We start from the raw sequence: 60,948 nt of genomic DNA, 5'->3' as shown, positions 1-60,948 counted from the left end.
ATTCAGGCCCAAATGAAGGAACCTACACTAATGAAGTAAATGACCCAACAACATCAACAAGGATTTGTAGGGTGTTAAAATACTTAGTTGACTATATGCTGTGAGAATTGGGGTGTGGGTGAGAGAACATTTATGTATGATGTGTCAGTATCTTAGTAGGTTTGTTATCAACTTTTTTGTTATCTTAGTAGGTTTGTTATCAACTTTTTTGTTATATAGTTGCTGATAATGAATGAATGAGGTAAAAAAGAATATTTCAATCATTTCTCCATCCTTTTCCATAGGAGGCCCCTTAACCTCGGATCAAGGCAATTTCACCTTATCACAATCGCTCGAATTCGGACTGTACCGAAGTAAAGAAGATAAAGTTGAAGAATAAAATGTGACATTGTACAAGTGTGTTTCTCGATCCTACATATTATATACAGAAACATGATAAGAATTTGTTCAATAAGCGTTTAATTAAGCTTTGAACGGAAGCATCCTCCATGGATTCCACTTTGAGAGAGATCGACCTAGGAACATTCATATTTGATGCATGATAGTGCTCTACTTTTTCATCAATTGCCTCATATATAAGATAAATTGACGTCTTGTTAACAGTTATGTTCCAGAAAACAACAACAATTTGCACCTTGTTTCCAGGCTCAATGTTTGATAGTACCCTCTGCCACTCCTCATCATCAAACGACGCTAATGCATTTCTCTTATAAAGCTGAATGGTGCTCTTTGTGTGATTTATCACCAACAAATTTTTCAGGCCGTCTGATGTTATACTGTCTGAGGAAGAATAATGGATATGGCACATCATTGTCTTCAAGCTACGCCCATTCACTTCAGGAATTTCAAAAGTCACAGAAGAACCTTCGTTGCTGAAGGTTAACCAATCTGGATAATAATCACCAGGTAGCAAACAATCACCGCCATCACTCGTAGTTATATTCTGTAAAAATAAAGATATGTGTTGAAAGTTCATCGATCGTTGCATCAATACCACTTATGATAAAACAAGATAATAAATCATTTTATCATGAATTAAAATTATGATCCTTAGCCAAAATGTATTCTAAACGATGACAGATTTAATGTTATGCATAAGAATGTCATATTATTATTCTCTTTTAATAGCAGAATATATGATGGCAGTTAAATAAAAACTGTTATATGATAATTTTAAAGTAGTGTGATTAAAATATCATCTTTAAATCTTTATGTTGACAGCGTATAATTGATGTATTAAAATAATCCAAATGCCAAAAATAAGTAGATTTTTTAATTTTGACAAATATTTATATCATAAAAATATTATAATTAGATGCATTTAAGAGAGAAAGAGAAAGAACGGAACCTGTAAAATTCCCTGTTTCAGAATATGTGTGATTTCCGAACTCCTTCCCATCTGAATTAAAAGTCTCTTCTCAAACAATTTTGATCTTGAATTGCATTCAATTAATGTAAATACATTGTGCATTTGTGATGTTGTTCCATATGACTCCGATTCTTCAGAATTTGTCGCATTTAAAACATCCAAAATACTCGTTATATCTCGAGAAAGTTGAAGATCCGAACCACACTCTATCCAAAGACTTTGAAGCTTTGGAAGTTCCTCATATATATATGATAGCTGATTGGAACTGCTATTTTGTACATCTAAAGAAACAAGAGAAGACATGTCCACCAATGTTTCAACACGAGAAGACAGACTATTTACTGGTGACATCCAAGACCAAATGATAGAGGGAAACACATCGCGGGAAAATCCTTCATAACCACATAATGAAATATATCCAATACTTTTAGATCTGACTATTGAAAAGGGCACCCTTCTTATAGCAGTCTTGTCAGCAACAAGGGTTGTCAAAGACTCCATCTGTTCTATGTCCTCTTCCAACTTATCAATCTTTAGACAACCCGAAAGAATGAGTGTTTTAAGAGATTTCAACTTATAGATACTTCTTGGAAGGTTCCGAAGGCTAATACAATCTTGAAAGTTTATCAGTAGAACTTTGGTGAGATGACCAATGGTATATGAAACTTCAGACAGCCTTGGACAATCCATGAGTATAAGCTTTTCAAGATTAGGCAAATTCAAAAAGTCTGGTGTCTTTGTTAAATAATGAGAATGGCTAAGATTAAGAATTTTCAACGTCTCAATCAGCTAAAAAAAAATACAAAGGAAATAAATTAGATAAGAAAGAACAAAAATAAATGAAAGCAATTAAAATATGCCATGTGTAAGGACCTAATTTTTTTTATTTTAAAAGGAGATGGGGGAAGCAATCAGTGCTGGGAAGCACCAGTCGCCCCATAGAAAGAAGTGGGATTTTGTTTTATTTGGAAAATGAGGAGCAGCACGTTCGGGCCTTGCTTTCATTTTTGGCACCATTCAACAAGCATTACGCGTAGGAGATAAAATGGGGTAATGGGTTCTGCATTGGGAGAGTGAAATCCTTGCTGCAAATTCGTGAGAGAGGTGAAGTTCAGAGCTGCTAGAGTTGCAAAGAGGCCTTGGTGCTGCAAGTCTTGGGAGAGATAGATTCAAGATTCACAAAGGAAGTCTTCAAGAGGTAAGGGGAGCTAGATCTGTTTCTATAGATTGTAGAAATATTAAGCTATGTTTGAGATCTGTGATATTCTGTTCTTTGACGAAAATCTGGGAAAAGGAGGGTGAAAGATGGGGTCTGTGGAAATCTGGTGCTATTCTGCATAATTCTGCAGAAACGCGCGCTTGTCCAAAAGGCTCGACCAATTAGTGGTCGGCCAATATATCCTGCACGTTCAGTCAATCTTGATTAAAATTGGTCTTCTTAGGTTCAGTTTTAAGCGTTCGGTCGTAGTAAATTAGTGATTGTACGTTCGTCCAAACAGTAATTAGTCTCGTAGTTTTAGATCTATATGCGTTCGTCCAAACAGTATTTATCTATTCGACTCGTAGTATTTGAACCATATATATGTTCGTCTAGAAAGTGTTTACCTATTTGCTCTCATAGTAATTGATCTATGTGCGTTCGTCCAAATGGTATTTACCTAATAGTATTCGGTCTCGTAGTGTTTGTCCAGACTGTTCGATCTCAGTGTTCGGTTTCTTGGTATTCGTCCAAATAGTATTCAATCTGATAGTGTTCTGTGTCATAACGATCGTTCATATTAGTGAGCGTTCGGTCTTGATGTTGCTGGTTCTCAAGTAGCGAGCGTCCATAGGGATTAGCGAGCGTTCGGTCTTGATGTTGCTGGTTCTCAGGTAGCGAGCGTCCCTAGGTAGCAGCGAGCGTTCGGTCTTGATGTTGATGGTTCTCAGGAAGCGAGCGTCCATAGGTAGTAGCGAGCGTTCGGTCTTGATGTTGCTGGTTCTCAGGCAGCGAGCGTCCATAGGTAGCAGCGAGTGTTCGGTTTTCATGTTGCTGGTTCTCAAGTAGCGAGCGTCCCTATGTAGCAACGAGCGTTCGGTTTTCATGTTGCTTGTTCTCAGTTAGCGAGCGTCCCTGCGTAATAGCGAGCGTTCATATTAATAGCGTTCGGTTAAATCGTGTTCGGCCAAATACTGCTCGTCAAATAGTGTTTGATTCTCAGTTTCATTTGCTCTTGTACTGAGTTGAATTGAGTGTACAAAATGTTTGGAATATATATATATATATATATATATATATATATATATATATATATATATATATTGTGATGTGATTTATGTGAAAAGTATGTGAATGCATGAGAAATGTTAAAGTACTCTGATAATATGACTGCAAATTTAAATGATGAATTTCAATATGAATTGGACATCTCAGGGTGAGATGGATGAATGTGATGTGTGGAGTGTGGTTGTTGTTGTTCTGTACAACTTTTGAAATGGTATGTCTATCCCTTCACTCAAAGCATTGTTTATACTCAAGTAGAGAAGGACAATGTAAGTGGTGAGAGTAGAGGGAGGTCCTCGTCTATAGTCTTTGAATTTAGACATAGACAGTTTGGGGGATTTACCTTGCTAGTGTTGGGAAGGGCCAGCTGAACTATGCAAGTGCAAAGACGACCAATAGTGCGACAGTTATACAAATCCGGATGAGTCGTGTAAGTGTGTGAGTTGTGGTTTAATGAGCATGCCTAAATTGTTCTTTATATGAATCTATGTATGATAACATGAATTAACTGTGATATATGTATAACATGCTTTTTATATCTAGCTCACCCTTGCATTGTTTGTGTTGTGTGCTGTTTGGATATGTTTCTTTGGCGATGATCATCCACTTGGATGGGAGCAGATGTTGTCGAGGAGATTCCTTTGGAGCAAGAGCTGGAAGATGCTCAGGTTGCGGTGTAGTTTTCTTAGGAATTTTCCCATTTGAACACTTGTAGTGTTCCATCCTTTAAACTGTTTAAGTTTAAATTCTGTTTCTTTCATTTCGGGATGACTGTAATTTCACATTTAATTACACGTCATACTCTGACTGTTCTCTTTATTTAGATGTTGACGTCTATATTATATAATATTGGTTATTATATAGTCGGGATGTTACACCATGAAGTGGGATGTTAAATATATACTCATGATGCCATTTTTGTAGTTCCTTTATATTTTGGTTTAGCTTTTACTTCTTTTATTGAGTAAAAAAACATGCTTTATATAAGTATCAAAGTTGACCATAGTGGTGACACTGAAATAGTGCAGATTCAGTTGGTTGTCCTATTGAAAAAGGATCCACAACATGATATTGTGCATTCATTAGAAGGAACATTGTCTCCTCGAAGAACAAGAAAAATGTTGTTGCCCTTTTTCAAGTATCTTGGGTTTCGATACTTGTTGTTGGTATCTAAGAAAATTATCTCTTTATTAAGAAACTTTGAAATACAAGCTCACAGAGAATACTTCACTCTTTCTTTCTTACAACACTCTAAAAGCTTACATACACCACTATGTTTCTCTCTTCCCTCACGGCACAGTACACAAGCACTATTTATTTTTCTTTCACTTCCTTGATGTTTTTCACACACACACGGTGCTTCTATTTATAACAAAGCAAAGACAAAACAATCCAAAACATTTGTGGTAGTGGAGTAGGCTGAAAATGGTGGACACTAGGATTCAAGTAAAATCCAAATTATATATGGTGGGCAACGTAATGGAGCAAAATGGATGGAGCATAATGGAGATAATGGTTGGAGAAAGTGGAAGACCCATGATGGGTGGTTGGTTGTCCACTAAGTTTATTTTACAAAACTCCTCCATAAACTTAATGGACTTTGTATCCTTCTGTCATGCCGATCAACTTCCTTAAGTCTTAAAATGACCTTGTTGGTAATGGTTTCGTGAATATATCTGCAATTTGCTTCTTGCTCTCTACATGTTCAAGTTCCACGCTTCCTTCTTTCAACTTTTCACGGATGAAATGAAAACGAACATCAATATACTTGCTTCTCTCATGATTTACCGGGTTCTTTCCTAACTCAATTGCCCATCTATTATCTACTCGGATCAACACCTTTTCTTCTTGCATTATCTCCAAACTTTTCAATAGGTTTCTCAGCCATATTGCATGTCGGACACTCCAGGATGCTGCCACATACTCAACCTCACATGTGGATAGCATCACGATGGGTTGCTTCTTTGATAGCCAAGTAAATGTTGTATCTCCCATCAAGAAAACATAGCCAGTTGTGATCTTTCTATCATCTATATCTTCACACCAATCACTATCTGAATATCCACTAAGCCGGTAATAATGTGAGTTGGTGTACAATAATCCAAAAGACATGGTTCCCTTTACATACCTTAGTATCCGCTTTAGTGCTTTCCAATGAGAATACCTTGGCTCCTCCATAAATCGGCTTGTGATTCCTACACTTAGCATCAAGTATTGTCTTGTATTTGTCAAGTACCTTAGACTTCCAATCAAACTGCGATACCTGGTTGCATCAACTCGATTTCCATCTCCGTGTTTGGACAGTTTTGTTCCAGGTCCCATAGGAGTAGAAACCGGATTGCACTTCATCATCTTCGCTTTCTTCAATATCTCTTCAGCATACTTCTTTTGAGACACAAAAATTCCTTTTGTGCTTTGGTCCACCTCCAAACCAAGAAAGTACTTCATAACACCTAGATCAGTCATCTCAAATTCTTTTTTCATCACCTTCTTAAACTCTACGACCAACTCATTTCTGCTTCCCATGAAGATTAAATCATCTACGTATAGAGCAACGAACAACATCTCTCCTTTGTTCTTCTTTAGGTATAGAGCATGCTCATACGGACACTGCTCATAACCATTCTTCTTGAAGTAGGTGTCAATTCTCGCATTCCAGGCTCGAGGAGCTTGTTTCAAGCCATACAATGCTTTCTTCAGCTTCAACACCTTTTTCTCTTCACCTCTTCTCATGTAACCGAGAGGTTGCTCTACATAGATCTCTTCTTTTAAAATTCCATTTAGAAATGCTGATTTCACATCCATTTGTTGTATCTTCCATCTGTGTTGTGCTGTTAAAGAAAATAGTAGTCGGATTGTCTCCATTCTTGTTACTGGAGCAAACACTTCATCATAGTCAATTCCTTTTTGCTGTTTATAACCCTTCACCACGAGACGAGCTTTGTAACATTCCACATCTCCATTTGCATTGATTTTCTTCTTGTATACCAATTTTAAGCCAATTGGTTGAGCTCCTATGCGTAGATCTGTCAGCTCCCAAGTTTCATTTTTTTCAATTGAGCTGATTTCTTCGTCCATTGCTTTCTTCCATCTTCCATCAATCACAGCCTCTTCAAATTTGATATCTTCTGCTCCTGCCAACAAACATATTAAATGTACCTCATTAGTGGAGTTGTAAATGCCTTGTAAACTTCGAGATCTAGGTTGCACAGGTTCATCTTCTTCATCAAAATAATTGTTGATTCTCTCAGCTATAGTCTCCAGGTTTCTTTCAGCAGCTTTCTCAGATATTGTTGAGTTCTCTTCTTCAAACTCCGAGTTCCATGATGACTTCTCCTTCATGTTGTCCCAGCTCCATTCACTTTCCTCATTAACTTGGACATCCCGGCTTACAACTACCGTGTTTGTAATTGGGTTATAAAGTTTGTATGCTTTTGCTTTTTCATCGTACCCAATAGAAACATATTTCTTGCTTTTGTCTTCAAGTTTTGTTCTGTGTTGAGTAGGAACATGACCATAAGCCATGCTATCGAAAACCCTAAAATGGCTGACATTCAGCTTTCTCCCACTCCATGCTTCTTGTGGAGTTATTCCATCTAGTTTAGTATGTGGACACCTGTTTTGCACATAAACTGCACATTGTACTGCTTCTGCCCAGAACTTCTTTGGCATATTCTTCCCTTTAAGCATGGTTTGAACCATATCAAGAATGGTCCGATTCTTCCTTTCAGCAACACCATTTTGTTGTGGGGAGTATGGAGCTGTAAGAAATCGTTTTATCCCATGTTGTTCACAATATTCATTAAACTTTGTTGAAGTGAATTCACCTCTCCTGCCTGATCGGACAACTTTTATCTGTTTGCTGGTCTCCTTCTCCACCATTAGTCTGAACTTCTTAAATGCATCAAAAGCTTCTGATTTCTACTTTAAGAAATATACCCAAGTCTTCTGAGAGAAATCATCTATGAACGAAATAAAGTATTTCTTACCATTGAATGAATTATGAGAGATTGGTCCACACAGATCCGTGTGTATCAGACCGAGTTGTTCTTCTGCCTTGAACTCAGTTGACTTCGGAAACTTAGTCCTCGGATGTTTTTCGAGTACACACTCTTCACAAAACTTCTTTTCAAATTCTACATCAGGTAGTTCGCCTACTAATTGCTTCTCTGATAGTTCGGTCAGACCTCCAAAGTTCAAGTGGCCAAACCGGAAATGCCATACCATAGCTTCGTCCTTCACGTCAAGCTTCGGACACTTGTTTTTCAGAATATTCAGCTCCAACTTATACATCCGGTTTTTCTTCATTTCTACTCGTGCAATCAAACGACCGCTTTTATCTTTCAAATATAGTACTCGATCTTTTATCAGAACTGAGTTGCCTTTTTCCATCATTTGACCCATGCTTAAAATATTACTTTTCAGCTCGGGAACATAGTAGACATCCCTTATTTCTCCAATCCGTCCATCCTTCTGCATGTGTCGGATTGTTCCACGCCCTTTTACAGCCACCTTGGAATCATCTCCAAATGAGACATGTCCGATTTCAACCTTGATGAGTTCGCACATGTGGTTACTTACCCCCATGTCTAAGTACCAAACCAAATTGTTTGAACAGTTTGGCACAAGCTCAACTTCTGGATCTTTTAACATCAATAAGATCCCAATTTCTTCATTGGTTTCCTCAGTAAGAAAATTTGTTTCCTTTTTCTTTTCAGCCTGACAATATTTTTCTATGTGGCCTGGCTTCCCACAATTATAGCAATTCCCTGATCTGCACTCGTTTGCGTAGTGGCCAATTTTGCCACACCTGAAGCATTCAATTTCTGACTTAGATCGACCTCCTCGACCTCTTCCTTGACCACGACCACGCCAATTCTGTTGTCTGGTCTGGTTTGTGTCGGCTTCAAATTCACCTCTGCCATGTCCACCTCTGCCACGTCCACCGCGTCCTCGGCCACCTCTTCCTCTTCCTCTAGGATCTTGGCCCTAAGTGTTCCAAGTTCCTCTTAAGTCAAGTTGCACTTGTAGTGCTTGGTCAAGAGGTTCTTTCATTTTTCTTCTCCTTTGTTCATGGGCCTCAAGTGACCCAGTAAGCTCTTCAACTGAGAGTGTTGAGAGGTCCTTCGATTCCTCGATAGTGCAAACTATGCTTTCGAAATCATCTGTTAGTGATCTCAAAATTTTCTCTACACCCTCTTGGTTGGCAATTCCTCTCCATTTTTACAGATTTGATTTGCCACTACTTTCACTCGAGATATATACTCGGTTACTCTTTCTTTTTCCTCTATTCTCAAACTTTCAAACTCGCCTTTGAGAGTTTGAAGCCTGACTTGCTTGACTCGGTTGTCACCTTTGTATACTTTCTCCAGAATCTGCCATGCTTCTTTTGAAGATTTAGCATTTACTATCTTCTCAAAGCCAGATTCATCCACAGCTCGGTACAATATGTATAGAGCTGATTTATCCTTCACACGCGTTTTCTTCAATGTTGCAAGTTGGGCAACTGTTTGTGCTTCGTCATCTGTGGGTTCTTTGTACCCACTCTCCACTACATCCCATACATCTTGGGATCACAAAAGAGCTCTCATTTGCACACTCCAATTGTCATAATTAACTTTCTTTGACAATTGGGGTAGAGACACACTGTTTGCAAAGTTTGCCATTTCTTACTCTCTCTCTTTTTTTTTAACTCGAACACTTAGACTGTGAAAGCTCTGATACCAATTTGTTGGTATCTAAGAAAATTATCTCTTTATTAAGAAACTTTGAAATACAAGCTCACAGAGAATACTTCACTCTTTCTTTCTTACAACACTCTAAAAGCTTACATACACCACTATATTTCTCTCTTCCCTCACGGCACACTACACAAGCACTATTTATTTTTCTTTCACTTCCTTGATGTTTTTCACACACACACGGTGCTTCTATTTATAACAAAGCAAAGACAAAACAATCCAAAATATTTGTGGTAGTGGAGTAGGCTGAAAATGGTGGACACTAGGATTCAAGTAAAATCCAAATTATAGTGGTATGGTGGGCAACGTAATGGAGCAAAATGGATGGAGCATAATGGAGATAATGGTTGGAGAAAGTGGAAGACCCATGATGGGTGGTTGGTTGTCCACTAAGTTTATTTTACACTTGTTTGGGTGTTCCCCTTTTTCAAGGTGCGCATAAATCTAGATTCCTTAGACTTATTGCTGATAATATTAAAAATAAATTGAGTTATTGGAAAGGTAAGTTATTGAGTATGATGGGTAGGATCCAATCGATTAGTTCTATTATTATTGGGGTTATTCATTGCAACTTTCAGGTTTATAGATGGCCAATTAATTTGCTCTAAGAAGTGGAGGACTGGATTTGTAATTACATCCAGACCGAAGATATCTTGAAAGCTTACATTATGACTCTTAAATGGGAGACTTTGTGTTCTCATAAGCATGATGGTGGGATGGGTGTGATCAGTCTTAGAGAAGAAAACAATATAAACATGCTTAAGTTGGTTTGGAGTTTAATTTATGGTAATTTGAATTGGTCTCAAGTTATGAGAGCGGGTTTTCTAAATAAGTATAATCAAAGAATTGTTCATAAATCTTCATCATTTGACCATACATTAATGGTTGGCATGATGTTGTTCTTCAAAATTGCAAATGTTGGTAGTCAATATGTTAATTTGTAGAATGATGTTTTGCTTGGAATCCCTAAAACCTAGGTGTCAGCTCAAGTCTAGGGTAAATTTGTGATGCCTTTAATGGCATTGGTTGGCACATCACAAGTCTTTAAGTAATATTGAAGATATTTGTAATATCAATTTTATTGACAAGGTTAACGAACGTGTTCGGATGATGAATGAATTTGGCTTCTTTAATATGAAGGTAACTCGTGCCTTTGATCATATCAGTTTTGTGTCTTATTTTTGGGGAAAGATTATTTAGTCTAATATCATTCCACCAGCCAAATCTTTAGTTCTTTGGAATTTGTTGCATAATCGTTCACCGTCTGATAAACATTTTCAGACAAGAGGCATTAGCTTATGGAGTATCTCATGGTGCAAATAAAAAATTCAAGGGAAAATTCATTGATTGAAGATTTGATTGGATGAGTATCAAAAGAAGATTTGAATATCACCCACACTGATGCTAATTATTCCATGAAAAATAAGCAAAAGATATATTGAAGAATGCAGGTTTGAAAAATACCCTGAGATGATCAATAAGTGATTCAAATTCAATAATTAAGTAATTGATTACAAACGAGCAAATATCTTGAAGATATCAAGAATCAAGAATTACAAATATGGAAACATGTGAAGAATATCTTAAGATTATGTAAATTGATGTAAGAGAAAATCTAGAAAAGAAAAGGAGTAAATCGAGAATGGAAAAAACAAAAAGCTTTGAAGATTATATCAAAACTTTTCTAGTAAGTATATTAATAGAAAAGATCCAAAGATGAAGATAAATCAACTATCATATTTCTCAACATGGATACAAAAACAAAGACCAAAATGAAGAAAAAAAGATAGATAAAGCACATGAGTACAAAGTGATATATGTAAGAAACAACACAGTAAAAAAAAAACAAAAAAAAAGAGATGCTGAGCTTAAATTCAATTAATTGTGAGAAACACTGGGTTGTGTGATTACCCATTGTAATATTCTTCACATTGTGAAGTATAACTTGTGAGCTTTGGTTGTACTCTATTATTTTGATAGTGATTATCAAAATTTCAATTGAGAGTTCTTTATCTCAAGAAAAGATTGATAAGGATACCTAGAGAGGTTAAACTTATTGATACTCATGGTGTTTGGGGAGGTTGTACTCATGTTGTAATCAAATTGAGAAAATTGATTAGTGAAATATCTAAAGAGTGTTGTTTAAGAGATTGCATGTAGCCCTTGTGTTAAAGGTGAACCAGTATAAATTGTATGTTTTCTATGTCTACAGATATCTGGAAACCAAGTCTTCTATTTATGCTACGTTGATGATTGTCAACACAAATGTGTCTAGGTTGAATGTGACTCCTCTTTGGTTTGCTAAGTATTAAGAAGTGGACTTTAAGTTTAAAGGTTTGCACCTACTTATATATTATAAATTGGTCTTATCTTTAGTCACAATGTAAGACTTCCAACACACCCCTCTCACGTCGAGGTGCGTGAGACTAGACATTAATGCGTGGTTTGATAGCGGGTGGAACAACATGTAATATTATAAATTGGTCTTATTTGTAGTCGATGTGAGACTTCCAACACTAAGCTTTCTAGAATTTTGGTATTGTTTGGTGGAGGCTGAGAGCTTGTTGGCAAAAGGCTCTTAAATCTGCAAAGATATGGATTTATAGTCTATCGTATCTTTCCTGATGAGAGTAATGAATGTGCTTATGGTTTTTCTAAGACTATTATTCGTTTTCTTTAGTTTGATGCTTTACCTTCCCGTGTTCGTTTTCAATTTTAGAAATCTTTTAAGCCTTTTGTTTGGAGGTTGTTTATTCTCTGCATGAGTTTTGTTTTGTCCCTTCATTCTCCTTGTATCTTTTTCCTTTCTTTTACTGATTTTTCATGTGGTGGCATGTGATTGTTGAAACTTTCAAATGTCAACCAACTTGGGATGCTAAAGTTTCATAATACTGCTTAATATGATTTAAATAAATAAAGAACAACGCATGAAATTAAAAAAACTAGATACCTGAGTCTCTTTCCACACCATGGTAATCTTACTGTTTTCTAACTCTATAGAAACTAGACTTCCTTGATAAAAGCCTGTTGGTATGAAGGAAAAAGGAAATCCATGCCAACAAAGCCATCTCAGGTCTTTGGAAAGATATTCAAAATCTCCAACAAGTTCTACACCAGAAAGGTGCAGCAACCTGAGTTTCTTCATGTTCACAAATGCTTTAGTGCACAGAGTTTTTGTATTACTTCTAGGTAACTTCAAAGTCAATCCCTCAATAAATTTTGTTCCCTATCACAGAAAAAAGGAACGGTAAAATATGCATTGCTAAATATATATGGCAGAAAAATCCCTGATGAAAAAGACCATAATTTTTTTTATAGGAGCTAAGAGGAAACAAAAAATTCACAACCAAACAATTTTTAAAATTTTTTGTGACAATCAATTGAACAAATGAATGCTAAAATAACCAACTGACAAAAGTGTATACTGTTTCCATTAGCTTTATATATTGGTAATACTAAAAATAATAAATGAAGGTCTTACAGTTTCTTTTGATAACACATCAAGCACATCCTCATGAAACCATAACCTGCTACGCTCCTCGAGCTCCATTGGAGATTTTGAACGAATAATTTCCCTTCCCATGTCCCGTAGCAAATCATGCATTCCAAGTTGGTTCCTATCATCCACAGTTACAAGACTTCGCTCCACCAAGACACGTATTCCATTTTCAGCGAAAAGTCCACAACCATTCAATATATGTATAACATCATTTCGATCCTTTCCTATAAAGAAACATGCTATATCAAGGAAAATTCCTTTCTCAGTATCATCACTTAAACCATCATAGCTTATTTTTAATTTCTCCTGTACTTCATCGTTAGGAATTTTCCTAAGTTTTTCCAATACACTCTTCCATTCTGTTACCTCCATATCAAACAAATACGACCCAAGGACTTCAAGAGCAAGTGGCAAGCCCCCAGCATAAGCAACTACGTTTCTTGAAAGTTCCATAAAATCTTCTTTGGGACTTGCTTGTTTGAATGCATGCCAACTAAAAAGCTCAATAGATTCATCTATATTCATTCCTGTCATTGCGAAAACTTGATCAACTCTTTTCCCTCTAAGTAAATGTATGTCTCTGGTTGTGATGATTATTCTACTCCCTGAACCAAACCATTTACGATTTCCACACAAATCATTTAATTGCTGTAATTTATTTACATCATCAAGTATAAGAAGTATCCTTTTACCCTGAAGTCTTTTTCTTAGTATAACTTTTCCTGATTCAGTGTTATGTATCTTTGTACTGTTTTCTTTGTGGATATCAAATAGAAGTTGTTCTTGTAAACAAACGTGGCCAGCTTCTTGCCCCCAAACCTCCCTAATATCTGCAAGGAAACTCCTTCCCTCAAAATTTCGCCCAATCTTATTGTAAATTGCTTTTGCAATAGTTGTTTTTCCAATGCCTCCCATCCCCCATACCCCAAGTATTAGAACATCGTTTGATTGTTTTTGTTCTAGCAATTGAACCATTTCCTGCACTCGAGATTCTACTCCAACAGGATTCTTGGCAACAAAGAACTCTGTCTTGTCCAACAAACTTGTAACATTTTTAACAATATCTTTCACAGCCTCACTTTCATTCCTACAATGAAACCCACACTATATGAATAAAAATAAGAGCAAAATTTGAGTAAAAAGTTATACTTGTACAAATCTGTATTACTTCATTAAGTTCATCTAATGCACAGTTTTTCTTTTTTAAGAACTATTTAATAGCACGTGTTAATAACTATCCTTCAGAATAAGACAAGAAATTAAGTGGGGGAAGAAGCTGGGGCGACACAACTGAGAATGTAAGTAATTAAAAGCAAAAGTGAAACAGATTATTTTTGGAATATTTCTTAGAAATTACTTCTCTGAAACATTTTCTTCGTGTTTTTTGTTTTATAAAAACAAGGTTTTTTATGAACACGATAAAAGCATGCTCTTGTTCTTAGTACTCTAACCAATGTTTGCTTGATTTCCAGAAAACACAGTTAAATAAACAAGAATTATTGTATAATAAAACCATTCCTATTAGTTTCTAATTAATTATAAATATTATTTAACATGAATATTTAAGTTTATATTTTCTATCAGCAGTCGATTACCATACTCATTCTTACATATTTCCTCTGGATTCATCTTTTTGAATACTTATCTATTTATAAGATTCTTTCTACGTGACCTTTGAATTAGAAAATTAACGAGGAAAATAACTACAGTGAAAAGGTTGATTTAAAAGGTTAATAGAAAATTTAAATTTTGTGCATTTATGATACTGTGATACATAAAAATGTGAACTATAAAGTAATGGTATTTCATTAAAAGAAATAATCAGAGAAAATAGAAGTGTTTCATTACCTAGAATTGAGGATTACAACCCCGGAGATGCCAGCAGCCTCACGAAGTGCGTCCCTAGCATGCTTCTCGATGTACTTTATCTCATTATCCGTTATTCCTCTTCATAAATATTATGGATTTTATTTGTTATTTTTAGAGACGAAGTTCAGTAAAATTGGGAGGTAGGTTTTTCATTACCTGTAGTGCTGGAGTACCAACCTCGAAATTTCAGCAGCCTCATGGAGTGCGATCTTCCAATGTTCTACAAGGCTCTCTATCCCATTGTAAGTCTTCAGCTTTTGAAAACTGTCATAATGTCATGAATTTAATAAATGTTAGTATCAGAGACAATGTGAAGTAACAACATGAAATCACAAAGTGTTTCAATTATCTCTCCAAGAGGAGTGGTAGTGAGAATCTCTTTAACACTCTTTCTTGTAAAATAATCATAACGGACACTAAGCTCCATCAACTTTGCTAAAATAAGTCTTCCACTACCGTAAAAGATTGTTGTGTGCATTCTCCAATAACTCCACCATCTCCACTTATCCTGTACTCTTGTGCCCACCGGTTTACCACTAAGATTTGGAACTTTGTGCTTTATTCAACTATAAATTGAGGAGGCACCGTGTAGTGAAATGTACTAAGGAGTGAATGTAATATAGAAAGTGTAGTGTACATATACATTACCCTGAAAGCAAGAAAGAGAGAGAAGGGGCCGTTTGGTTTTAGTTTGTGAGTGAACTTTTATTGAGATAATTTTAGTTTGAGTGATAATACTTTGTCTTTCTTGTATTTCTGAAAGTGTTTATTTCCAATAAAAGTATATATGATACCAACAAATTGGTATCAGAGCTTTCTGAGTCTGAGTGTTCGAGTAAAAATAAAGGAGAGTGGGAAATGGCAAACATTGCAAACAGTGTGTCCCTGCCCCAATTGACAAAGACTGTCACCTTTGATAACTGGAGTGTGCAAATGAGAGCTCTTTTAGGATCCCAAGACGTATGGGATGTAGTGGAGAGTGGGTAGAACCCACAGACGACGAAGCACAGACGACTGCCCAACTTGCAGCGTTGTACCGAGTTGTGGATTAATCTGGCTTTGAGAAGATAGTAAATGCAAAATCTTCAAAAGAAGCATGGCAGATTCTGGAAAAAGTATACAAAGGAGACAACTGAGTCAAGCAAGTCAGGCTTCAAACTCTTAGAGGCGAGTTTGAAAGTTTGAGAATGGAGGAAAAGAAAGAGTAACCAAGTATATATCTCGGGTGGAAGCAGTGGCAAATCAAATCAGCAAAACTGGAGAGGAATTGCTAGCCAGCAGGGTGGTAGAGAAAATTTTGAGATCACTAACATGATTTCGCTATCGAGGAATCGAAGGACCTCTCAACACTTTCAGTTGAAGAGCTTACTGGGTCACGTGAGGCCCATGAACAAAGGAGAAGAAAAAAGAAAGAACCTCTTAACCAAGCACTACAAGTGTTGACTTAAAAGGAAATTGAAACACTCAGGGCCAAGATCCTAGAGGTAGAGGAAGAGGTGGCCGAGGACGCGGTGAACGTGATAGAGGCGAACGTGGCAGAGGTGAATTTGAAGCCGATATAGAACATACCAGACAACAGAATTTGCGTGGTCGTGGTCAAGGAAAAGGTCGAGTTGGTCGATCTAAGTCAGGAATTGAATGCTTCAAGTGTGGCAAATTTTGTCACTACGCAAACAAGTTCAGATCAGGGAGTTGCTATAACTATGGGAAGCCAGGCCATATAGTGAAATATTGTCAGGCTGAAAAGAAAAAGGAAACAAGTTTGCTTACTAAGGAAACCAATGAAGAAATTGGGATCTTATTGATGTCAAAAGGTCCAGAAGCCGAGCTTGTGCCAAACTGTTCAAACAATTCAGTTTGGTACTTAGACACGGGGCAACTAACCACATGTGCAGAGATGAGAGCTTGTTCAACGAACTCATCAAGGTTGAAGTCGGACATGTCTCATTTGGAGATGATTTCAAGGTGGCTATAAAAGGGCGTGGAACAATTTGGCACATGCAGAAGGATGGACGGATTGGAGAAATAAGGGATGTCTACTATGTTCCCGAGCTGAAAAGTAATATTTTGAGCATGGGTCAAATGATGGAGAAAGGCAACTCAATTCTGATAAAAGATCGAGTACTATATTTGAAAGATAAAAGCGTTCGTCTGATTGCACGAGTAAAAATGAAGAAAAACCGGATGTATAAGTTGGAGCCGAATATTCTAAAAAATAAGTGTCTGATGCTTGACGTGAAGGACAAAGCTATGATATGGCATTTTTGGTTTGGCCACTTGAACTTTGGAGGTATAACCGAACTATCAGAGAAGCAATTAGTACGCGGAATACCTGGCGTAGAATTTGAAAAGAAGTTTTGTGAAGAGTGTGTACTCGAAAAACATCCGAGGACTAGGTTTCCGAAGTCAGCTTAGTTCAGGGCAGAAGAACAAGTCGGTCTAATACACACCGATCTGTGTGGACCAATCTCTCCCGATTCATTCAGTGGTAAGAAATACTTTATTTTGTTCATAGATGATTTCTCTCGAAAGAGTTGGGTATATTTCTTAGAGGAGAAATCAGAAGCATTTGATGCATTTAAGAAGTTTAGACTAATGGTGGAGAAGGAGACCAACAAACAAATAAAAGTTGTCTGATCAGACATGGGAGGTGAATTCACTTCGACAAAGTTTAATGAATATTGTGAACAACATGGGATAAAATTATTTCTTACAGCTCCATACTCCCCACAACAGAATAGTGTTGCTAAAAGGAAGAATCGGACCATTCTTGATATGGTTTGGACCATGCTTAAAGGAAAGAATATGCCAAAGAAGTTTTGGGCAGAAACAGTACAATGTGCAGTTTATGTGCAAAACAGGTGTCCACATACTAAACTGGATGGAATGACTCCACAAGAAGCATGGAGTGGGAGGAAGCCGAGTGTCAACCATTTTAAGGTTTTCGGCAGCATGGCTCATGTTCCTACTCAGCACAAAACTTGAAGACAGAAGCAAGAGATATGTTTTTATTCGATACGATGAAAAAGCAAAAGCATACAAACTTTATAACCCAATTACAAAAAAGGTTGTTGTAAGCCAGGATGTCCAAGTCGATGAGGAAAGTGAATGGTGCTGGGACAACATGAAGGAGAAGTCCTTATGGAGCTCGGAGTCTGGAGGAGAGAACTCAACAATATCTGAGAAGAGTTCGAAAGCTGCTGAAAGGAACCTGGAAACCATAGCTGAGAGAATCAACAATTATTCTAATGTAGAAGATGAACCTGTGCAAGCTAGATCTCGAAGTTTACAAGACATTTATAACTCCACTGATGAGGTACATGTAATATGTTTGTTGGCAAGAGCAGAAGATGTCAAATTTGAAGAGGTTGTGATCGATGGATGTTGGAAGAAAGCAATGGACGAAGAAATTAGCTCAATTGAAAAGAATGAAACCTAGGAGCTGACACATCTACCCATATAGGAGCTCAATCAATTGGCTTGAAATGGGTATACAAGAAGCATATTAATGCAGATGGGGATGTGGAATGTTACAAAGCATGTCCCGTTGTGAAGGGTTACAAACAACAGAAAGGAATTGACTAATGAAGTGTTTGCTCTAGTAACAAGAATGGAGACAATCTAACTGCTATTTTCTTTAGCAGCACAACACAGATGGAAGATACAAGAGATGGATGTGAAATCTGCATTTCTGAATGGAATTTTAAAAGAAGAGATCTATGTAGAGCAACCTCTCGGTTACATGAGAAGAGGTGAAGAAAAAAAGGTGTTGAAGATGAAGAAAGCATTGTATGGCTTGAAACAGGCTCCTCGAGCCTGGAATGAGAGAATTGACACCTACTTCAAGAAGAATGGTTATGAGCAGTGTTTGTATGAGCATGCTCTACGTAGATGATTTAATCTTCATGGGAAGCAGGAATGAATTGGCCGTAGAGTTTAAAAAGGTGATGAAAAAGGAATTTAAGATGACTGATCTAGGTGTTATGAAGTACTTTCTTGGTTTGGAGGTGGACCAAACCAAAAAAGAAATTTTTGTGTCTAAAAAAAGTATGCTGAGGAGATATTGAAGAAAGCGAAGATGATGAAGTGCAATCCAGTTTCTACTCCTATAGAACCTAGAACAAAATTGTCCAAACACGGAGATCGAGTCAATGCAAGCAGGTATCGTAGCTTAATCGAAAGTCTAAGATACGTGACAAATACAAGACCAGACTTGATGCTAAGTGTGGGAATCACAAGCCGGTTTATGGAGGAGCCAAGGTATTCTCATTGGAAAGCACTAAAGCGGATACTGAGGTATGTAAAGGGAACCATGCCTTTTGGATTACTGTACACCAAGTCAGATCATTACCAGCTTAGTGGATATATTCAGACAGTGATTGGTGTGGAGATATAGATGATAGAAAGAGCACAACTGACTATGTCTTCTTCATGGGAGATACAACATTTACTTGGCTATCAAAGAAGCAACCCATCGTGACGCTATCCACATGTGAGGTTGAGTATGTGGTAGCATCCTGGAGTGTCCGACATGCAATATGGTTGAGAAATCTGCTGAAAATTTTGGAGATAATGCAAGAAGAGAAGGTGTTGATCCGAGTAGATAATTGATCGGCAATTGAGGAAGGATAAAAAGTCCATTAAGCTTATGGAGGAGATTTGTAAAATAATCATAATGGACACTAAGCTCCATCAACTTTGCTAAAATAAGTCTTCCACTACCGTAAAAGATTGTTGTGTGCATTGTCCAATAACTCCACCATCTCCACTTATCCTGTACTCTTGTGCCCACCGGTTTACCACTAAGATTTGGAACTTTGTGCTTTATTCAACTATAAATTGAGGAGGCACCGTGTAGTGAAATGTACCAAGGAGTGAATGTAATATAGCAAGTGTAGTGTGCATATACATTACCGTGAAAGCAAGAAAGAGAGAGAAGGGGCCGTTTTGTTTTAGTCTGTGAATGAACTTTTATTGAGAGACTTTTAGTTTGAGTGATAATACCGTGTCTTTCTTGTATTTCTGAAAGTGTTTATTTTCAATAAAAGTATATTTGATACCAACATTTCTAACCTTAGAGCTCCTGGTTGAGAGTAGAACACTTTTGAGTAAGTTTATATTTGCCCTTTTCTTTTCTTGAGTTAGTTTTGGAGAAGCATTTCATGCTTAACATAGGGTTTTAAACGTGACATTTTTGGGGCAAAGACAAATCTCCATTACTCTAGAGCATGATAGTATGTTTAGATCACTGATCAAAGTATTTTATCCACAAGTTTAGCCTTTCTATGATAGTAGTGAAGTTAGGAGCTTAAGTTTAATCAAAAGAAAATAAAATTAAAAAGGTAAGAAAAATTAGTTTTATTTATGATAAAATTTTAGGGTAAAAGATTTCCACTGTTTATATCTGGCTTTGTCATAATAGTCACAATAAAATATTTTATGCATAATTTGTAATGAATTGTTTGTGGTTGAAATAGTTGTGCAAGTTTTTAATGAAATTGGTTGGTTTAGGTTGGAAACTGGTTTAAATTCTAGTTTAAAAATCTGAGATATATGTTGATTTAAGATAAGTTTATTTTTAGTGCGAATAAGTTATTAGATTGAAATCATTAGATGCAAATGTATTTTTTTTTTTTTAACTTTTTTCAGTATGGGAACAAAAATAAAGTGTTTTCGATTTTAATTTTTCTGAAAAGCTGAGCGAAAATTTCAAAAATTTTATGAAGTTGTTCCACGGGTAATTTTCGCTCAAGCGAAAACTTTTAGTTAAAATTAAAAATTTCATAATTTTTAGGAAGTTGTTCTAAGGACAATTTTTGCTTAAGAAAAAATGTAAGATTCATGAAATATATATATATATATATATATATATATATATATATTAGTAAATTTTAGTATTTTATTAGTAATAATAATTTTAATGGATAGAAAATTGTAAATTTTGGATATAAAATTATAGTAATTTTAGAAGGAGAGGTTCAAATTTTTGGTAACTTATTTAGTAAATTTTTTTAAATTGAATAGTAAAAAGTAAATAGTAAATAGTAAAAAGTAAATAGTAAAAATAAATTTTCAGCATTAAGATTCCTTAGCATGGAAGAAAGTAGTAGGTAGAAATTAGGATCAGATTTGGTGAGAAAATGATTGAAATATTATTTTTAAATAATATTAAAATAATAAATAATATTAAAATATTAATGAATAGTAAATTTTTTTACTATAAATAGCCATGGGAGGGAAGGGTATTTTGCACCAAGAAAAGAGGAATCAAGTGAGAGCTTGAGAAATAGAGAAGAAAGAGTTAGGAAAAATTTTTAATTACAAGAAGAGTAGAGGTTCTGAAGAGTTTTCGGGGAAACAAATTCGGAGCAGGAGATTAAGTCTGGAATAGAGGTAGGGGAGCTAATCTTTCTATGCTTTTATAATATGATTTAGTATTGTTTTATTTCTATTCATGTTTTGAAATTCTGTGTGAATACTGTTAATGCTTACTATATAACTATCTATATTGAATTTCGGTGTTAATATTATATGCTGTTGTTTGAATCTGTTAATAAGAAATTTGTTAAAAACTAGTTGAGGAACACTTTGGCTAAGGAAAGACTTGGTACTTAAGTTGTCCATTGTGACACACCTCTCTTTCCTGGAAGTCTACTCGACAGGTTTTTAACTTAAATCTTGTGTACAGATTATGTACTGTTAAATTATCATGTAATATATCTTGTTGGAATATATTCAGTTTGTATGATTTCTGAAATGATTGAAGTTTATTTTATTTGAATTTATGCATCTGAACATGTATGAGTATTACGGGGAAATGTCGTAAGGGTATAATATGAGTCGAGGAAGGTGAGTATGGTATGAGTCTCACGGAGAGATTCTGTAATGTCATGGTATGTGTATGAGGATTATGGGTAGATTTCGTAATGGTATAATATGAGTTAAGGAATGTGAGCATTGTATGAGTTTCGTGGAGAGATTCTGTAATGACATGGTATGTGCGTATATGTTGATGTTGAGGGTCATGAAGTTGGAGGTTATCCTGATACTCTAATAATCATTCAGTCTCAAGTAGAGAATGATGAATTATGTGGTGAGAGGGGCAGGAGGTCCTGGTCTATGTGCCGGTTTAGGACATAGTGAGGGGACTAACCTTGTGAATGGTATGGAGGGCAGAATGTCCTGGTCTATGTGCCAGTTTAGGACATAGTGAGGGGACTAACCTTATGAATGGTATGGAGGGCAGAATGTCCTGGTCTATGTGCCGGTTTTGGACATAGTGAGGGGACTAAGAATGACATCACAAGTGAAAAACCTTCCGTTGTATCGCTCATCAACATATCGTTGGGATAAGTGCCTATTAGGTATTGTGGAATGAGTGTCTATTGGGTATTGTGGTGTTTATTGGGTATCGTGGGACGAGTGTCTAATAGGAATTATGGTATGAGGGTGTCGGACATAATTACTATATGATGTTTATATCAAAATAATTATGCATGTCTTATAAATGATTTGTTGCATGTTAGCTCACCCTACTTGTTTGTGTTTTGTGTTTGGGTATGTGCGATGATCGTATAATTCGTTATACGGGAGCAGATGAAGGAATGTCGCCTCACATAGTACCAAGGAAAGGGAGGAGTAGAAGAACTATAATTAGAATCTTTTTACATGTATAGACTTATATCAACTAGGAAATTTTAAAGGATGAGATTACGGAATGTTACCGTAAATGTAATGTTAATTATCAAGTGTGAAAATTTGGGATGTTACATTAATGTGAAAAGTTAGGATGTTACATTAATGTGAGAATTTGGGATGTTACAAAAAATGTTTAGCTCAAGTACATATTTGATAAACTTTGTGAAGTTGATCTGGAGAGAACTTTTGACCAAAGAAAAAATTTTGAGGGTCAAAACAAATTTAAAATGGAAATTTGAGTGATATTAAATTCCAATAAATAAAAAGGAAACTCCTTTGGTATAACTTTTTTAATTGAATGAATTTGAGGTTTATTATATATATATATATATATATATATATATTGTATTATGATGATAAGTAGTAAATTAAGTGTTAATGGGATGTTAAACAAAATGATAGAAACAAAACGAGTTTCAACCAACAGAAGAGAGTGTTGAAAAATAAAAGGGTTTAAGAGAGTTACTAAAGGTCCTCTTACCTTGGTATAGAGACTGCTTTTCTTGGGATGGCAATAGCCGCTTGAAGAGCCTTAGTGCAATTCTCCAAGTGGAGTTCTATGTCAATTTTTCTCCTTGATAGATGTTATGAATTTCATAGATATTATGTTTGGGAAAAATAAATTACAGTAGAAATTTGAAAGGTGGAACTGTTTCAATTACCTGGAATATAGTTGGTTATCCCCATATCTACCATAAGCCTCACGAACTTTCTCCCGCCAATGATCCCGGAGGCACCATATCTCAGAATCAACCATCTCCCGTAGAGAACTTGATAAACGTTACCAATTTCATAAATATACTTTTAGAGAAAGTGTACATAACTATCCGAAAGCAGAAAGTGTTTCAATTACCGTAAATTATTGGAATCTAAGTGGGTACCAGCTTCCTCAGAAAATGCGTCCCTCCAATGTTCCATGTGGAGTTGTATCGCATTACTAATCTCCATTCCTCCGCTTCATATATGTGATGAGTTTCATAAATGTTATTTTTTAGAGACAATGTGTATTGAAAATATGATCATGCCTTAAATGTTTCAATTACCCGGAATTCAAGACTGCGTCCCCTGAGATGCCAGCGGCCTCAAACAGTGCCTCCCTACAATGCGTCACGTGTAATTTTATAACATTAGCAATCTCTGCTTCTCCACTCCATATATATGTAATCAATTTCGTAAGTGTTGGATAAACATAGATGGGTCCCAAATCCTAAATTAAGGGTCAATGTTTTCCCATGTTTTGCTCTATGTTTTGTTCCTTGTTTTCAGCTTTGTTGTTTTGGTGTTTTGTGTGAAGCTCTTCTGTAAAAGGGTAGAAGCAAAGAAGGTGAACTAACAAGAACCAACAGAGAAGCAGAAACTAAAACCATCGTGAGAGAAGTGAAGCCACGGTGAAGGAGAGGAAAATTAGATAGTGTGTTTTTGTGAGTAAGAGAGTTTTGTATACCATCCGAGAGAGTGAGATATTTATAAGGAGATCCTCAGAGAGTGAGACAAACACCATAATCCTACTTTCATAGTGGAGATAATTTTCTGGACTAGGTCCCGTGGTTTTTTCTGAGAGGATTTTCCACGTTAAAATTTTCGGTGTTATTTTTCTTACGCATACACTTCTATTTCTACGCTTCCGCACAGTGCCCATTTTGGGGTTCATAGAGGAGGGAACAAGTACCGTTGTTTTCCAACAGTGGTATCAGAGCTACCGGTTCGAAAAAGTCAGAATCCTGTGAAACTCAAGATGGAAGGAGACATGTTCAAGCTAACTGCGGACAATTATTCCTACTAGAAGCCGATGATGGAAGATCATCTATACTGCAAGGATTTGTATGAGCCGATCACAAATCCAGAAATTCCGGAAGGGAAGACCGAAAAAGAGTGGGAGATTCTGAATCGTAAAGCAGTGGCTATGATTCGGAAATACATCGACAAAAGCTTGTTTGAGCATGTATCGACTTATACCGATGCATGAGTTATGGACAAAGCTTGAATCTATGATTCAAAAGAAGACTCCGAGAAATAAAGCTCACCTTGTCAGGCGACTCGTAATGTTGGAGTATTCTAACGACCAGAATATTATCGAGCATCTCAACACCTTCAAAGGTATTGTGAACTAGTTAATGAAAGCAGATATGAAAATTGATGATGAATTACAGGCTCTTTTACTCCTTAGTTCTCTACCGGAGAGTTGGGACACGTTGGTGGTCACTCGTAACTCAGCACCAGATGGAAAGCTCAGTCTGGATAACATCACAGACAGTTTACTGAATGAAGAATCCAGAAGGAAAGAAAGGGGATCAAGTAGTCACTCAGAAGCCAATGTTGTTGAGGATAAAGGAAGGAGTGAACACAAAAGCAAAGGAAAACGTGAAAAGTCACGAGGAAGATTCAAGTCTCGTTCCAAAGGTTTGACATGCTTTTATTGTGGAAAAGATGGTCACAAGAAGCCAGAATGTAGATTCCTGAAGAGAGATCAGAAGAATGGAACTGTACACCCTGATGTGCTAGATCCCAAAAAGAAGCTGGAAGAAAAGACCACAACGGCGGTGCTATCAAATGATGATGTGTTCCTTCTCACTGAGGTAAACTATCTAAATGTTGCTTTTGATGATTGCACTTGGATAGTAGATACTAGAGCATCTTTCCATGTCCCTCCTTATGAGGGATTCTTCTCATCCTATCAAAAAGGAGACTTTGGAACAGTGAAGATGGGAAATCATGTCACAAGCAAAATTGTGGGCATAGGAGAAGTGACTTTGACGACACAAAATGGAAACAAACTTGTGCTGAAGGAGGTAAGACATGTACCAGAGATGCGCCTAAACCTTATCTCAGTCGGTAAGCTAGATGGTGCTGGAATGAACAACCAGTTTAGAGATGAAAAATGGAAACTTAGCCGAGGAAGCATGATTGTTGCTCGTGGCAAAAAGGAAGACTCTTTGTACGTCATGCAAGGAAAGATATGCAAAGGAGAGACAAATGTTGCTCAAGAAGAAAGTAAGGAGTTGTGGCACAAAAGACTAGGCCACATGAGCGAGAAAGGATTAGAGATCATTGCGAAAGATCATCTCCAGAGTATAAAAGGACAACCACTTGAATTATGTGAAGACTGCCTTGCAGGTAAGCAGCGTAGAATGTCCTTCCGTAGATCTGAAAGTGGAAGAAGAAAAGAGCATATTTTGGATCTTGTACACTCAGATGTTTGTTCAACATCTGAAAAGTCCCTTGGTGGTGCTCAATATTTTGTTACCTTCATTGATGACTACTCCAGAAAATTGTGGGTCTATCCATTGAAGAGAAAAGATGAAGTTCTACGAATCTTCAAGCAGTTTCACGCCTCAGTTGAACGTGAAACTGGTAGAAAGTTGAAATGCTTGAGAAGTGATAATGGTGGAGAATATAGAGGTCCATTCGAGCATTATTGCAAGACTCATGGGATCAGACATGAGAAAGTACCTCCCAAGACACCTCAAATGAATGGCGTAGCTGAAAGATTCAACAGAATGATTGCCGAGAAGGTCAAAAGCATGTTATCTCACGTAAAACTTCCCAAGTCATTCTGGGGGGAAGCCGTGTTAACAGCAACTCACTTGATCAACTTATCACCATAAAGACCATTAAACGGTAAGATACTAGAAGAAGTATGGTCCGGTAAAAAGGCCTCATATCGCAACTTGAGAGTCTTCGGATGTAATGCATCAGTTCACATTCCGAAAGATGAAAGAGCAAAGCTCGATGCTAAGGCAAAAGAGTGCATATACCTTGGTTCTCCAAGAGATGAATTTGGTTTCAGATTATGCGATCCTGCAAACAGAAAGATTGTTCGAAGCAGAGATGTGATGTTCTTTAAAGATCAGACAATCCAAGACATCAAGAAAGTTGAGAAACCAACATTTAAGGTGATAAGAGATCAAAGCCCTATTGTGATAAACAACTCAGGGGGAGAGATTCATCAAGTCGAACCAGAGTTACAACTTGATGAAATGGCTGAAGAAGTAGATCAACCTAATCTAACGGAAGAAGATCAACCAATTGAGGATGCTCCGCAAGAACCCCAATTGAGACGATCAACAAGGCAGAAGCAACCGTCAAGAAGGTATTTTTCAGATAAATATGTTAATTTTACTGATGAAGGTGAACCTCAAAGTTTTGTAGAAGCAATGGAGATGAAAGACAAAGACAAATGGTTGCAAGCCATGGAAGAAGAGATGCAATCCTTAAAGAAAAATGAGACTTATGATTTGGTAGAATTACCAAAAGAAAGAAGTGCATTGCAAAACAAATGGGTGTTCAAGCTCAAGAATGAAGAGAACAACCCAAGCCCAAGGTACAAAGCACGAATTGTCGTGAAGGGGTGCAACTAGAAGAAAGGAATAGACTTTGATGAAATATTCTCACCAGTGGTGAAGATGACATCCATTAGAGCAATTCTCAGTCTAGCAGCAAAATTAGACCTGGAGATTGAACAACTAGACGTCAAAACAACATTCTTACATGGAGACCTAGAGGAAGAAATTTACATGAAGCAATCAGAGGGTTTTGAAGAGCCAGGCAAAGAACACTTAGTGTGTCATCTGAAGAAAAGCCTCTATGGTCTGAAGCAAGCTCCAAGACAATGGTACAAGAAATTTGATTCCTTCATGATCCAACATAATTTCAAGAAGACCTCCGCAGACCATTGCGTGTTTGTGAAGCATTATGAAAATGGTGAGTCCATCATACTTCTCTTGTATGTTGATGATATGTTGATTGTAGGGAAGGACAAAATTAAAATAGATGCTCTCAAGAAGGCATTAAGCAAGTCTTTTGCCATGAAAGACTTGGGTACAGTAAAGAAGATACTTGGAATGAAAATCTCCAGAGATTGTTCTAGAAGAATGCTATGGGTATCTCAAGAAGATTACATTGAGAAGATTCTCAAAAGGTTCAACATGCACAATGCCAAATCTGTTCGTGTTCCAATTGCTGGACATTTCAAACTTAGCAAGTCGCAATGTCCAAAGAATGAAGAAAAAAAAAAGAAATGAGCAAGGTACCCTACTCTCTGCCGTGGGTAGCCTTATGTATGCAATGGTTTGTACAAGACCAGATATTGGCTATGCTGTAGGAGTTGTGAGCAGATTCCTGTCAAATCCAAGAAAAGAGCATTGGGAAGCTGTTAAGTGGATACTAAGGTATCTTAGAGGATCTGCCAAAAGAAGCTTGTGTTTTGGAAATAGAGACCTAAAGCTAATCGGATATTCAGACTCAGACATGGCTGAAGATGTCGATTCAAGGAAGTCAACATCAGGTTATCTGATTACTTTTGCAGGGGGAGCTGTTTCTTGGCAGTCAAAGCTACAAAAATTTGTGACATTGTCTACTGCTGAAGGATAGTATGTAGCGGTGACTGAAGCCTCTAAAGAGATGCTATGGATGAAGAATTTCCTAAGTGAATTAGGACATGATCAAGATGATTATGTGGTGAATTATGATAATCAAAGTACCATTCATCTAACCAAGAACCCCATGTTCCATTCACGCTTGAAGCATATCGACGTGCGGTATCACTGGATACAAGAAGCGTTGGATGAGAAGAAATTGAAGATAGAGAAAATCCATACAAACTTGAATTGGTCTGATATGATGATTAAGTCAGTACCAACCAAGAAGGTTGAAGATTGTTGTGAAGGTGCTGGTGTCGTTGTGCCTTTTTTCAACTAAGTCAAGATGCAAAGATGGGAAAGAAGATTCATTTAAGTTTATGGGGGAGTTTTGTTGGATAAACATAAATGGGTCCCACGCCCTAAATTAAGGGTCAATGTTTTCCCATGTTTTGCTCCATGTTTTCAGCTTTGTTGTTTTGGTGTTTTGTGTGAAGCTCTTCTATAAAAGGGTAGAAGCAAAGAAGGTGAACTAACAAGAACCAACAGAGAAGCAGAAACTAAAACCATCGTGAGAGAAGTGAAGCCACGGTGAAGGAGAGGAAAATTAGAGAGTGTGTTTCTGTGAGTAAGAGAGTTTTGTATACCATTCGAGAGGGTGAGATATTTATAGAGAGATCCTTAGAGAGTGAGAGAAACACTGTAATCCTACTTTCACAGTGAAGATAATTTTCTGGACTAGGTCCCGTGGTGTTTTCCGAGAGGATTTTCCACGTTAAAATTTCCGGTGTTATTTTTCTTATGCATACACTTCTATTTCTACGCTTCCGCATAGTGCCCATTTTGGGGTTCATAGAGGAGGGAACAAGTACCGCTGTTTCCCAACAGTAAGCGATGTAGAAACAGAAAACTAGGAAGCATATGTAATGCAAAAAGAATTTCAATTCATCAATCCATCTTATTAAACAGTGCTATACCAATTTATATGGCAAATGAGTTTTACAACTAAGAAAGAGCAAACCAACCATATTAACTGACAGAAAATTTATTTAACTTAGTGTTACTAGACCTGATCTATCTTTTGCAATTGATATTTTTAATCAATAATGTAGACTCCTTGTATTAACCATTGGAATGCTTCGTATCCTAAGATACCTCAAAAAAGAGTCCAAGAAAAGGTCTGCTATATGAAAATAAAGGAAATACCCAAATCTCTAGGTAGGCTCTACTATAGTATGTAATATTTTTCTTCAAGGAAACATTATATCTTGAAAAATTAAGAAATAAAATGTAGTTGTCTAATTAACAACTGAAGTTAAATATAGGGCAATGGTGTCTCTTACTTTATATTGGTGAAATAATTCCTTTAAGAACTTAACTTTTGTGAGATTTTGAAAATCAAAATGTATTGTGAAAACCAAACTACTCACCACATTGTTTCGAATTTAGTGTTTGAGGAGAGAACTAAAAATATAGAAATTTCACTTTGTTTAGGAAAAGATGTTGTCCAAGGAAATTTGTACTAAGTTTGTCAAATCAATAACTTGCTGATGTGTTAACAAAATCCTTAAGGAGATCTCAAATTGAATTATTTTGTTCCAAGTACATGCAATTTGTATGTTCCGGGAGAGTGTTAGAATAGATACTAAATATAGGAAGGAAGTAGTTTCATTAAATATAGGTAGGAAGTAGTTGTATTGGAAAATTGCTATATGTTGTACCTATGAGTTATACTTATCTTTGTACTTAAGAATTTAGGTTGATCTTTGCTCTTCCTTATGCTTACTGTATCAAAATTATATGAATATAAATATGAGAACGTATGAGATGAGTGTTCAAGCTGTCTCAAACTCTATCGAATATAGTCTCTTTTATTTCTCAACTCCTCCTTCTAAGACCTTTATTCTTTGTACCCTAGAGATGACTTCATTAGGAATTGTGTAACTGTAGTTGTTCCTTTCTTTCCGTGATTGTTGCATGAAACTACTTCATTGTTACATGAAACTACTCATCACTTAGCCCTAAGTAGTCAAATTATGAAGTTAGTTGAGTAGCATCACAGATCAACACATAAACATTGTGTTAAGCAAGGAAGTAATGAGAGGGGTTCCAAAGTGTATTATAGGAAGAAATTTATTGTATTCTTTTCTGCTGACAAAAAAAATACTAGTTAGCTGTTACAGAGAGTACAACTTCTGAGAAATTGTTGGATAAACATAAATGGGTCCCACACCCTAAATTAAGGGTCAATGTTTCTTCATGTTTTCCTCCATGTTTTCAGCTTTTGTTGTTTTGGTGTTTTGTGTGAAGCTCTTCTATAAAAGGGTAGAAGCAAAGAAGGTGAACCAACAGAACCAATAGAGAAGCAAAAACATAAACCATCGTGAGAGAAGTGAAGCCACGGTGAAGGAGAGGAAAACTAGAGAGAGTGTGTTTCTGTGAGTGTGAGAGTTTTGTATACTATTCGAAAGGGTGAGATATTTATTGAGAGATCTTCAGAGAATGAGAGAAACACTAAAATCTTACTTTTATAATAGAGATAATTTTCTGAACGAGGTCCCGTTATTTTTCCCGAAAAGGTTTTCCACGTTAAAAATTTTCGGTGTTATTATTTCTACGCTTTCACTTTTACGTTTCCGTTTAGTGTCCATTTTAAGTTCACAGGAGAAAACAAGTACAGTTGTTTCCCAACAAAAGTTTTTATATTCTTATCTTGCATAATGTTAAGATAGGAAGGATTTTTGTTGTTATAGGAAATGTCCTATGTGAAAGGAAGAATTGTCCTCTGTAAGGGGAAGCTTGAGCTTTGAGTTGATAATTGTTGAATAATACAAAAAGGGATCCATTTTCTACGTTTTTTCAATCTTGTCTTTTCATTAGAAGGCAGGTACTAGTTTGGCCCAACCTACCGAATCTCATCACAGGGATCTAATGGAAAGTTGAGTATGTTGAAAAGATGGGCTATTGAACAAGGTTGTAACAGAATTGAAAACAAATATCTAGAATAGACGTGATATTCCACATTTTAGGTTTTCCTATTAGGTTTGGTTTGGTTACCCCACTTATTTTATTAATAATGTGCAGAATGTTTGATATGATTGATTGAAACATGTTATAATGTAACCTAGTTAGTATTATAACCTGTACAGTGATGCAATAGCAGAAAGTGTTTGAATTACCATGGATCTCGTAATTCAACCTCTGAGATGCTAACAGGCTCACAAAATACTTCCCTCCATTGCTTCACGAGGAAATCCACGTCAACCTTCTCTTTTCTAATTCATACAAGTTGCGAATTTCATAAATGTTATTTTTAGCGAAAATGTCATGAAAGCAGAAAATTTTTCAAATACCCAAAGTTTCCTACTCACCTAAATGGGATGTTAGCTACTTTAAAAAGTCCGTCCTTGCACTGCCTCACGATGGACTCTATACTATCAGCAATCTTCATTTTCCCCCTTAATACATGTGATGAATACCATAATTATTATTTTGACAGACAATGTTCAGTAAAGCACGAAGACTTTCTATTACCTTGGATTTAAGTCTAAAATCTTTGAGATCTGAACAACCTCAAGAAGTGTCTTTTTCCATTGGTTGTCGAGTTTGTCTCTCCTTTCAATATTACTACATACCCGTAATGAATTTGAAAAATGTTATTCTTAGAAACAATGTTGTGTAAAAATGTGATATAAGAAGATTAATATCAATCTGAGATAGAGAGCTCTTCATTGCCTGGAAAATATGATTTCAACAGCTGAGATGTCACAAATCTCACGAAGAGTCTTCCACCAAAGCTGTTTCCAATCCAGGACCTTTTTCTCTTCCTCTATCGAAAAATTGCTCAAAAGACGTTGAAATGCTTTCTCAAAGTCGCCTCTTTGATGACGTACTTCAGAGGGTTTAACGTCGTAAAACACTGGTAGTACCACATTCCCTTTGGTTTTGTGACATTCCATTATTTTTTCCAACTCTTTCAAACACCACCACGACTCTGCATAATTTTTTGAGAAAACAACTATAGAAATTCGAGACTCTTCGATGGCTAGACTCAAAGAGGGTGAAATTTGCTTTCCCCGTGGAAGTGACTCCTCATCCTTGAAAACAAAGATTCCTGCATTCTGAAGAGCCGTGTGGAGATGCGAAGTGAAAGAAGCACGCGTATCTTTCCCTCTGAAACTCAGAAACACTTCAAAGTTTCCGCTGTGCATTTCCTGATACCTTCTTTGTTGCCGTCGAAAGTGAAGCCTCAGGAGCAATGCTCAGGAGCAAATCACAACCATTCTACTCATTGGTTGAAAGTTCTAACAATACAATAATAGAGCCTCCAAATAAATGCTGAGGAGCAGATCACAACCATTCTACTCATTGGTTGTTGAACACATAATGACCGACCAACAACTTTCTCACGTCAACTGCAGTGAATTTAAAATAATAACTATTCATAAATTCTTGATATAATAAAAAAATCATTATGACACATTAATTTTAAATATGTTTTATTTAAATTTTATTGATGGTAATAATTAAGATAATTAAATATGTATTTAAAATTTTTAATAACCGTTATATTAATTTTATAGGATAACTGTAAATTATAAAAATATTAAATTTGAATAAAATTAATAGAATTAAAAGTTTTATATTAAAATTATTATTTTGTAATTATATTGTAACATATATGTCACTAGTTATTTTATTAAATCGTACATGATAGTTACAGAAGCAAAAGTTTGATGGTATGCTGATATGTTCATTTAAATATGATTAAATAATAATTTTATAAAAAATAAAAATTAAACTATAAATTAAAAATAAAGAAGAAAGAAACGTGTATATATCAAGTTTAAAAACCCTTAATTTTTAACTTAATATGTTTTAATAATTATTCCTGTATCTTAATGGTATTCAAATTACTAAACTTCTGAAGTGTCGAATAAACATGAATAAAATATAAGGGAATAGAAGATAAACCATAATTTTCTTTTTTTGCTACAAAATTAATGTACAGGTGCAAAAAGGAGTTAAAATCAATGAATTTCTATTAAGTACATTTTATATATAAAAAAATTATTTTTTTTCATTAGCTGGAAAATGCGTTGATTTAAATAGGGTAATTATTTTTTAAGAATTCCAAAAGTTTTATAATAATTAAAATATGTTATTTAGATAAAAAAAATTAAAACAAATTGGAATTATAAAGTTTTATTATAGTTTTAGTAATTATATTATTAAAATTAAATTAAAGAATTTGTCTAATTTGATTTCATCTTCATCTCAATTAATTTACATCGATATAAATTCAGATTAACTTAATCCAATCTACACCATCGTGTCAATTAAATCTCATTTAACTAACGTTTAACTAAACAAAATCAGTTTAACTTAGATTCGAATTTACTTAACTTTTTATCTGAATTGGCTTGTCATATGAATTTAGTTAAAATACTTTATCTACATAAAAAAGTTGAAATTCACAAAATTTGAATTATTTTATCTAAACATAATATTTAAAAAAATAAAATAATTTAAAATATGATTAATTCAAATTTAATAGATTTGAATATCTCATATATTACAAATTTATCTATACAAAGAAAACCAAAAGAATAAGAAAACACACTCGGTGAAACTATAAAAAAAAATAATGGGATACTTGAAAATCACTTAGAAAACGATTTTATTTTAATAGTTAATTTCAAACTAAATATTTGTATTGTACAAAGCAGAGAAAAAATATAATTTTAAAATAAATAGTAAAAAGTTTAATCTGATTTTGCTTTAGAATTTTTGAAAAATATTTTAAAATAATATAAATAATAGAATAAAACTATTTAAAATATATAAATATTGATTGAGTAATCTAATTTAATTTAGAATATAAATTTTAATTATATGAGAAGAAAAAAAAACAGATTTCTGATTATCCTTGACCAAAAGTGTTTTTACTCACGTTAGATTCATTTTCCCATGTAATATGAAATGCCACTGTAGCTGCTACATGAAGACGCGTTTGGAAATATTAGGAATTATTTAATTTGAGAAAACGTTCTGAATCTTAATTTTAATTTTAATTTCGAATCGTATAAAAAATTTATAATAGAAAAAAATCATTTTATTTTTGTGCATAAACAACTGTACACGCTTTGTGACCCATAGCTTAAGGTTTACGCCATTGACTTGATGGTTTTTCCTTCTTTTTTTTCTTTTAAAATTTTTGAAGAATCTAAATTTAGATTCAATAACTTCTTTATCTATATATATACCATTTATTAATATTGTAGGTTGAATAATTTTACTTGTAATTAATAAAATATAATTTACTTTTTGTTTATTAAAATAAATAATCAAATAATTTGTGTCTGTCTAAAAATAATTAAATATTTTTTTAATTACAAACTTTTAACTATTTTTTCAAAATATTATATATATATATATATATATATATATATATATATATATATATATATATATATATGTATATATGTATATATGTATGATCATCCTAGTCAACCAAACACCCATTAAGCGAGAATGTGACCAACCCAAATAGTCATTGATAATTAATGTAATCAATAACAATTATTAATGGGCATTTAATAAGAATAATAGTCATAAATTAGAAATTAATAGATATAATAAAAGTAATTTATTGATAATTAATGGATCAAACCTAATGGTAAGCTTATTATAATATTTATAAATATACGTTTGACCGGGAGTTCAGGTAATTTATTATGATTACTTATTTTTATCACAAAATTATTCACTCACATGTTTAGGACACTCCAAGGCAGTGATTTTACTTAATAATTTAATGATAAAGATAACTAATCATAATAAATTACCTGAACTCCCCCGTCTAACATATATTTATAAATATTATAATGAGCTTACAATTAGGTATAACCCATTAATTATTCCTATTAATTTTTAATTAATTATTATTATTCTCATTAACTACCCATTGATAATTGTTATTGCTCACATTAATTATCAATTAATGACGATTCCGGACCGGTCAGTCACTTTCTCGTTCAATGGTCGACGGCTTGGTCCTTGACTGACCGGATGGTTATATATGTATATATAATATTTTCCAGTAAAAAATTGAGTAAAAGACAAGTATAAATAATAAGAATTTTATTGACCTAAAGCGTAATAGAGAATACTTAAGTCAAAATAGTTTCGGCCTTTAGTCATGGGAATTGATGTTTTATTTATAGGTAAAATAATTGTAAGTCCTTTTTATTCTAAAACACAAGAGAATAACCAAAATAAAGATTACTAAGATAATAACTTCCTAAAATAAAACCAAAATAAAGATTATAAAGATAGTAATAATTTATCAAATCTCCTGTACAATAGAATTTAAACTAAAAATAAGTCATATTTAGGCCCAATTCCTACACCTATAACTTTAAGTCAGTTTTTAGATGTTTAATTTCCATATTTGAGTATCAGATTGAACCTCAAACTACTAGAACGGTACACAGTCCTTCAACTTTGAGTCTTTAGTATGCCTAATAATTTATGGTGGATTACTTTACCTGAAAAATAAACAACTCTTTTAGTTTTATTTTAGTTGACCAATAACAACCTCCAGTCATGTGGAGCTTGATTTAAATTGACTTTTTTATATTAGTCTTTAGCCAAGCTGAGTTAGTTGTTTTACACAGGCATCCCTGCCCCAAGCCGAGCTTAGGATTTCTTTTGTCTTGTTCAAACTAGTAATTCATAATCCCTCAACGACAAGGAAAACAATACAAATGACTAGTATATATAAATGACAAGTTTATAACTTGGAATCAATAACCTTCATGAGCCTTTAGTGAACAACTAAGTGTGAAAACTTACTCGTCATACACATGTGGTGTTTCACTAGAGAAAAATTGTGAAATCAAATACAAAGTAACTTTGATAAGTTAAGAATAGTGCTCAATAACCACCTAAGTATTTTAACTAATTATCACCTTTCATTAAGGCCTTCTAGTAATAAGGAAAGTATAAACCAAATTTTAAAAACATTTACAAAAAGTATAAAATAGAATGAACAACAAGTAAAAGGGAATTATGTGTGGTTGTTGACAATGTTAAAAGAATGAAACTAAAATAATTAAAGAAACACATTGATTCTCCAATTCATTCACAATTGAATCTTTCATTAATCAAACAAAAGTGAATGAATTGATTAAATATCCTAGTTGGGTTGAAGCGTATACGAGTGAGATGTTTATTCTTTTACCTCTTGAATAAAACAAACAACATATTTATAATTAAACAAATTAACAAGAATTCCAATGAAAGAACAAAATTAGCCTTCCACGTGAAGTGTAGAGGGTTATGTCTTCTCTATTAGTGTGTTGCACTAATGCAAAACCAACGTATAACGTCACGCGTTTAACGTCGAACCACTAAATAGCCAACATTAAAAATGACTGGTGGCATTTTTGTAAATAAATGCAACTATTAAACGTCGTTTATAATTATAATTCGACGTAAAAGGATATAAAACGTCGAATGTCGTAGCGTTAGACGTTAAAAGGTTAGTGAATTCAATAAAAATTTGAGCGAGAGATTGAAAATTCATTCACTTTATCTTAGCGCGCGAGACCTTCTTCTCTTCTCAAACTTTTCTCGAACGAAGTTTGACGACCATCACAGGTAATCTTTGTTTCATTTGATACAAATGCATGTTAATTAACTACTTTATGTATGATTTTCGTTTTTTTAACCGATTATTTTCGTGTTCTTGTCCTTCATAGATGCATTCTGCTTTCTCTCTCACGGGTGACGACACTTTATTCCGATGAACCCACCTTTTGAAGGTTAGTTTTCGTTTTCGTTTTGAAGAACTTATTTGTTGAATTTGTTTGTTGTTTTTTTTTAACTTGTTTATGGTTATTGTTTGGTTGAACTTGTTTGTCGTTGTTGTTTGGTTGAACTTATTTGTTGTTGTTTGATTGAACTTGTTTGTTGTTGATCAAAGTTCATGCTTTATAAAATACCAAAAACTTGAAATTTATTGCTTTTTTGCTTTTCATATCTCGTAGAGTTGTTAAAAATGATCACAATTAATTAAAAAAAATAAAAAAAAACTTGATTAACATCGAATATTGACAAAATTGGACGTTAAGTTAACGTCGTATATTGACAAAATTCGACGTCAATTTAATGTCTCCTGATATGACGTCGTTCACGAATTCGCCGTTAAAAGCCAAAAATATTTGACGTTGTACGCGATTTTTGTACTAGTGTTGGCCTCTCTTTAAATAGCCCTTTGGATAAAAGATTTGTAACTTTGAATCAGCTAACATTTGATTTTGCATAATTTTCTTTATCAGACACATAATATTCTAATATAATCTTCAAAATATTCTTACATATTTTGTGCTTAAGGAAACAAATCGAACAATATCACTAATACAATTACAAATTACAACTAATCATAGTGTTTCTTCCCATGATTGGATATCGTGCACTTCCTAAATAAAACTATTCAATTCAAATCCCCAAATTAAATTAAATTGCTAGTTCTTTTGTAGGTTCACTAGATCGTCTATTGAGGATAAAAACTCTCGTGTTTTGAAATTTAACTAAATAACGTTAAATGAATAAAAAATTTGAAAATATCATAGGATGAAACATAAGACTTAGGCTCAAGATCCCCAACATAGAAAAAGCCTTAGGAAAATATTTAGGATTGTAGAAAACAGAAAAATAACTAAGACAAAACACCCAGATACAATCCTAAATGACTGTTAAGTCAAAGCGTTTAAAAGAGTTTAAGCTAAACGCATAAGCTTACTATACCCAAGGAGTATTTGGTTAAACTCTCGGGAAAATGAAAAAGTGTAAAGGTAGTAATCTTTGACAAAAACATTCTAAAAGACTAAACCTAAAACATAAAGGAAAACATATCATGTTAAACGCTATTACTCTAAAAAGGCAAAATCACAAAAAACGTTTACATTAGTCTAAATGATACCATGAGTTAAACTCTTTAGTAGAAAATTGAAAAATACTTTGTTGTTCTGAGCATGCATTAAATGACATTAAATACTCAATGTTCAAAAACAACAAAAGTGATAAGAGATAAGACATATATACTACATGCACAATATATTTCATTATTTGCAGATAACCTACTCTACAAGAATCCACAAGCTTCAATTAAAATATCAAAAGTGGACGTTAGAGACAAAAGAGATATTCAAGGAATGTTCATCACTTGAGAAGCGGTGTCTAAAAGAAAGTACAACCTACTTCAAGGAAAGTACTGAAAAAGCAAGCCGACTTTGACAAGTTGACTTTAACCAACAACTATTGTACGAGAAGAAACAAAAGACACAAGAATTAAGGCCAAGAGCTTAGTCTAATGAACATTTATCCAGGAGACTTAAATAGAAAATCATTTAGATGAAGAATCAAGAGGATAACATACAACGTAAATATTCATCCTTAGAGAAGCGTTCAAAAGAAAAGCATAGAAAGAGCTCTAAGAAAAGAAAATATCTAAGCTAATAAAGAGAAAAGAAGAAAAGCAAAACTCTCGAGCTTTATTGTAATATTTGATTATTGATTGTAAGAAAGAGAGAAAGAGAAAAGAGAGAAACACAAGCGAGTGTTTAAAGTGCATTGTATTGTAGTCACATCCTCTCTACGAGAGTAATAGTCTGAAAGACTTGTAAATAATCATTAATTGCAATTTTGAAGAGAATTAAAACACTTGTTAAACTCAATTGAGTTAAGGAAATCTAGGCAAGATTGTCTAGTACTAGGAGTGGTGCAAATACTCATCTAGTCTAGGTAACAGAAGGTTATTCGCTGACTGAGGAGACAAGGAGTGATGAAAGTACTCATCCAGTCTAGGGTAACAAGAGGTTATTCACTGACTGAAAAGACCAGGAGTGGTGCGAATACTCAGTTGTAATCTTGTTGAAGACTATAAGCGGAGGAGACTAGACGTAGCTTAGTTGGAGTAAACCAGTATAAAATTATTTGTGAAATTATTATTTATCTCTTGTCTAAACACTTCTCTTATAAAACCTACAGCTACATTTTTGTTTCTAAATACAAGAACCTTCCACACTAAACAATTATTATTCACCTCAGGAACTTCTTACCAACACTAAGGTGTACGTTTTGAATAACATGCTGAAAGCTAGAGGTTTACAAATCAAACTAAATTGTACTACATTGTTAAAAACTATACTAAACTAAAAACTAATTCCCTTGAACTAAAGTGAACTAAAAAAATAGTTTAGATGAACTTAACTATATTTTACTCTATCAAACTATATTGAACTGAACTACCCTAAATTACACTTAACTATAGTATAAATTGAACTGAACTATAGTTTTGGGAAAAAAAATCTAAAACAGACACTGATAGAGCAAAATATGTATCACTTTAAGTTCAAATCTGACCCATGTGCTGGTACCTAAAACCAAGAAGCAGTTTTATGAACATAATGCCTGATAAAAGGAGACAATTGGGCCAACACCAGAGCAAGGCGAGGAAAGGCTATGTCACCTTGAGCTCCCTCCAAACCATGACTTTGAGTAGCTGAAGAATTGTTTCTTCCTAAAAACGAAAGGAAATGAACCTCAAGTTCCTTAAAAAATCTTGATATCCTTGTTGAACCCAATGAATTATTAACTTTCTTAGTTTATCTACAATCTCTAAGTTGTCATCTAGAATTTTGTGGATATCCTGAAATAATCGAGGGAAAGATGAAACATATATTAAACAACACAAAACACAAATAATATGAGTTTTTTACCAGCAAATGTTCCCGCCTCCATCGTAAACTGCTTTGGTGCTAGCATCTAAGGCAACTTACAATGAGTACTCCTCTGCTCCACCCCGTTTAAGTACTTTTAAGAGGTGATCTACTAAACAGAAGCTAACTCAAAGAATGGCTATTACACAAACTGTTTGTTAACTATTTTTGTTGCCAAATCAAATCAGCCAATATATATTAAACTTCAAACATTATAAGACTAGAATCCCTGACAACGTAATATTGTCCATTTTGTGGTTATGATCGTTAACACAAGAGTCTTAGGATTTTATGTCTCCTTTCTGTGACAATATAAACATTTCAACTCTTACGCTTAAATTTAAAATAAGATGTTTCCTATGAACTGATAACGGTTGAAATACCGTTATCTTTATACTTGATTTTGATACTAAAAACACCTTATATGACTTAGAAAGTAGCTTGAAATCATGTTTTTGCTTAAGTTAAGATAATAAGAGAGTTGAAGGTGGTATTATTGGTGTTATGCTTGGTTTTCCTTGTTTTGGCAGGAATTTAGAGGAATTGGATGAAAGAAGTCGAAATAGCAAGGAGTTGGACTCAGGAAAGGAAGGAAAATTGCACAAAAGAAGAATCGCAGCCACCGCTCAATGCCATTTCAGCGATGAACGCCAAGCTTGGTGTGGAGTTCTTTGTCTGACGCCTAAGCACCATCGCTGAGGGCTAATCCAAGTATCGCAGTCACCGCTGAGCAGTATTTCTACCGTTGAGCGCCAGAGTCTGCTGTTGAGTTCATTGTTTCATGCTTGGGCGCCATCGCTGAGCGTCATTCTAAGTGTTGCACCTACCGCTGAGCGTAAATTCTAGCGCTGAGCACTGACAAAGTGGGCTTGGGCCTGTTTTATGTAATGTTAATGAACTATTTAAGGTTTTAGTCAACCTAGGGTTCATATCTTTGGAGAGAAAGAGGCGAAAATACACTCTTTTCACCCCTTGGAGGCGGATTTTGGATGCGGAAGCTCCAATCTTCAACTTTTAGGGTTATATCTTTCATTCTTTTGATTATTTTCATCTAGTTTCACCATGTCTATGATGAGCTAAACCTTCATTGTTGTTGGGGAAACGATGTAATCCTTTGAAACTCTCATGTATTGAATTGATTCTTATTATAAAATGTTTTACTTCATTAATTGTTAGGGTTTTTCCTCTTTACTCTATGCATGCTTTTTTTAACTCATTCAATTGCATGATTATTGATTTTATCACTATGGACACATAGGAGAAAATCTAGAACTGGGAAAATTCTCCCAAAAGCAATATTACCTACACATAGGGATAGGAGGGTTGGTTGCCTTTAAGCTTCTATGCGAATGTAATGCATGATTAATTGCTAGGGAGACAAGACATTGTGAACTAGTAATTAGGAGTAGGCTTTCTTCACCGAGACATCGGGTTTAAGGTAAATTAGAAAGTGACATTAACATTAATGAAGAAGATGAATTCATAAATACATGAGGGTGGATAGGATAAGTCGGAAACCCCAACAACATAATCATTCCATATTTTATATCAATCACTTTTGCATTTTTCAATCCAATTGATCAAACTTGCATGCATATTTATTTTCCGTATTACAAACACAATGATTTCGTTAACAAGTCCTAATTAATCAAGAAATCATGTGAATGTTTAGGCCGTGAGTCTTTAGGGAAACGATACTTGGTCTTACCAATTATTATTACTTGATACGATTCAGTACACTTGTCGAGGTTTTAACAAGAACTAACTTTAGATGTCCCATGTAGTATATAGAATACATGACAAAGCAAAAGCACTTGCAATGGAAACCACAACAAGACTTGTTGGGTTCAATGAAGCATCAGACATCAACTTCCTTGTCATTTCTCCAACATCATTAAATGAAATGACAAAAAATTAAAAAAAGAAAAATCTTAGGTTAAGATGATGTAAGTGTTAGTTTTTGGCATGCTCCATTTTCTAAAAAGATGAAGAGGGACATTAGTAAAAGGATTCATGGGGTGTATGTTGTGAAGATGTTTTATTGCAGGAACATTTCTTGTTGCATTTCAAATGACTTACACTCTCCAAGCAATAAACCATGTGTCGCAATTGGGATCGCGATGGGACGACAAATCGAAAACAAATGGGTTTGAGAAAAATATTTTGGGAGTCACCACCATAATTTATTGTAGAAAAATTATGGAAAACCATAAAATAAGACATGGTCTACGAAAACTAGATTTTAGTTTCGGGAATCAGTTACGCATAAGGAAGGTATTAGCACCCTACTGCACCTGCCCAAAAGCAGTACCTTTAATTAAATGTACAAAGTTGACGTGGTTTTTCAAAATATTTAATTTTCCCTAAACAATAATTATATAAAGAAACTAATAAGAAACAAAAAATATTTTTTTTGTTTTATGAACCTGACAAGGATTGACCTTGCTCCTATGTATATCCATTTATGATGGACAATCAGGGATCACGTAGTTCTTTATCTAGAAAAAGGTTTGTGAGTTCGTTTAAAACTGATTATGGATTGTTTGAGATTTTTGAAAAGCAAACCGACAAGGATTTGGTTTAACAAGATTGACATATTTTTTTGTTTTAAAGATCTTGTATTTTTTTATTTCAAGAATGGTGGGAAAAATGAAAGAAACCGGCCATGGGCCGACGAGTACTTATACTCCAAAATTTATGATTTTAAAAAAACACGTCATTTGTGTGTAGTAGAAAATAATACTTTTAGAAAGAAAACCTTCAAAGTGCAATAAAAAGAGAAAAAAGAAGGGTGCAGAGGTGACATACCTTTTTCAGCTTTTAGTACTCCTCTAGTTCTTCCTTGGTAGTCTCTTTTGGCAGAGTCTCTCTAACGTGAGAACTTATTTTCCTCTCACTCTTTCTATCTCTCTTATTTCAAAGTGTCTCTCTTTCTTTTTTTCCTCCCTTTTTTTCTATCACAGGGTGCGTATTTATATACACACATTGTAATATTATGATAATCTTGTCATAATTTTAAATTAATTGACAATGAACAAAAAAGGGAAAGAAATGGTCTTGGTTGCCAGAAAACAAATCAAATAATATTCAAAACTTTCATTATAACTATTGTCAGAAAATATATTTTTCTCTTTAAAAAGTAACTGACGCAACAAGTATATTATTTTTAACTATTGCTTATAATTATTGGCATAATATTGATTCAAATTATTACCATATCAAATTATTATTGCATTAAGAAAAATTATTTTATTATTTTCTTTTTTCCTTTTTTTCCTTTATCCACCATTAATTATTATTCTATTATTTTTGTTATTTTACCTTTACTTTTAATTTTTATTTTATTAACTTATCCGGACGAAATTGGGTGTTGAGACCATGCAAACAAAATGTAGAAATTCAAGTAACCAATGTTAGAGACATATGATATGCGAGAAACTGTTTGCTCTATAAGAAAATAATAACTATATCAGACCAAACTAATTCTTCTTGAAAACAAGAAAAACACAAGCATGATTTTTTATTACATTCATCACTATTAAATGGAAAAACACAAGAATAAGGACATGTTAACTTAAGAAAAATTTGATTTACACTAAAAAGATAATTACTTTCTTACATTGTTTAATGTTTACTACCCTGCAAGAATCTCAATGTAGAAACAAGAATAAGCACTCATATTAATTGACTTCTTCTAACCCATTCTTATTTTCTTATTAGTGTTTTCTTTATAATATTTGTTCCAATTAATTACACATCATCATTTACACAATTACATCTGGTTATGAACACTAGCAACATTACTACCACGTAGCAACATTACTACCACGTTTGGAATAAAATCTAAGTTCAGCAAATACAAACCAAAGCATACAATCACTCAATGATTCCCCAAAATACACACAAATTTCTCCCAAACATCCTTCAATAAAAACAAATTAATTATCCAATGTTACCCCTGAAAGCTTGTCTAAATGAAGAGTTAACATAAAAAATAGAGTTAACCAATGTACCCAATGGACATAAAGAAAAAAGATAATATAACACCCTCCCAAAGCAACAATCTTTCATTAGTTCTATCAAGTTCCTCATAAAAAAAGTCTAAGCGCTTTGAATAACATACAACACTAAAAAATACATAATCTTGAAAGAAACCTAGAATTAACAAAGAAGAAGATAAACACAACACAACACAAGTCATTGAACTGAGGACATTAACTTGTGTCTTTCTCAAAATCCTACAAAGTAAAGCAACAACACATAGAGGTAAAAGCAAAGATAGGCAAGCTTCAACACAATAATTAAATCACTGCTTACCTCGACGATCGGTGCAGCAGGAAACACGGTAGATCCCTTCAATGACCAATGCAGCAACAACCACAACAGGGTCCCTCGACGATTGGAGCAATAACAAAAGTAGCAAGGATCCTCGACGACTAGCCTCCCTCATCCCACGAACAATTAGACACCTCGCTCAGGTCACAGTGGGCAGCGCCGACGTTGTAAGATCCGGATAAAATAAAAATATCTTTTATTTTTATTTTTTAATATTAAATATTTAATTATGGTATGGTATCAAATGATAAAAGTATTAAAGAGATAAATTAAAATTAATTAATTGTTGTTGTTATTGTAATTTTTGGTAGTGTCTTTAATAAAGCTTATAGGCTTATATGTTTGCGCATAATTGATAACAGTTGAATATACCGTTATCTGTGATGCAATTTTGATATTAAATCAACTCTTTTTGACTTAGAAGCTTACTTGAACTCTTGTTTTTAGTTTAGCTTTTTGAATAAGTGAATTGAGTTTATACTTTATGATTTTATCATTAAATTCCCTTAATTTTTGTAGGTTATGGGTATGTTGGAAGAGGAGCAAAAGTATTAAGGAGTCGAAACTCAAGAGGCACAACAAAAGCATCGGAGTAGAAGGTTGAAGAAGGCGCATGGTGCTTGGTTGCCCCCTTCAGGGGCCCTCGGCGCTAGGTAGCTAGCACCAGCGCTTGGGCACCCTTCTAGGGGCACTGAGCGCCAACCTCTTCTCAAGGACGCATGCTTGCCCTTATCCAGGGTGCTAGGCGCTAGCCAGTCTTCTCGCAGCTCGCTTGGTTGCCCCACTTAGGGCACTAAGCATCAGCGATGTTGGCCCATTATCCAATTTTGATCTATTTAAAGGCTTCTACACACTATGGTTGGTATCTTTTGATGGCTAAAGCATACAAACACATTTTTTTCCCCTTTGGAGGCAGATTTAGGGATGTGGGAGCTCTCCTCTTCTCTTTTTAGGGTTTTTATCTTATTCTTCCATTGTACACTAAGGTTTTCCATGACGATGGAGAACTAAACTCATTGGTTGTTGGGGATGATGTAACCTCTAAACTTTCATGTATTTGAATATGATTTAAACATTTTATGCTTCTTTCATTGAATGTTAGTGATTTTATCTTATTCTTAATGCTTGTTATGTTTTGGCCATTCATGACTTGATGCTTGATTTATTTGAGTATTGAGAAATATCTTATTTTTACCAATGAGGAGCATTGGTACTTTGAAGATAAATGATTTTGATGATGCTGCAAGAAATAAACTCGAAGAATTAAGTTATAATTGTTTTAAAAGCACTTTTGTAGTTTGCAAATGTATTAGGAAAGATTTCAACATGTGAACACTTAGAAATCTCGTATCTTTAAGTTAGTTACGTATATAATCGATTATATGGTAGAATAATTGATTATCATGAGCTTTACTGAAAAACCATTTCGCTATGGAATAATCGATTATTACTTCAAATAATCGATTATCACCGGTCCTGATGAGAACTGCCCAAGTCCCTGGAATAATCGATTGTTCCTAAGGATAATCGATTATCACTTTTTGAAAAACTCTGTAACAGACTTAAACAATCGATTATCACTAACAATAATCGATTATCATTGGCAGTTGTAATGTGTCTTTTCAATTTCAGACCAACTGTCTATAAATAGTTGTTTTAAAACCCTTAGAGGGTTAACTCTGAGCTTTTTAAGAATACAATGTAACTGAGGAAGTTCTAAAAAGACGGTTCATTGCATTGCCTGGTCTCGTGAATAGGAGAAGCTCGCGCTTTGTGTGTCAAAGGTCGGAGCGGTTCTCTTCGAGTTGGCAACACTGCTATTCTCCCAGTTCGTTGGTCGAAGGAAGATTCTGACAACACTATTCTTGTTCGTTGGTCGAAGGAAAGTGTGGTTGCTTGCTTCCGGTTCGTTGGTCGAAGGAAGCACCCTTCCGGTTCGTTCGTCGAAGGGAGGTTTTGTCATTGTATTTTCTTTCACTCTATTGTAATCTGTTGAACTATTTTTAGTGAAAACATTAATCACTTTTTATAGTGATTAACAACTGGACGTAGAATCTTTTGATTCGAACCAAGATAAAAATTCCGTGTGTGAATTTTTCTACTCCCTACACTCTTTATATTTTCTGCACATCAATTCTTCGATAAATTTTCTCTAAGAAAATAAATTTTCTAAAACAGACTATCGAAACTTGATTTGTGACCGTAACACACTTTTCGCTTATTTTATTCTGCTGCGCGACTCTACGATACTGGTTGTCCTGATACCGACACTTATGAATCATGATCTAGAGGATTTCACCCAAAGAAACTATTGCCTAGACATAGGGATAAAACGTTTGGTTGTCTTAAGCTTCTTTTCGTAATGTAGAATTAATTATTAGGGATGCAAGACATTGTGGTCTAATAATTAGGGATAGGTTTTTTATGCTGAGACATCAGGTTCTAAGTAATTCAGAAAGCGACATTGACATTTTAATGAAGAAGACGAATTCTTATATGCATGAAAGTGAACACTACAAAAAAGGAGGGCATTACCGAAGGCCAGAATCCTTCGGTAACATCCAAAAGCCGTCGATAATGACAATTTACCGAGGGATTAGCGACGGCTATTAGACCGTCGGTAAACATGTTGTCGCTAACCATTACCGACGGCCTATGGCCTTCGGTAATTACCGAAGGGCAAAAGCCTTCGGTAATTACCGAAGGACAAAAGCCTTCGGTAATTACCGAAGGACAAAAGCCTTCGGTAATTACCGAAAGACAGTATCACATAACAGCTCATTTATTTCTCTATAACAACTCATTTATTACAAGGCAAATTCCAATTCACTATAACAGCTCATTTATTTCTCTGAAAAATCTGCACTTATCCAATTAAAAAAAAACACAATTTGTGAATGCACTAGAACAAGTTCACCGACCACTTAAGCAGACAGGTCAATTTGATCGAATAATAACAACGTACAAAATTGAATTCCTAATGCACTACACCTACAATTAACCAAACGAATCTGATACATACTGCATGATATGACAAAACAAACAGCAATTGCACTACTTTCCTTTGTGATCTTCGAAGCTCTTTGGAAATATCTTGAAGCTGAGAGAGCGTAACAGGATTCCCTTGAAGGACCCATTTCTGAAGAATGTTTGTGGCGCTTCGCTTGGGGAGCCTTAGCCTCAAGATTCTGCTCCTTAGGTCATCACCTTCCACACTCTCTTCAACTAAATCACTGCTCACAGCACCCAAAGACACAAATCTTGTTCTGTTCTGAACATAAGTAAAACGGTTACTTCTGCAAGATGAGAAGATGCAATTTTCAGATCAATTACCCATAACCAAACACTCAATTATGATGGTTGACAAGAAAGTATGATCAGAAAAATCAGTTAAGATGTAGAATCATAAAAGATTGGTAGAGAATAGAATTGAAATTTATGATGCAAGACTTTAGTATTGAAAAATAAACAAGACACAAATAGCTTTATGCCCACATAATTAGCAAATATAATGGGTAAGATATGCAAGAGAGGGGTTTAAAACCTACTTAAACTGACAATAAAGTAATTAATATAGCACCTCTTACATATGTAGTATCATATGCAGAGACACGTAACAATTTGCAGAGACACGTATCATATGAAGAGACACGTATCATATGAAGAAGGACATATATAAGTGTAAGGATCAACATTTGATGAGCACGAGACACGTAACAATTTCAGACGTGCTACTTATACTTGCTACAATTTCAGACGTGCACGTAATAATTCTGAGCACTTGGTTCAATTATAAATAAAATCAAAATTTAAATATTAATTTATACTCCTATCGAAATTCACAAAACGCTATATTTGATAAAATCAAATACAAAATTTGATTTATACACTCATATCTCGTCTCTTTATCTGTGCAACAATCAAACTCGATCTTACTAGAAAAATCTAATTAACTTAAATATTATATTCACTAATATTTTAATCAATCAGATTTATTGGAAAAAATAGCAATAAAGGAATATAAAGCCAACTTGAAACGATACACAAGAGAAGCATATGCAACCAATCAATTACGTTTTTCATATTTATTATAAGATTCAGTTACTTTTACTTTGATAAAGTCAAAAAAGTTCAATATTCCATACGAGTTAAATTCAACTTTTAAAAATAAGATTAATGATGCACTATAAATATCTTTCCATTAATATATGAATAGGTCTTTTCTCGATAATAGGCCAAACATCTTAATTTATTACTTAATATATTACTTAATTTATTAATGTACTTCTTCTTGAATAAATCTATTTTTATAGAAATTTAAGCAAATAAATTTCTTCAAACTTCATTTATATAAATCAACTCATTTAGTATTTCACAGGTTAATTTTGACCTATGAATCATGTACATCTATCTATAACCATGCCAATCAAATCAATTACAGTTGGAATTGATATTTACGGTACAATGCTTCCAATTATTCATGCAAAAAAGCAATTAAGATAAACGTTCAACCACATCAATAATTGATCAAAAGTGAAAAGATGTGTGGACTTTTCATGGGAAAAAGAAGTATTGTTCTTCCAATTGCATTTAATCCAAGGCTTTTAGATTCCGGAACAGAGATGCATCCAATAGCACTTATATAAGGCCATAGTTTTCGGAACATCATCCAATTCATTTCAATCAAATCACCCAAAACATTCATAAACTCTACATAACACATAAGCCCTTGTAATTTCCAATTAAAATTGTAACTTATACGAATTAATATGGCTTTTGCTTCATCCAAATGAAACTACCAATAACATAATCCTGAAAGCAAACCATAAAAGTTCTCAAAGCAGTGGTGAACAAAGAATCATACCAGGGTCATCAAAGAAGCAACCAATTCCGGTTGCTAAGATTCCAATAGCATGTGCTTCAAGGTACAGCACCTGTCCAAGCAGTCCAGTTTTCCAAAATAATCGTGGATACATCCAGACATTCTTTTCACACAAAGTAGGTTCCATACGGGCCAACATACCAAGGCTGAAGCAACCATCACTTGCAATGTCCTTCAAGAACGTGATACACTTGTAAAACAGGATATACAATATTCATGGAGTATTAGTTCAGATTCTAATTAGAAATAAGACTGATATTAGTGTTACACAATTAATGATATAATATCATTCTACATTAGACTTATCAATATATAGAATCAATCAAAAGCTAAACTAATTTTGTAACTCAACCAGTAGATGTTAAGATAATAAAGCACGGAAATAAGTCAAAGCTTTGATACCCAGATACACAAATCCCATACTATGATGCTATTAGGAATAAACAACATTCTGTTCACTTATTCAGTAGAGACAAAAGTACCAGACAATATGTGATCATTGTGAAGCGGATGGATATATTATTACTTTATACAAACCAAATAAACTGTGTTTAAATAATAATTCCTGCTTCAAAGCAAAATCCAAATTTAACACAGTTATCTATTAAAAACAGTAGCATAAACCCTGACGTTCATCCTAATAAACACATCTCTCATCTCCTCACTGACTGTGTTTCATTTCACAATCTAACTAGAAAACTATTTGATCATGTACAACATAATTCACAGACTTTAAGAAACTCCGTAAACCAATGCAAAATTCAAAAGAAATGTAGGCAATCACCAATTGCCACATACCTGGTGGCACGAAAGTTGCTTCGCAAGCTGCCGACAATCAGATCTGAGCAGTTCATACAGTGGAAGCTCATCCGGGAAACCCTCAGGTTTGGTCCACAAAAAGTCAGGTAGCATAGCTTTCTTCAATTCATCAAAGTGATTTTTATTCCTCACCAAGAAATACAATCCTTGAGGCAATCCCATCAGGTTTGTTCCCTTAGCCTCGCTTCTTCGAATGGACTAACCCCTTAGGTTTCCCCATATTCCCATCCCCCCCTTTATTGGACACCGACAGAGACCGAGGTTGCAGAACAAGCCTTGGTCTCCCTCCACCAGCACCAACACTCTCACTACCAACGTTGGATTCGCCCATCTTCTTTTTCTAGTCATTTGAATCAGCATCGCTGGAGCCAAACCCAATAACCTTCCTCTTTCAGTCAATTTCAGTCCAACACTACTTCACTGCAACGCCCTCGACACGCCAACCCAACAACCCCTACCTCTGTCGCAACACTCACAAGGACCAAAACACGAACCCTAGCCACAAACCAGCCACCAACGAACCGCCGTCAGCGTCTGCAACACCAACCACTTCAAACCGCCTTAGGGCGACAACCTCACGCTTCAAACCAACGAACCGCTTCGAACAGAGAGTAGGGAATGGAAGAGCGCCACCCAGCAACGAACCTCCGTCAACATCCACACCACTAAACTCGCATCGTCAAACCACAATGTCGAACCGACTGACCGCCACCACCCCTAACGCAAACACCAACTTCCACGAGTCACCACCCTCCAAAGTAATAGCCACCAACGAACCCACCTCCGCATTAGCAACACGACAATGGCTTAGGGTGACCAACTTCGCCTTACGGTGATGACGAACAGACCAGGGAAGGGGAGAGAGAGATTTCTGAAATTGAAGAGACGAGGGATGGGGAGACGAGGGAATTCTGAAATTGGGGAATTCGGAGAAAAAAAAACCAAATTTCTAATCGCTGACATTACCGAAGGCCTACCTGCCTTCGGTATATTATGTGACCAACACTTTACAGAAGGCCTAAAGGCCGTCGGTAAATTCCCGTAGGTAATTACGCTCTTTCCTGTAGTGGAAGTAGGTGAAATCTAAACCCCAACAATTTGCATTCATATTTACTTTTGTTGCATTTGTATTTAAAAGCCAACAAAATAGTTTTTCAGTCTTAATTAGTTAAGTAATTACACGATTGTTTAGTGTCGTGAGTCTTCTGGGATACGATAATTGGTTTTACCATTTTATATTGCTTGATACGATTTGGTACACTTGCCAATGAGTTAACAATAATGTTAACAAAATGAGCGCACAGACGTGTCCTCGGTGGTCGTTGTGGTGGTATCGTGGTGAGCACCTTGCAATGGTGGTTCTTCTTAGCTTGGGCGTTGATGCGGGTGTCGCGGTCCGTCAAATTTGATTGCACGAAATTAATGCAGTATAAACTAGAAAGTGACTCCTAGGTCGTCTCTCGAGGACCAAATTGCGGTTCAGTCTCAGGTCAACACGTAGTGGGAGGGTTTTGTGATTTTGTTTGCGGATAAAATTAGAAAGTGTTGAAATAAAATTCAAAACAATAAAACGAAATTAAAACAATAAAAACGAAATTGGTACAATGAAAACGAAATTACAGCAACATGAAACAATAAAAATAAATCCAAAACAGAAAACAAAAATACAGAAAATGAAAATACAGAAAATGGAAATACAGTAAACAGTAAAAACAGAAAACAGTAAATTTTAATTATGAAAACAAAATCAACATTACAGTAGCAAAATATAGAGAACAAAATTACAGTGAATGATTTAAAGTGAAATAATCAACAACACATTGAAAACGACAATAGGAATTAAAGTGCAGACAAACAACAACAGAAATTAAATTACAGCAGAATTTAAATCACATCAGCAAATGAAACAGTAAAATAGAATTGAAATTCCAGCAACAGGAAATTAAACCAAATTGTGCATTGCATTTAAATTCATTACAACAAACAACATAAAATTGGAACCTAGTGTGTACACCATTTTCAACCGTAGCCTTCCATTCTGTACTGTGATATTCTTCACTGTTCATCCTCTGTCCCGTTCCAGCCAGTCCCTGGTCCAGCTCTCTGCATTCTCACCTCACGGCCTTCTCTACCTACCAAGCTCCCTACACTACTCTACTCTACTGGAAAAAAACTAAAACTGCTGGCTTCCTTCCTCCACGGCACTCCCTTCTTTTTATTGTTGGCCGTGTGTGCTTGTGGAACATGGTGCCTTTCTCCCATGCTTTGCTGCCGTGGGTGTGTGGCATGCTGCTCTCTTGTTTTCCCCACATTGCTTCCAACGTGCACACTCTCCTTCTTTATTTTAATTAAGTCCATTGCTTCCATCCAGGCGTGACATCCACCTCCCAAATTTAATACTCTATTTCTTCCTTCCTTAATCACCGTGCACTCCCACTATGTACCATCCTATTCTCTCCTTAAAAAAATGAAAACATCCGTACTGCATGAAGCTGCTGGAATTGGAAACCCGAGAGTGCCTCCTGATCAGCCATCACACCACTTCTTCAACCACGTGTGCTGATGGGATGCCGGACGTGAAGACCGTAGCTGGGCTTGCTTGCTGGATGCGCTGCTGCTGGTCCAGTTGCTGCCGTTTCTTTCTTTACTTCTAGTAGCCAACGTGAAGCTTGCTGCTGTCTTCCCACCAAACGTAAGCACACTGCTGCCAGCTTCTTCCGTGGTGCTCCACTCCAAGCTGTTAGATGGGAGCTGCTGTAGGACCGAGAGCTCCATGTCCGTGTGAAGGTCTCCATGCGCTTCCGCTGGGACGTCTTCTTCTTCTTCTGGACCAGCTCGCTTCTTCCTTCATTTCCAGCAACCACCGTGAAGTGCTGGACGTGTGATGGACCGTGTGCAAGCTGGGTTTCCTTCTTCCTTGCTTCACCGTGCACCTCTCCCTTTTCTTCTCTCAAGGTGGCTACTGGAATGCCCTTTGCTTGCTTCTTTCCGACCGAGACTCCTCCCAAGCTGACCGTCTCAAGCTGCTGGACGTGAAGAAGTGCTTCCTAACGTGCTCTGCTGGGCGTGCTGGATCCGTGATGTGCTGCATCCTCCCACGCTTCCTTCAACTCATTCCCGTGCACACAAACTGAATGGAATCCCGTGAGTTCCTCTCCAGCCAGCCGTGGTTCTCTCCTTGCTCTGTGTGCACACCAACTCTGGACATGTTGCCATCTGCTGAACCAAGCCGTGTTGCTGCTGTGTGTGCCAGGTGTGGGCCGCTGCTGGACCAGGCTGCTGTACGTGCAAGTGTGGGCAGCTGCACCTCTCAAAGCATCTCCTGGACGTTCCTTGAAAGCATTAAAGAACCGAAAATTCTTTCAATTTGTGGGCCATGATGTTTTTCTTCCAGCGTTCCCATCCAGCACCGCTTCTTTAAAGCTTTTCCAATCATGCTTGCACTCCTCTTTCACGTGCTGCTGGAAAATCAAGAGACCCATGTGCTTTGCTTTCCATGTCAGCTTGCTTGAAAAAAAACCATAGACTCACCTTATTGGACATGAACCGTGCAATTTTTTCATAATGCAAATGAAGCAAACATTGTCTCCTAATTAATTGTTTTCCAAAAGAAATTAATCCCTACAGTTAATAATACAAATAATTACCCTCAGATAATTCAAATTAATGAAAATAAAAATTTATAGGTCAAATTAAGCATAATTAAGAAAAATGGGAAAATACTGGACAATTAAGTGCAATTCCCCGATTAATTCTAGCACAATAAACTAAATGAAGTTGAGAAAATATTGACTCATCAGGCGTCCAGGTTGGTTGTTCTTTCCTTAAGCTTTGTATCATAGAAAGATTGTATATGTTCATACTCGTTTGTCTGTTTGTTTGTATGTTTGTTTGTATGTGGTATTTGTATGAAGTATTTGTATGTGTTGTTTGTATGTGTTGGGATTTTTGGACTGGGATGCATTTCTGGACTAATGGGACGAAGGTTGATGCGCACTTGGTGAGAGCACACCAGCGTTGGAAGAAGGGTTGCATAGCTCCCCGCACTTAGAAGTGCGGTTGCAAATTAAAATGCGATCTAACCATAGTTGAAAATGCGATTGCCACACTTGGAACTGCGGTTCATACCGCACCGCAGTTGGAACTATGGTCAAGCTTTTCCTTTATATTTCACTAGTACAAAATGGGCTTTTAAACTCGCACAATAGATCTCGGTTTACACCAAACCGCTGTCTATTCAGACACGGTGGCATTTTTGTAATTAACGAGACCTTATAGGCCTCGGTTCAGACTTGACCGGTGCCAAAAAGGGTTACCACTTCGGTTGTAAAAGCAACCGGTGCCTAATGAGTGATTTCTGACACAGTTTCTGACGCGGTTAAGAGAAACCCGAGGTAAAAAAAGTATACTGCACCGGTTGATAAGTAGAACCGAGGCGTATCAGCTTCTACTGCCTCGGGCCAAGAAGGACCGAGGCATATAACCCACAGATATTTTCACTCTCGTTCTCGCCTCCCCCTCGCGCCTCCCTTCCCTCACTCTCCCCTCCATCACTCTGGCGCTCCCTCCCCTCACTCTCCCCTCCATCCCTCTCGCGCTCCCTCCCCTCACTCTCCCCTCCATCACTCTGGCGCTCCCTCCCCTCACTCTCCCCTCCATCACTCTCGCGCTCCCTCCCCTCACTCTCCCCTCCATCACTCTCGCGCCTCCCTTCCCTCACTCTCCCCTCCATCACTCTCGCGCCTCCCTCCCCTCACTCTCGCGCCTCCCTCCCCTCACTCTCCCCTCCATCACTCTCGCGCCTCCCTCCCCTCACTCACGCTTTCTTCTTCAACGCAAGGAATCCACGGTGCCGCCTCCCCCGCAGCTTCTCGTCGCCCCTCTGCTGCAAGCTCGGTCCTCCTTCGCGTGCTCGCCCCTCCGCCGCGTGCTCGCCCCTCCGCCGCGTGCTCGCTCCTCAGCCGCGTGCTCGTCCCTCTGTCACGTTTGTTCTGTGTATGTGCAATTAGGGTTTTTTCTGCAGGTTTCATCTAATTTGGGGATTTTTTCATCTAATTCGCGATTAGGGTTTCCATCTAATTTGGGGATTTTTTCTGCAGGTTTCATGGACGAAGTATGAGGAGGTTGTTGGAGATGAAGGAACTCACGATTTGGCTCACGGTGGTGATGGTGGGTTTTGGTGGTTGGATGATTGATGAAGGCATTGCGTGAGGAGGATGAGATTGCTGGTGTGAGGTGTTTTTTGCAGGTCTGTAAATTTTTTATGATGGACGAAGAAGATGGTGGTTCGCAAATTGGGTGGCGGGGTGATTCTCGCGAAGGACGAAGGTGGTCTACGGTGGTGTTTTGGGTGGTCTGATGTGAGAAAGATGGTGGTGGTCGGCGGGGGGAAACCTTGGCAGTGTGAGAAAGATGGATGGTGGTCGGCGGGGGAAACAGCGTGAGAAAGTCGGATGGTGCTTGGCAGCGTGAGAAAGTCGGATGGTGGTCGGCGGGGGAAACCAAGAAGACCATACTACCTCGGTTCTCCTTGAACCGAGTTGTAATCCTGTCATACTACCTCGGTTCTCCTTGAACCGAGTTGTAATCCTGTATCGTTTTTGTCTCGGTTCATAACGGAGGCATAAAATCGTAGACTTTTTACCTCGTCTACATACGCATCGGGTCAAGAACCGGTGCCTATAAGCTAAAATAACCGGTGCCATTGTCTTTAACTGTACTAGTGTTTGGTTTATTATATTTTATTGTTTTTTAATTTGATTTGTTTTTTATATTTTTTATTAGTTTATTTAAATATATATTTTGTAATTTGTATTTTATTTTTATATTTCATATTTATTTAAATTTAATTTTAATATAATTAATTTTTCTTAAATTTGAAATTTTTTTTTTTTTTTAATTTTTTAAATCTATAATTATTTATTGATATTTTATTTTTTAATATGAATTATTATTTAATTATTTGTTGTATAATTTTTTTGTTTTTATTCCTTTATTAATTGTTATTTAATTTGTTTTGTTTTTGTGGTTTTTTTAAACTTTTTTTATTGAATTGTTGACATTTTTTTAATTTTTAATTTTTATTATATTTGACATATATTTTAAATATTATTTATAATGTATCTAATTTGAAATTTGTATTTGTTTGAAATTTTTCATTTATTATTTTGTTTCTTAATTTATTTTGTAATTTCTAATTGTTATAATATGTAGTTATTTAAGTATTATTTATTAACTAATTATTATTAATATTTAATTTTTTGATTAATTATTATTTGTTTCAATATTTATTATTATGTAATTATATATTTTTTTTGTATTTGTTTGTTATTATAAACCATACATATAATATAAGTTATTTTGCATATAATTGGTTAATAGAAATTGTTAAAACTAGAGGTGCGTCATCTTCTCGTGGTGAGACTTCTTCTTCTCGTGGTGAGCCTTCATCTTCAGCACATGATGAAAGGAGACGACCTACAATATTTACTCGTAGAAGACGCGTAGAAGAATATCATGTCGACGTCATTCATGAGCATAATGGTCACACCAGTAAAAAATATATTTTTTATACTGGTTGAAATCTATTAGATATAAAAAGTAGTGCGGTGACAATTTTGTAAATAAGTGAAGCTTTTCTACCCGGGTTGTGCTGAAATTAGGTATAAAATTGGTGTGGTGGCAAAATTGTAATAAAATACAAATAGTTCTATACCTATTAAACTTAGAACTGATGTAGATTATTTTTCAATAGGGGTTAGATATTATAACCGGTTTAGATTACTCCACATTCTACTTCCCCTTTCCCATTTTTCAGCTCACTGTTTTTATTCTACAAACGTTTTGGTTCTCCTTCACTCCTTCACATTTTTCTTAGTGTTTTTTGTTTTATAAAAACAAGGTTTTTTATGAACACGATACAAGCATGCTCTTGTTGTTAATACTGTAACCAATGTTTGCTTGATTTCCAGAAAACACAGCTAAATAAACTACAATTATTGTATAATAAAACCATTCGTATTAGTTTCTAATTAATTTTAAATATTATTTAACAAGAATATTTAAGTTTATCTTTTCTATATCAGCAGTCGATTACCATACTCATTCTTACATATTTCCTCTGGATTCATCTTTTTGAATATTTATCTATTTATAAGATTCTTTCTACATGACCTTTGAATTAGAAAATTAACGAGGAAAATAACAACAGTGAAAAGGTTGATTTAAAAGGTTAATAGTTGTAACATTCCAACATACAGTAATCACCATATAATAGAATTAATTACATTTAACAGTAAAACAATGCAGTCTTACACTAAGATTAGAGTTCATAAACCAAAAGGCTTTAATTACAGAATTCCATACATTAATTCAGAACTAATAGAAGTTCAGGACGAACGGTTTTATAAAATCAAATAACCGAACGTTCAAAAACTAAAAAGCTAACATCTAAAATAAACGAACGCTCTAGGGCTCGGTTTTGACTTCCACGTCTACCAGGTTTTCTTCTTCGATAACGTCTTCTAGCAATGCCTCGTCGTCTGCTCACATCCACACGGATGATCATTGCAATGACAGGACGGACGTACAAGGACGAGACAACACAAGAAAAAACGAAGGGTAAGCTTATGTAATTTAATTCATACATCAACATTTAAATCAAACATTCCAAACACACAAGAATATTTCAACATATATAATCATCCAAAAACTATCACTAGACTGACCGTCCGGACTGTATGAATCTGCGTAGCTACAGGCGTCCTTGCACCCGGGTGATGTAGTAACTGGAATAATCACATCAGCTGCCACCCGAGGTTAGCCCTATCCAAAGTACCCCTAAGGACTAGGACCTCCTGCCGTTCCCACACATGACCTACCCTCCTCTACGTGAGGACGAGTACTCACGGAACATCAGGATGAACAGCCAGCATTAGCATGCCCACAGTCATACTTTACAAAATTCCATATTCATATTCATCCATACATGAGTCGTTCCTCCCTGGAACGCTCGTTCAAAAATCCACAATCATTATTTCATCTCATATATTGTTCGTTCATTATCATTCTTCACTTTAACCTCATTTTCGTCTTTCATTACAGTTACATAAAATAACGAGCGTTCAACCCTCTTCATAACGAGGACGAACGTGAAAAACTAGACCGAGATATTCTCGCTTCAGAATCGAATAAAACCGACACATCAGATTTACCGAACGTCATTTTCTACTCGAATCAGTTGAATGAACTGACTCTAGGAAGATCAAATCATTACGCAAAGAATAATTTAAGTAGGAAGGCTCTAGGCCGAATCCAAAATGGATAAAGACCCTCAAGACGTTTAGATGACCATACCGAGAATAATTTAATTATAAAAGCCGACTGTCAGTCAATGACCGAACGCGGTACACGGATTTACTGAAATTTGGACGAACGCTATTTTCACATGTTTGGTAATTTAATACTAGGACGAGCGTTTCGGTATAAGACCGAGCGCCACTCATAACGAACGCTTTGAGTCGAGACCCATCGCAGACTTGTACTCATAATAGAAATAGAATTAAAGGTAATACGAGATGGTGAAGATAGAATTTAGAAATGACTAAGTGTCTAAAGGTATAATTATAAACTTCTCAACTCCTTACATAACACTCGGGCAACTACGTTCGGCCGAACGCTCAAACGTAGCACTAATAAAAGAGGGCGTTCGTCCTCAACTAGGATTCTTTCCGAATGAAAGAATCCCTTACCAAATCATTTTCACTAGAAAACCGAACGGTCAAAGACTGTCCAGTAACGTACGTACACAATCATAAGGGGTATTTCTTATCATAGTCAATATTATCAAATTTCAATTTTAACATATAGTCTCACCCATCTACAATTATACTATATTCAAATAATCATATCTTATATCATCAAATCACAGAAATCTCATACATTTCATGCATCATAACATAGCATCATAAATTTTCATATCCAATCAATTCAACGAACGTTCATGCTACACATAGTCATATAAATTAAATTAATAAGCTTCCCTTACCTGGATTCGTGAGTGAAAACGTCCTAACATATTGTTCTTGGTTCGCTCAACTACAACTTCTACCCTCAAGATCACTCAACTCTTTCAAACTAGAACAAGTTACAGAACCAAGATTTGATTCAAACAAAGTGAATGCATGCAACCAGGCTTGGTTTGCATGTTCATACGAACAACAACTAGTGACGAGCGACTTACCAGTTTCAGATTCTGAAGCTGTTCGGTTCAGAATGAAGCTCATGACGCTGGAACATCTTCTATGGTTTCTGAAATGGGATCGGAGAAGGGAGTAGTGAGTTACAATAGAGAGAAGAAAAGGTTTTATAGAGAGAAGGAGGAGGAAAATGAAAGATCAGATTTTTGGAAGATGAAGGGTGCATGCAAAGAGAGTGGGAAGAAGTGTTTCAGAAAAATCATTTTTCTTCCCAAGGCAAAACGAACGTGCACTCTCATACGGACACCTGTCTTCCACTACTGATTTTCGAACTTTCCGTTCTTGACACCTGGCGTCAGTGTGCCGAGTTTGGGAGTGTGTTTTAAATGGTCTGAGTAGGGTTTTGGGTGCATTAAATGAGATTTGGCAGGTGGGTTTTTGGGTTAAATTTCCAAGGTCTTACAATAGTAAATTTAAAATTTGTGCATTTATGATACTGTGATACATAAAAATGTGAACTATAAAGTAATGGTATTTCATTAAAAGAAATAATCAGAGAAAGTAGAAGTGTTTCATTACCTAGAATTGAGGATTACAACCCCGGAGATGCCAACAGCCTCACGAAGTGCGTCCCTAGCATGCTTCTCGATGTAGTTTATCTCATTATCCGTTATTCCTCTTCATAAATATTATGGATTTTATTTGCTATTTTTAGAGACGAAGTTCAGTAAAATTGGGAGGTAGGTTTTTCATTACCTGTAGTGCTGGACTACCAACCTCGAAATTTCAGCAGCCTCATAGAGTGCGATCTTCCAAAATTCTACAAGGCTCTCTATCCGATTGTAAGCCTTCAGTTTTTGAAAACTGTCATAATGTCATGAATTTAATAAATGTTAGTATTAGAGACAATGTGAAGTACCAACATGAAATCACAAAGTGTTTCAATTATCTCTCCAAGAGGAGTGATAGTGTTAGGGGTTGGAAGGTGTATGAGAGAAAAAGGTTTAGGAGAGAAGGAGAAGGCCGAACGTTGGAGAAAGGAAGACCAAGCCGAACGGGTGGGAAGCGGGGGAAGGTCAGGCTAAACAATGGAAGACGGGGTGCAGTAGAGTCGAATGGCCAAAGGCGGTGAGAGCCTGAGCGGAGCGATACAGAGCAGTGAAGACCATGAGCCTATCAGTTGAAGAAGACTATCCTAACTGTGACAGCAGTTAGGATAGACAGAAAGTAATTATAATAATTATAGTAAATAGAACTATATCCTAGGAAAATATTGTTAATTACGGCAATTAGAGCAATATTCTAGGAAAATATATTAATTACGATAATTAGAGTAGCATTCCAGGAAAATATTGTTAATTACGGTAATTAGAGCAGTATCCTTTTGATTATTGAGTTTTTGTAGAGGAGGTTATGCTCCCTAGTGACTTAAGGAGGTTATGTTCCCAGATATTGTTTAGTTTTTTTGATTTATATATTTTTATCAATAAAATAAGTTCATTCAATTACCGTTCTTTCGATTTACTGTGAGAGTTAAGGGGTTATCTCTCTATCTATTATCGTGGTTAGTTACGTCTCCGACTCGGATACGTAACATGTAGTGATAATCTCTTTAACACTCTTTCTAACCTTAGAGCTCCTGGTTGAGAGTAGAACGCTTTTGAGTAAGTTTTTATTTACCCTTTTCTTTTCTTGAGTTAGTTTTGGAGAAGGATTTCATGCTTAAGATAGGTTTTAAACGTGACATTTTTGGGGGAAAGACAAATCTCCATTACTCTAGAGCATGATAGTATGTTTAGATCACTTATCAAAGTATTTTATCCACAAGTTTAGCCTTTCTATGATAGTAGTGAAGTTGGGAGCTTAAGCTTAATCAAAAGAAAATAAAATTAAAAAGGTAAGAAAAATTAGTTTTATTTATGATAAAATTTTAGGGTAAAAGATTTCCACGGTCTATATCTGGCTTGGTCATAATAGTCACAATAAAATATTTTATGCATAATTTGTAATGAATTGTTTGTGGTTGAAATAGTTGTGCAAGTTTTTAATGAAATTGGTTGGTTTAAGTTCGAAACTGGTTTAAATTCTAGTTTAAAAATCTGAGATATATGTTGATTTAAGATAAGATTATTT

The 60,948-nt window shown here is 35.5% G+C and overlaps 3 protein-coding genes across 8 annotated transcripts in view; all 3 read right to left on the bottom strand.

Annotated features, from left to right (window-relative positions):
* Window positions 1–233: 233 nt before the first annotated feature.
* Window positions 234–32,109, bottom strand: LOC108322533 (disease resistance protein RUN1). Of its 4 annotated transcripts, XM_017554658.2 has the most exons (15): window positions 31,532–32,109; window positions 31,331–31,423; window positions 31,168–31,254; window positions 30,976–31,071; window positions 23,483–23,536; window positions 23,293–23,394; window positions 23,102–23,209; window positions 22,921–23,013; window positions 14,898–15,005; window positions 14,721–14,819; window positions 13,565–13,959; window positions 12,855–13,477; window positions 12,324–12,599; window positions 1,349–2,158; window positions 234–943 (listed from the first exon to the last, which is right to left on the bottom strand). In XM_017554658.2, the coding sequence occupies exons 1-15, from the start codon at window positions 32,005–32,007 to the stop codon at window positions 419–421; spliced, it is 3,945 nt and encodes a 1,314-aa protein (XP_017410147.1). In that variant the 5' UTR covers window positions 32,008–32,109; the 3' UTR covers window positions 234–418. The 4 variants fall into 4 exon arrangements, with proteins under 4 accessions (XP_017410147.1, XP_017410145.1, XP_017410146.1 ...); XM_017554656.2 differs by having other exon boundaries at window positions 12,855–13,959; XM_017554657.2 differs by having other exon boundaries at window positions 12,855–13,959; window positions 14,919–15,005.
* Window positions 32,110–46,794: 14,685 nt separating this feature from the next.
* On the bottom strand, window positions 46,795–50,598 carry LOC128194010 (uncharacterized). 3 transcript variants are annotated; one of them, XM_052868387.1, is made up of 3 exons: window positions 49,598–50,598; window positions 48,782–48,989; window positions 46,795–47,213 (listed from the first exon to the last, which is right to left on the bottom strand). In XM_052868387.1, exons 1-3 carry the CDS (start codon window positions 49,778–49,780, stop codon window positions 47,155–47,157), a joined length of 450 nt encoding a protein of 149 aa, XP_052724347.1. In that variant the 5' UTR covers window positions 49,781–50,598; the 3' UTR covers window positions 46,795–47,154. The 3 variants fall into 3 exon arrangements, with proteins under 3 accessions (XP_052724347.1, XP_052724349.1, XP_052724348.1); XM_052868389.1 differs by having other exon boundaries at window positions 46,795–47,188; XM_052868388.1 differs by having other exon boundaries at window positions 48,782–48,971; window positions 49,598–50,597.
* Window positions 50,599–59,390: 8,792 nt separating this feature from the next.
* Window positions 59,391–60,948, bottom strand: part of LOC128193935 (uncharacterized) — a 3,257-nt gene continuing 1,699 nt past the window's right edge. Inside the window, exons 4-5 of the mRNA XM_052868131.1 lie at window positions 59,593–59,679; window positions 59,391–59,493 (exon numbers count right to left, since the gene is read on the bottom strand). Coding sequence (XP_052724091.1) covers window positions 59,391–59,493; window positions 59,593–59,679 — 190 coding nt within the window. The remainder of the gene's footprint in view (window positions 59,494–59,592; window positions 59,680–60,948) is intronic.

This window comes from Vigna angularis, chromosome 9, assembly GCF_016808095.1.
Source record: "Vigna angularis cultivar LongXiaoDou No.4 chromosome 9, ASM1680809v1, whole genome shotgun sequence".
Classification (NCBI taxonomy): Eukaryota; Viridiplantae; Streptophyta; class Magnoliopsida; order Fabales; family Fabaceae; genus Vigna; species Vigna angularis.
This window is presented reverse-complemented; position numbering and strand designations above follow the sequence as displayed.

What these genes read in the sequence shown, in the direction of transcription:
- LOC108322533 (XM_017554656.2), bottom strand. Translation starts at nt 32,007, where the DNA reads ATGCACAGCGGAAACTTTGAAGTGTTTCTGAGTTTCAGAGGGAAAGAT. An exon ending in GATAACCAACTATATTCCAG is followed by an intron (nt 23,014 to 23,101) that starts GTAATTGAAACA and finishes ACATCTATCAAG; the next exon opens with GAGAAAAATTGACATAGAAC. An exon ending in ATGTGTTATCAAAAGAAACT is followed by an intron (nt 12,600 to 12,854) that starts GTAAGACCTTCA and finishes TTTCTGTGATAG; the next exon opens with GGAACAAAATTTATTGAGGG.
- LOC128194010 (XM_052868387.1), bottom strand. Translation starts at nt 49,780, where the DNA reads ATGGGATTGCCTCAAGGATTGTATTTCTTGGTGAGGAATAAAAATCAC. An exon ending in AGCAACTTTCGTGCCACCAG is followed by an intron (nt 48,990 to 49,597) that starts GTATGTGGCAAT and finishes CTGTTTTACAAG; the next exon opens with TGTATCACGTTCTTGAAGGA. An exon ending in TTGCTTCTTTGATGACCCTG is followed by an intron (nt 47,214 to 48,781) that starts GTATGATTCTTT and finishes CTCATCTTGCAG; the next exon opens with AAGTAACCGTTTTACTTATG.